General features: G+C 40.7%; 1 protein-coding gene across 1 annotated transcript; it reads right to left on the bottom strand.

Moving 5' to 3' along the window:
- Nucleotides 1-39,232: 39,232 nt before the first annotated feature.
- Nucleotides 39,233-64,341, bottom strand: lingo1a (leucine rich repeat and Ig domain containing 1a). The gene is made up of 2 exons (XM_080028230.1): nucleotides 63,871-64,341; nucleotides 39,233-43,185 (listed from the first exon to the last, which is right to left on the bottom strand). The coding sequence occupies exon 2, from the start codon at nucleotides 43,171-43,173 to the stop codon at nucleotides 41,326-41,328; it is 1,848 nt and encodes a 615-aa protein (XP_079884356.1). The 5' UTR covers nucleotides 43,174-43,185; nucleotides 63,871-64,341; the 3' UTR covers nucleotides 39,233-41,325.
- Between the last annotated feature and the right edge of the window lie 7,748 nt (nucleotides 64,342-72,089).

Below are 72,089 nucleotides of genomic sequence, written 5' to 3'. Positions count from 1 at the left end.
GAGATTCATATCTGTCCAGTGTAACACACAAACAGAATTGAATCACTTTGGGGTTTTGAATTAATGGGCTGGTTTAATTTGCTTTAGGCCTTGTTGACTGCCCTGTTGTGAGCTGTCCCAGGAGAGGGACTGCTTTGGTATATTACTTTGTGGAGGGCCAGGTACAAAAAAATAAGGTTGCTTCCTACAGCTGTGTGTATTACCACGCGGGTAAGAATGCAATATGCATGTTCATGCATGCATAGTATTGTAATAATAATAATAATAATAATAATACATTTTATTTATAATGCACTTTATATTCAAGAATCTCAAAGTGCTTAAAAAGGGGGGAACCTCAAAGAAAGTTTAGCCAAATGCTCTTTTAAAGAGATGAGTTTTGAGGTTCCGTTTAAAAAGAGCTGTAGTCTGTGGGGCCCTCAGTTGGTCAGGGAGAGCGTTCCATAGTCTAGGGGCTGCAGCAGAAAAGGCCCGATCACCCATGGTGCACAGCTTTGTATGTCGGGTTTGGAGGGTGTGAGTGGATCCTGAACGGAGTGTACGTGAGGTTGTCGGGGGGGTGAGGAGTTCCTGAAGGTAAAGGGGGGCATGTCCGTGAAGGCACTGGTGGGTGAGGAGGGAGACCTTGTACTCAATTCTGAGTGAGACAGGGAGCCAGTGCAGTGATTTCAGGATGGGGGTGATGTGGTCGTGCTTGCGCACCCTCATCAGGATCCTGGCAGCACTGTTCTGAATGTACTGGAGCCTCTGGATGCTCTTGCCAGGGATCCCGATGAGGAGTGCATTGCAGTAGTCCAACCTTGAGGAAACAAAGGCATGGACGAGCTTTTCTGCATCTGCCAGGGTGAGTGTTTGACGGAGTTTGGCGATGTTCTTGAGGTGGTAGAATGCTGTCTTACAGAGGTGTTTGATGTGGGTGTCAAAATTGAGTTGAGGGTCCATTTTAACACCAAGGTTGGTGACAGATGTGGAAAGGGGGATGTTTTGGCCAGAGAAGGTGATATTGGTGATGGTTGGGGAGCGGAGCTGATGTGGCGTGCCAACAAGGATGGCTTCTGTTTTGGAGCTGTTTAGTTGTAGGAAGTTGAGCTTCATCCACGCCTCTATCTCCTCCAGGCAGGTGGTCAGTGTGGATGTTGGCAGAGGGGCAGAAGAAGTGGGGGTTGTCCTGATGTAGAGCTGTGTGTCATCAGCATAGCAGTGGTATGATAACCCATGCCTGCTAATGACACTGCCCAGGGGGAGCATGTACAGTGAGAAAAGGGTGGGGCCCAACACCGAGCCCTGGGGGACACCGCAGGTGACGTTGTTGGTGTGAGATTTTGCTTTGCCCAGGGCGACGTGCTCAGTTCTGTCAGTGAGGTACGAGGTGAACCAGTTTTGTACGTTTCCTGATAGTCCAATGGTGTATTGCAAGCGGTGGAGGAGAATATTGTGGTCAACCGTATCAAAAGCAGCTGTTAAGTCCAGGAGGATGAGGAGAGATGGGGAGCCGGTGTCTGCTGCCATCAGGAGGTCATTTGTGACCCTTACCAAGGCTGTTTCTGTACTGTGGCCATGGCATTGTGCATTTGATCAATTGGAGAACACATGAAAATAAATTCAGGCCTTTGGTGGAATTCTTCAGTACACAGGAATGAGACAGAAAGAGAAAGGGCCTCTTACAGGATGTATGCTGATGACATCATCAGTAGTTCACATAACTGGACAACCTGAGGTGGTTCCTGGTGTCTCTGCTTCACTCTGGCCTGGGAATTCCAGCTGTTTTGTAACATTATTGTCTAATCCTCAGCTAGTTGTGCTGTGTTGCTCCCCAAATACCCCCATGAGGGTATTGACAAACTGAATTGATACTTGTTCAGAAATAACAGATAATAAAGAGAGAGAAAAAAACACAGTTCAATATCTTAACCATTTTGCTTGTGGAAATATGTTTTTTTTTCAGGGAAGAGTTGTCATGGCAAGAACAGCACAGGTGCAACTTATAACATTAACTATGGCTGATTTTTATATATTTAGGTTAGCCAATAGGCCATGCAGTGAGTCAGTATGCACAGAGCTCTGGCACTGAAATACCTCAATGGAGTGCAGCTATAGCTAATGTAATTATTCACACCTGCATTTGATAATTCGAACAATTGCCACTGGGAGATAGGTCACTGAACGTTCACTTAAAGCTCCCCTGTTCTCTTCTAAACCTGCAGTGAACTGTGGACAGCTGATGAGTGATTCATTGAGTGTGTTTTTCCCCCGGACTCTGGATTATTGTGTCGCTGTCCGTGGTGCTGAACAACCTCCAATTACATCACTTCAACAATGCACTCCTTTGTAGAAGGGCCTTATAGAGGAAATGCAACCTTCAGCTAGTCAAACATTGTATATAGACTGAGTGACAATTTATTTGAGAAATTTCAACAACAACAAATGCGTCCTACTCTGAAATCCATAGTGTCCACTGACCATTATGAACTGTGCTCACAGTATTTTTCAGTTTTTCTGGAACATGGCCGCTTCTGAGTGCGTTCAAATTATGCACATAATTCAGTGGGGTCCATAGATCCTTTAGTGCCCTGGGCAGAATCTCAATGAATTGAAGACTATGAACCAAGTTTTTCATACACCTTTAAGTGAATCATGTTGATGTATGTGGAATTGGGTTGGATTACCAATGCAATTTAGAAAAGAGCGCACACAGATTACATAAATGCATTACATTTGATGTTGGCCCCTTACAATATCAGTCTATTCAGAAAAAAAATTACTATGTGGTTGGCCTGTCCTGTGCTAGTCATATGTGCCCACTGTTTAGTAACAATACTGTATAATTACTATATTCAAGGCCTGGAACTACAACCTCACCCATGGTAGTAGGTTTGCCTGCAAGAGCCCTGTTGAGATGTATCCATTTGTATCTGCTGTATAAGAGGAGAGTGGTGAGTGTCACAATATGGTACCAAGGCATTGACTGAACATATGTTCCTTTAGACCCGCAGCCCCCATTGACGTGTTAAACATGTGTTACATAGGAGCGCTTCAAGCACATACAAAAGGGTATTAAATGGAAGAGCCTGCCATTCTGCAAAAGAAAGGGGTAGTGTGTGTGTGTGTGTGTGTGTGTGTGTGTGTGTGTGTGTGTGTGTGTGTGTGTGTGTGTGTGTGTGTGTGTGTGTGTGTGTGTGTGTGTGTGTGTGTGTGTGTGTGTGTGTGTGTGTGTGTGTGTGTGTGTGTGTGTGTGTGTGTGTGTGTGTGTATGGTGATGGTTATAGTAACTTGGACAGCAATTATGATTAATTCAACCCTCAACTTGTACTCTTTCCTCCTGTATGCATGTGCTGTTCAAATCTTTTTTTTTTTTTTTTTTCGCATTTTCACGAACAAAATAAGAGATAGAAATACAAATTGATGCAACAGTCTACCTGTGCTCTTGAATGAGGAGATATCAATAATCATTTATATGTCTCTGCTTTTAGCTGCTGGCAGTGCTTTGCTTAGAGCTCATTTGTGACTCTGAGGAGTATGACATAAGTCAATGTGATACTGAGCAAATGCCTGTTGGCCACAAACACAGAAGAGGGATACGGCTTCCACCTGAGAAGGCTTGTTTTGCCACATCTAGTTTGACAGTTTCCAACACTTTTGTTTACCTTCTTTGCTTGCGAATGTTTCTCACGCGTTCATTCATTTTCATCTGCCACGTTGACTGGCTAGCTAGCAATGCGTTTGCTCATGTGAAAAGTATTGGCTGGAGAAGGGGAACAAAGAGAAAATGCTTGACTGAGCACAAAGCACCTGCTCAGAATGAGACACTTCTCAGATTTTGATCCATTGCTTCAATTTAACATGAGATGGAATGGCTTTGATGATGATGCATCTGTGATAACTGCACTGTCATTAAATGCTGCAATAAGTGGGTTAAATAACTGCCTTTTTGAATGGGTTGATTTTGTTAAAGTCAAAAAATGAAGATATGTGAGTCCAGTATTATCAAAATGCAATAATGCCTTTGGCCAAACCAGACAGCACTCTACTTCCACTTGATTTAGTGTCTCTTCAGTGTCTGTTCATTGAAGAATGACATTTTCTGCTTATTCTGAAGGCCTTGCCCATATGCTCCTCTTTAGTTATGTTTCTGAACTTTGAATCCTTTTTAGCTCACAGTGAATATTCCCACTATCTAGACTCCTACCGTCTTTAGGTTAAAGACTATCTTTGATCAGACTTTCACTGTGAGGGAGATGTTGCTTTGAAAATACCCGCCTATTTTTTCATCCATGTAGTTTTGAAAAGTTTTGGACTAAATTATTCAGTTTGTTTTAAGAGTTTTGTCAAAGTACACACTTTATGAAACAATTTGATAACTAAAACCCTCTTACACAGTTTTCACACCCTTCAATATTTTCTAAAGGGGATTTTTTCTTAGGTAAGAACAGAATCTATGCAGGCTCAAGAGCACATAGAGTTAACATACTGTAGGCTTGATTACTGACACGTTTGGGCAAATATTTGGTTATTGTTTTTCGTAAGTGTTTTCATTATTTTACAAAGCATTTTGCTCTTTTTAAAGGAATCAGCACCTCATTACCACTTCAGTTTACATCAATTAAGTAATTGTCAATCATGCTATCCTATAATCAGTTATAGCAATGCTATTTATGCGCCTAAATATAGGCTTATATCTACTACTAATCCTGTAAGATGTTGCAGACCATGCTCTGTGGAACACATTTTTCAGGAGCATGTATATATATATTTGCATGGAGCCACAAATACCTCGTTAGAGGCTTTAGGCTACCAAGAGCTGTCCTCATGGAACTTTGCAATAGATTGGCACCAACACTGTTGAACCATACCAGATTGTCCAACCCTGTTCCACCCCACATTCAGGCTTTTTAACCACATATACATTTCACAGGGAGCTAGGAGACAGAGTGGTTCTATCACAGGCATCCATCAGCTGCACTCTCCCGAGAGTCACAGATAGAATAAATCAACCGGCCACACAATACATAAAATTACCCTTTACAGCAGGTCCCAGTCAAGAGAAAATTCCATTCTGTTGCTGGTCTACCCAACACCATCGCCCGCAGTAGACTGCATACACACTTTAGCACATTAAGGCACCCTCTGCAGATCCATTTATATACCTCACCTGAAAGCACAACCACTCCATAAATTGTACAACTCATCTGTGAATCCCAGAACCATCCTCTAAATGGGGTCTCCCAAAATAGGCACGTTTCTGCCCTCAAGGCCTACTCGCATAATGGCCTATTTACTTCTGCTTCAAGATGTTGCGGGTCATACCCTGAGAAGGGAACACATTTTCCAAGATACCAGTAATGTAGATCTAACTGCAGGGAGAGATAAGAACCTCTTTCTAGGCTGTAGGCTACCAAGAGCTGTCCTTATTGAACTTTGCAATAGCTTGGCACTAACACTATTGTGCCATACCAGATGGTATAACCCTGTTCCTCACCACATGTGCAAGTTTTACTGACTGGGCCATTTCACAGGGAGCCAGGAGATGGAGTGGTTATGTCACATGGCATCCCTCAGCTGCACTCTCCCGTGAGTCACAGATGAAATACATCAGCTGGCCACATAATATATAAAATTACCATACAGAGCAAGAATAGGTCCCAGAAAATATAGGATTCCATGCTACTGCCGGCCATAGCCAAAACTATCACCACAACAGACTGCATGAACACTTTTGCACATGAAGGCACCCTCTACATATACACTCATCAAAAATATAAACGCAACACTTTTGTTTTTGCTCCCATTTTTCATGAGATGGACTTAAAGATCTAAAATTCATTCCGGATACACAATATTACCATTTCTCTCAAACATTGTTCACAAATCTGTCTAAATGTGTGATAGTGAGCACTTCTGCTTTGCTGAGATAATCCATCCCACCTCACAGGTGTGCCACATCAAGATGCTGATCTGACATCATGATTAGTGCACAGGTGTGCCTTAGACTGTCCACAATAAAAGGCCACCCTGAAATGTGCAGTTTTGTCTCACAGCAAAATGCCACAGATGCCACAAGCATTGAGGGAGCGTGCAATTGGCATGCTGACAGCAGGAATGTCAACCAGATCTGTTGCTCGTGCATTGAATGTTCATTTCTCCACCATAAGCCGTCTCCAAAGGCGTTTCAGAGAATATGGCAGTACATCCAACCGGCCTCACAACCGCAGACCACGTGTAACCACACCAGCCCAGGACCTCCACATCCAGCAGGTTCACCTCCAAGATCGTCTGAGACCAGCCACTGAGACAGCTGCTGAAACAATTGGTTTGCATAACCAAACAATTTCTGCACAAACTGTCAGAAACCGTCTCAGGGAAGCTCAACTGCATGCTCGTCGTCCTCATCGGGGTCTTGACCTGACTCCAGCTCGTCGCCGTAACAGACTTGAGTGGGCAAATGCTCACATTCGATGGCGTCTGGCACGTTGGAGAGGTGTTCTCTTCACGGATGAATCTCGGTTTACATTGTTCAGGGCAGATGGCAGACAGCGTGTGTGACGTCGTGTGGGTGAGCGCTTTGCTGATGTCAATGTTGTGGATCGAGTGGCCCATGGTGGTGGTGGGGTTATGGTATGGGCAGGCATCTGTTATGGACGAAGAACACAGGTGCATTTTATTGATGGCATTTTGAATGCACAGAGATACCGTGATGAGATCCTGAGGCCCATTGTTGTGCCATACATCCATGAACTTCACCTCACGTTTCAGCAAGATAATGCACGGCCCCATGTTGCAAGGATCTGTACACAATTCTTGGAAGCTGAAAATGTCCCAGTTCTTGCATGGCCAGCATACTCACCGGACATGTCACCCATTGAGCATGTTTGGGATGTGCTTGACCGGCGTATACGACAGCGTGCACCACTTCCCACTAATATCCAGCAACTTCGCACAGCCATTGAAGAGGAGTGGACCAACATTCCACAGGCCACAATTGACAATCTGATAAACTCTATGCGAAGAAGATGTGTTGCACTGCATGAGGCAAATGGTGGTCACACCAGATACTGACTGGTTCTGAGTCCCCAGACCCCCAATAAAGCAAAAAAATGCACATTTCAGAGTGGCCTTTTATTGTGGACAGTCTAAGGCACACCTGTGCACTAATCATGATGTCAGATCAGCATCTTGATGTGGCACACCTGTGAGGTGGGATGGATTATCTCAGCAAAGCAGAAGTGCTCACTTTCACACATTTAGACAGATTTGTTAACAATGTTTGAGAGAAATGGTAATATTGTGTATCTGGAATGAATTTTAGATCTTTAAGTCCATCTCATGAAAAATGGGAGCAAAAACAAAAGTGTTGCGTTTATATTTTTGTTGAGTGTATGTACCTATATCTCCTCAGCAAGCATTACCACTCCATACAATATACAACTCATGTGTGAACTCCTGAACCATCTTCTGTAGCTATGTGGTTTCCAGCTTCCCAGGAGGTGCACAGAACTCTTAACATTTTCACACCTTGAGACAGGAGCTGCTGAGGCATGGCTAATTTGTACACATCATTGAGTAATTTTAAACCACAGCAACTGTATGCTTTTATTCCTAGGATGACTCAGACATCATGTATATGCCCAGCCCCCTCCCCCCCTGCTTAATGACACAAATGGCCAACACTCAAACGCACCAGGAGGTGTCCTTCAATCAGCTGCCCAATTGAAGGGACTGTTGGCAACATGAAAGGACCCTGATTGTGTTTGTACAGAGCACATGGCAAGCCACTTTACAAACCAGACAGTGGGGCGATTCTGAATCTTATGCTGACAAAACAGAAGCGACACATATGTTAGTCTACCTTCACTATGGCGTTTTTCTAACATTTGGAGTCTGGTGTTCCTCTATCTTTAGATTTTTGCGTATTTATGACTTCCTTATAAATTAGTTTGTGTTATTTCTGCCCTGCTTTTATAAAAGGATCAGTGGGGCTTTCGTCTGTTCTTATTAGAACAACTAGCAGGTGATGTTTCCATTAAAAAGGATAATGGAATTCATCATTTTAATAACACAAGTGTAAATTAAAAAAAAAAAAAATATATATATATATATATATATATATGAGACTGATGTGAAAAAATAAAAATGTCAAGAACATATTAGATTTAGGAAGATGTCGGTGAATGAGGCCCAATAATATTAGGTGACAAACTCTAAATCTTGATTAAGATTCCTTGGTAGCCAGGACCAGTTTATTTTGGACCAGTTAAGATACTGAAGAGAATGTTCTCGGTGGTGACATATTCAAAGATATCTAGATCATTTATGTAGAGTAACTTATGATTACTTTTCAGCTAACACACACACACACACACACACACACACACACACACCAATACTACTATGAAATTGTGTTTTACCAATGAATGATGAGCTAATACATAAGTTGTCCTTAACTGTACGGTAAGTTGCTCCAAAACAAAGTCAAGACAAATATGTTTTTGCTCTTCTTGACCAATGGGATGCAGCACTTTTTTCCCCCATAATGTTTTTCAGACAAATATTCATACGATTATCTGTAAGGGAAGAGCTCCTGATACAAGTTTAGTAATTGTTTTTTTTCTTCTAATACATACTTTTGTGACAATACAATCACGATTAACTAATATAATATATTTCCATTATATTTCTGAGGACTACAATAGCCAGGCCTGGAATTGAGAAGAGCAGGTGAACTTAGATAGGCCATTTTTAAATACATTTTCAGCACTATTCCATTATGCCCTGACTGAATTTTGAGGAAATTGGATTGGTGTTGGCAATCAGCCCATGATCACCTCCAAGTCAAAGCCTCTTGTCTCCCGACCTTGAGAAACAGGGACATGTTAGGTGAGCACTTGGAAATGGCTTTTGGAGAATGACATTAAAGTCACCTTGCTCACTCCGCGCCCTGGGTAAGGCGGTGGTCTGATCCCCCTCTTGTTATCCAGCGGAAGGCAGATAGTGACTCGCTCACAACATTGAGACTCAATTGCCTGTGCTTATTATCCTTTGGCATTGAAACATCTCACGTCTTGCTTGCCGCACACACGCTGACCTCTATTCCATCACTTAACCGCTGATGATAAGATGGGGGAGACTCCAGCTGACTTATTCATGTCCCAACCAATCGAAGGTGAAAACACAGCATGTCAGAGTCCCCGGGTCAATCATGTTGACACGTGTCAGTTTGTCCAATGAATCCAAACAATATCGGTGAACGTTACTCCTACATATTCAAGCGGCAACTTATTTTCTCCCTTGTGGTTTGATAGGAAATGTGCACCATGCATTGAGCAATGTGCAAAGAGCAATGCATTTTTCTATAATGAATACACAATACAATTTTAAGATACACTATCACTCTCTACTGCAGCTGTAGGGTTCATTCTGGAGTAAAGGTCATCAGTGTTGGGTTTAGTGAGGCTATTAGATATCTGCAAGCTAAACCAATCAATACCTCTTTATGAGAGAGGCTTCTAGCTAGGAGCTTGTTGGACATAAAAGGATGAGCGGCTAAAATAGATTCAAAGCATTCTTGGATCCTTGAGATAAAGTACTCCCAGTAGTTTTACGAAATATTAGATAATGTACCATACCTAATTTTTATAATCTGTATCTCAAACATTTATTTAGCCGGAATTGTGCATATATTCACCTTTTATAAGCCTATACATAAATGTAACGCCATGATTACCTTTTTTTTTTCTTGGTGTCCATTTCATGAGTTTTAAGACTTGGTATTGAGACTCTTTGGTTTACACAATTAGTTTTGTATTTAATATATTTTTTTCCAAGGATTCTGAAAAGAGCAGAACACTATCCTCTAAGGCTATTTTCCTCACTGTGTGTTCAGCTGTTAATTTATGTCGAGTTACAGTCACCTCCTCATCGATAATGTATTCCGCTATCTTTTTAATTTACCATTTGCGGCACGAGAAGCCAATTAAAATGTGTTTGAGTTTGCTCATTGTGCTGTCTGAAATAAATTGAAGAAAATGCTATCTTGATTTAATTGTTTTTTTTTAATTTGACATTTGAATTTGTTCAGTGTTCTCCAGACAAAATGACTTGATGTCATGATGGACATCTGCATGCGGACACTTTGAATCTGTGATTGGCTGTTAGTGAGTGTGTCAAAACATCTTCACACGCCATCTGTCCACGTTGAAAAGCCTGCAATGCAAGAGATGCTGCAAACCCTGTATCACACACACACTAGCAAAGATTAACAGAGGATTTTTCCAGAAGCCATGCACATGTATTTAATATTCACCAGAAAAAAGTGTGAACAAGAGATTGAAGCACATTTAAGTATATGTGTTGACCAGCGACTTTATGATGTATGGTTCCCAGGTAGCAGAGGTTCTCAAGGGTGAACTGTGTGATTTGATGAGACAGAGACAAATGGATGCTTGGTGCAAACAAAAGCGGTTGCCATGTAACAAAATATGACCAGTGATGTTGGAATACTGTAATACCAATTACACAAAACCATTAACTTAATGTCAGAATTGATACCTATGTGCACACAGTGGGCTTAATTAAAGATGGTTCCCTGAAGTAATATAGTAAGGTTTTTTTTAATACAATCAGGATGACAGATAATATTTAAAAAAAAAATAGCAACAATAAACATTTACACAGCATTCATTCAGACTTAGGTTAGACATTTTCCTTAATTAATTAAAAGTTGAAATACAAACAAGTCAATGTAATGCAGAGAATACAGCATACCAGACTATTTCAAGCAGCTACACCCGCTTATATTAATCTGAATTCAGATACTGATACAGATATTTTCTGGCAAACCCTTATTCACCCTTATTGTTCACTTGATCTAAGCGCTGTTATCATTGCTCCCAACTATCGGTATACAAATGAAAGGTTCAAGGTTTAAGAGAACTTTTAACTTGAAGGTACGTAGAACTCTGTGTTTACAAAGGAAGTGGAGTCATAACACTCTGGATAATGGAGACAGAGTGACACAGAGATAGCCTTCAGTGGAGGAAAATGACTGGAGTTTGAAATCTGTCTGTCTGAGTTGTCACTTGCACATGCACATGCACACACACACGCACACACACACACACACACACACACACACACACACACACACACACACACACACACACACACGTACAAGCACCACCAATACTTAAAGTGTGTTATTACATCAAACTGCAGTGCTGTCAAGGTACAAGGCCATTGGCTATTTGTGGCTAAAAGATAGATTGCGGAAACAGTCCTGCTGTCAAAATATTTCCAAATAAAACCAGAGAACTCCTGGTTCTTTTTCATTTGATCTAAAGATGCTGGGTTGAGCTTGGAGTGCTGTGCTCAGTTACAGGTGGAGACGGTGGAGGTTGACACCCTTTTCGGGCACACTCCAATCAATTTGGGTCGACCCTGGGATTGCAGTTGTGTTCACTGCCCAACAGAACTCAGAGTGGGCTTATGTGTAAGCTCCTATACAAATTATTATTATTTTATTAATGATATGACTGACATCTCCATTACACTTTAACGACACCACTGATGAGAGTTCAGATGGCCAGAGTGATGACGATGATGATGATGGTGATGATGGTGACTTTGTCATTGTGAGCTTTGCAGGTAAAACCACCTAGACCTGCTAGGCCTTGTTGAATAAAATTGACCTTCATTCTTGGTAACATATTCACTTTATTTACTTTAAATACACCTTGAATGAGTAATTTTCTAATAGATGTGTCTTGCTTTTATATAGCATTACAGTTTATGAGTGATATATAAATGGCACAATTTACCCCAACGTATTCTCTCCAAAGTTATTATTGCCAGGCAGGAACTACATCCTGAAATATACGCACATATTTTAGTTGGAGACATTACTGTCAAGGCCTCACTTTAAAGTCACTTTGAGTAAAAAGTGGCACAACTCACCCAACTATCCCATATGTTTAAAAAAAAAGTTTTGATAGTAAATGTATTTAATAATGAAGAAGAATTACAATATTTCATACCAAATGGCTGAAGATTATAGCCTCAAATGAGCGTGTGTGTGTGTGTGTGTGTGTGTGTGTGTGTGTGTGTGTGTGTGTGTGTGTGTGTGTGTGTGTTGTGACTGTGCGTGTGTGTGTTGTGACTGTGCGGGTATTGCGCGTGGATTATTTTCGCAAAATAATTCATTTCCCAGATGGGGAAATTTGTCACCCTCCATAATGTCACAGTCATGAAATATAATTAAACGCCATGATAGCAAAGCCTCTATAATTGTGTCGCTCTGCTGCAATAAAGTCGTAACCTGCCCCTGCCTATTGAGGACTAACTACCCTGCAAACAGAGAAACCCTTCAATGCATTATACTGCCAGTACTTTAGTATAACCAGACTCGCAAGGGCAGTTACCCAGGCTACAGAAAGTTCAACATTTGCACCATAAAGCCTAATTTGCACATTGAACCGGTGAAGATGTCAGTGCAGTCCAAATCCTAGAGGGAACTGCCGAGGACTGAGCTGAAAATCCAATCAGATGAGGAAAAGAACAAAGAGGATTGATCGTACTCTACCTGTTCATTCTAAGTGAAGTATTCACAGAAAAAGAAGGATAAACATACTTTTTGTCCGAGTCTTGTTTATCAGAAGCAGCAGTTCGAGGTAAATAATCAATTTTCCCAGATGGCGAAATTGAGGTGAGATCATCACTTATTTATTTATTTTTTTGATTTTGGACTTATTTTTTCAAGCTGTTGTTTGAGTTAGTTTTGTTAAGTTCACCTGCAGTTCTTGTTGTAGGACATAATGTCGGGCTAGTATGCATACTGTTTTCCTGCACAGAACATTCAGACATAATACTTAAAAGTTGGTGTTAAATAACAGAAAGGCATCGGCAAATGATAGATGCAGTACTTACACGAAATAGCACTTTTCTATGTCTTTGTAATACATTACAAACCTTTGTAATGCTATTATTCATATCTCTAATACTATTAATAGACATAGATGAGTGAATAATGCACCACAAAGGATTAAACTGAGAGATCATCTCATCTAAAAGCACAGATATCAGGGAAGCTTTATGCTAATAATCCTGGACTCCAAAGGCCTATCTAGCCCATTAACCTCACTTTGGCTGCACTGTTTTATGTAATCAAACAAAGGCTTAAATATATTTAAAATACAAGCGACAGAAATATGTGAGATTAATGTTGTCATCTCCGCATAAAGAGTTCCCTGTAAAATGGATGTCGGCTCGACTATCTGGTTTCACTTCACTTGAACCTAATGTTGACAAATGATACTGTCTTGTCAAGGTGCTTTATTTACGGGTTGCTGTACAATACCTATTGTGGGCCAGGCTCGCTGAATTGACGGTGCGACCCACCTCCACCATCTTGTTTCTCAGCTCCCCCTCTGAACAACACTCCGCCCGTGTTCAATAACCAATAACTTGTTTGGACATGTTGGTGAACATGGCTGTAGAAGAATAATGACCATTCAGCTCTGACCGAAAAAAGAAAAATGCTATTAAATTAAAATGAAGAGAAATGAGCAATAGAGGAAGATAAGTGGGTCTGCATGGTGTAGAAATAATACGTATTATTCAACTCACAAAGCAAAAGACGGTCCAGTTAATTCCCAACATTTCTATTTTTTCCTGCCCTACCATCAACCAAAGTGCCAGCGAGAACAATTCAACCCATTCCTCTACCTTGAACCCAGCCCAACCCCTCCGTGTGCACTGTTTATTAAATCACATAGCACATGAATTAAATGAGAAAATATTGAAATTCAGACATTCCTCTCCAGTTGAGTTTGTTCTCACACTCCCCTGCTCTTAAATTGATTTCACGCTCCGTGGCTATCTGCATGGGTAATAATGTGCGGCATTATTAACTGGGAGAAGGGGAGGAGAAAATCACAGGGGAGGACAGGAGGCTCTGACTAAGAATCTGGGCCGCAGATCAACGCCGCGCCAGACTGTCATGGAAAAGCGTCCACATCCACGTCTAAAGTGGCTATTCAGTCCACATTAGCATTTTTCTCTTGATGCCATACTTCTGCCAGGGACTGAGTCATGTGAGCTGTCATGTGTTTGTCAGTGAAAGCCAGTGTTGATGAGCGTCTCCACTTCTGCCTAGTTTGCTGTGACAACTTCCTAGGCCACCATCAGGAGTAAATTGATTCCAATTTTCCCTCCAAAGACCCAGTTTCTGGGGAAATTCACTACAATAATGGTAAATATACCATATAGTCTTAGAGTGACGTGTTGATGGCAATGTTTCAGGCACTCAAAAATATTTGTCTTGTAGTGCACTTCAACACTTGACAGAATAAACTGTATATGTTCCAGGTACCACTCATGTGCAGTTGTATTTAATTGTTCAGCTGTTTAGTGGTATCTCACAAATATATTCAAAGAATATGAATTTCTCTGATCCAACTCTCTAATATAAATACTGTATGTATGACATGGTTGTAGAGGCAAACTATCGTGGCTATTCCCCTATAAACCAACACCAATGTGGTTGACTGAATTCATTGATATTCATTTTAAATAAATTATAGAATAAAATATGAATAACAGAAAAATAGGAATAATCAAAAGCCAATTTCAACGCACACTAGACCCATTCGAAGAGGTATCGGAAAAAAAAAAACATTTGCTGGACAAGTCCTACCCCAATTATTCACCATGCAGATGTGCAAATTCCAATAACCATAAACTAAACAGTAAATGTTATATAATACAAAAAAAACATTGACATTAGTGAGATACTTTCTCCTTCTGAGGGGTGGACGTTAGTTGAACATTAGAAGGTGCTGTCATATCTAGCGGTTGACCCCCAGTGGGCAGATCAATTACACTGCCAATCCAGATCCATTTTACAGCTGCTTTTACTGTTTGCTGTCATCAGGTGCTCAAGTGAAGTGGATGCTGTGCACTGTGCTCGCTAAGCCACGCACATTTATAAGCCATCAAATCAAACCATCAATAGTCCTTTTAATTGCAGTCATAACCCTTACAACGTGTTCCATTTCACACTTGACAGTTGCCGTGAAATACATTTCTTGGACAAAATAGTGGCAAATAGCACCATTTACATGACTGTTCAGAAGTCAAGCAATAGAACGTACTGTAGCCAAGCCTCAAACTGGATGTATCCCAGCAGGGATTATGATTTAAAGGTGGGGTCAGTGATTTTGGAGAATGCTCACCATTGGAATCTTTGTATGATGGCAGAGAAGCAAAGTACAGTTCAAATCCCAGAGCTCAGATCATATCAGATGCATGCATCAACCAGATGCATTGTTTTAAGTGTATTAGCATAAATTATAGTTTTCAACACCTGTCCACAGAAGGCTTTTAAAAAACAGCTGCGGTGTTGTATGTCACAATAACAGATCTGCTCAGCAAACAAACGCCGACGTGCAAACCAACAACAAGGTGATAAAAGCTTTAAATTGCGTTGCGCTTCTCTAATAACTTGTTTACTACAGCACGTGTGTGTTGATCTTATTTGTTTTTTTATGTGATCCAAATGCAATAATGTTGTTTACAGATGTGATTGCAATCTAAAAGGCACGTTCTCTGTTTAATTTACTGCTAACTGGTTAAGAGATGGTACTTCATTTAAGGCAAGGCATTACTTGTATAGAAAGTGCTGTGTGGCTGCTCTAAAACAGAAATGAAACAAGTATGGTATCAAGTGCAAACTTTGAAAGTCTTAGTTTCTCACACCAGATAATAATAGAGTACAGATGTTATTCCCCACACGTCTTAACAGCCAACACTACACCACCACTGAATCTCTTGTGAAATGTCAGTATAATTTCATACTTGAGGCCATATGCTGAATATGTGCAAAGAACACATACTGAGTGTTGTAGAACTATTTTGGGAAATGGTTACAAGCAGACTATACATGTTTTCTATTTTCAATATGACAAACTGTATGTGATGAAGGAATAGTGTAACATTTTTGTGAAGAGGACTACTCTTATTTGCTTTTTCTAAGAGTTAGATGAAACTATTGATATCAGTCACATTTATTTGTAGCAGGTTCAGGGTGTGGTTAACCTAGAGTAATTGAAGCGACAGTACCTACTGCCCCCTATCCAGTTCAGCGTTTAGAAATATCTCTTCAGACCAATATGTTGATTTATTGACTCAATATATCTTGTTCTTTTAACCAATCCATAAGGTTAGGGCACTTTGGTCTCACTGTGCAGAGCTATTAAATAGTGCACAACTTCACGAAAAGTACATTTCTGTCACACAAGCAAGCGCATAACGCAAACTCCGATGTACAATATGCGATCCTGTATACATGCAGAGAGAATGCCGACTATGAACGAGTTATCTAGGTGTTCTTATCCGACTTCACTTGTCCGTTAATGTGCCGATCTGTGTGCGAAGTAGATCGGATAAAGGTGTGTACATGCATTTTACAAGTCCTGTTGAAGTCTTATCTGTTTATTTACCCGATTATGAGTCTGCATTTAAACGCACTGAGTGAGTAGTTGTTTCGATTCAGTTTGATTTTTCAACTGTATGGCCATAGCCAGACAAGCCTTTTCCCTCCACCGAACGCTTAACAAGGCTTAACATGTGACAACTCCAGCACCGTCTGTAATGCACGTACATGAGATTGATATCAATTGATCTCACTGCCGGAAATAAAATGAACAAGTGCTTTTTTCCCCAAATGTTAAAACAATTCCTTTAACACGCACAATTCAATCTGCATACTGTATGATCCACACATTCCCATCTCAGAAATCCAGGGATCAGGATCAGCCAGCATCCACTCTTGGGCTCAGAAAATAATCCATCTGTCTAGGCTTTACCTGCTTTTGATTCTGTTCACATACGTTTGTCTCCTCTGTTGATGCATTGTTGGCCTAAGAACATCACTTTTACAAACACTGAGCCGATCATGCAGCCAAACAGGGAAACTAACAACAGCCATACTACATTGGGATCTGCAGAGGATCTGGTGGGCAAACAAAATAGTTCCAAAAATAAGAACACAACAACCCTTTGCAATGTTGCTCACGATGGCACAGAAAGTGTTTTTTTTGTTATCTAAAAGAGAGATGTGAATGTATGTGTGCATGAAAGTGGAGGTAGTAATCCTCAGCCTGGCATGAGCTGGTGCTCTGAGTCTTCCTATGCTGCTAAAGGGCGACACACACACACACACACACACACACACACACACACACACACACACGTCTCCCGGTGACTTTCTTTCCCTGTGTTTGGCTTGTTAGCAATGTATGAGAATATTTGCAAACAGTGCTGAGGGGACCCCACTGTGCCTGGACACATACTGCATAATGTTTGCTGTACTACTTATTGGTCTCACCAGCTTTTTTTGGCCATGTGTCATCTTCAACTGGCATCTGACGCTAACATTGTGACCATTGTGCCTGGAATACACTCCGCTTAGTGCAGTGACCTTGAGGGGAAAAAAGCTTGACATCTGGTGCCTTGCTCCAAGTAGTTTTTTTTTTTTGACAGTGATGGAGAGTTTGTGTAACGCTATAGCTGCAGTCCTAAGACACTGGCTCTCATTTCGCTCGTGTCTCTTCCAACACAGACGAGCGTCATCATATTAATATTTCAGCCGGACGCGCTCTCGGTTGCACATTTTAGTTTACCTACTTCCCAAATTAAGGAAGTGGAATTCCATGTTTCCCTTTTTTATTTTTTTTTAAACAAGATAATTTTGGTCACTGGATGACTCATGGTGTATACTATATATATACTATCCAGGGACACAAAGGGGGGTTAGGAGAATTACACACAGTCTGGGGAATTGGAGCATTGCTTTGGAGGACATGTTAAATGAGCCTCCAGGGCAAGGCGACTGCTCTGTTATAACCGAGCAGACACTTTCTGCTGTTTCCACTCCTACCACTCCACATGTCCCAATGTCCTCTCACTTCCTGTCCTGTCCTGTCACACACACACACACACACACACACACAGCGTCGAAAGAGACAAAAGGTAAAATCAAAATAGACAGGCACACTATCTTTAGCGGCTCTGACTCACTGTCTAGATTAGAATGTATTTCCAGAAATGGCAAGATTGACAGTAAAACACAGGATTCACAGGAAATTGCTCTTCAAAGTTGTCTATTTCTTTTGCAACAGCTTTATCTGTGATGCGTGGTTCTATGTGTCATATTTCTGCTGAGATGGTGAAGAAATGGTTTTGTAGAAACGACTTTAAGATGAATTCTAAACACAGTGTTATGGACGAAACATAGAAAATGGTGATAGAAAAAAAAAAGTAATTAATGCCATTTAGTAGTTACATGTCAGTGAACAGCAAATCAATGACTTTTATTTGAACAGAAGTGGCCGGATCTTTCTTAGATGTCATGGCTCTCAGACCTTTACATCATCACCCACATCATATTTGCAATGCAATGTCATTTAGTGAGATATGCAAGCAGCCATTGCTTCTACCTACTTACCATTACCTTGAATGCTGTATTTATATACATACGTCCCATGTGATCAGTATGATGAAAAATTAGTGAAATCCTTCTAATGCGTTATAACCCAATGTGAAGTGTTTAGAATATGAACAGCTTTCCAATTCATTACATTTCTGGAGTATTGTCTCACTACCTGAATAATCACTCACCCATAAAAGCTTTTTTTACACACAAGTGTTTTCAGGCTGACTGCCCACAAAGGCTGTTTGTAAGCTTTTCTTAAAGTATCCACTGTGTGCAACTGCAGAGTACAGGACAAAGAGCTAGCGTGTTAGTAAGTGTTAGACTCATCATTATATCAGCAGGTGTTCTCCTGGATTCATCCCTCTGCGGCTCTCGCATAGTTTGATTCAAAGGCCTCGTGTAAAGAAGAGGCTGTTTTTTTTTATGAGACTGCTGATAACTGCAGACACATCCACGGACCCCACAGCATTCTGCGTCAGTGCTATTCACCAGGCATTATATATGTCTATGAAATGTAAGAGAACGGCTTATAAAACAGAATAAAGAACAGGTGGCCTTGGCAACTGTGTGTGTCTGCGCTTTAAGGGACTCTCTCTGCCGATAGCAAGACAGCCCACTCTACCATCCAGTCCTATAAAGGAAAGCATTAAGAAACAGAGCTTAGGGCCATAGGGTGCATCAGCAATAAAGAAACAGTCTGTGTGTATATGTGTGTGTGGGGGGGGGGGGTATGATTGTCAGATGTGTTTGCGAAATAGATCGTAAACACCTGTTTTCTTTGAGAAGGTTTTCTCGAACACTTATCTTCAGTACTGCCACTGAACACTGGCTAATATATTTGTTTTCGGGATCTACCTCTTGGTTGTGCACAATATACAGTAAATACACATCTACCTTTCTATGGACAACACAAACACTTTATCTCTGTGTCTACCAGCATATTCACATCACGGACCATGTTTTCAGTAGTTAACACTGTGGATTTCATACCAGCAGCCAACACTTCAAACCAGCGTTCTTCTTTTATATTATTGACTCGACGTCATTGAAAATGAGGGTCACCCCTCAATTGGTCTCTCGAGGATAAATAAAAGTTAAATGAAATATTATCATCTCCAGCCAGTGAATGGACACTTTCTTTTGAAGCAGCAGTAGTTTGCCCAACTACACACCTGAAACACACACCTCTACAGCCACATTTTTAAAGCAGTGCCTCAGGCAGGATCCTGAGAAAAGCTCAATGTTTTCTATTCCTTGGTGAGAAAAGAGTAACAGCTCATTAGTAGCTTGAAAACTATATGATATGTGTTGGGCACTTATTACAACAAAGGCCATGCACAGCTTGTCTTTTGACAAACGGCTTTGAACTAGTGTGCCAGGAACAGAACTTGAGAAGGCCAATGATTTAGTTAAATCTATAAAGCACAAAAACACATTTACCAGACGTATGGAAAGACAAGGTCAGAGCTAAGGTTTGCTGCATTGATTCAAAGAAAGAAAATGAACTAATTACATCATGTCAAATAAGCTAACCTCAAATGTTTGAGCATATAAGGTCAAACCTTATATGCTAGTGTTGTTAACCTCTCTAACACACTTGTTTAACACAGAAGCACACACTCTTTCACACTATGCTTTTGCACATATGGGAAGAGTGTCAAATCAAATTAACACGTTTGGGTATCTGTAATGGCAAGTGAAGTGAGAGGTCATGCTCATTATAATCCTTATTTTTATAGTTTTAATGAAAAGCACAAAGCACAACATCATACACTACCCAGCCTTTATGTGGAAAGAAATGCATGAGTTATCTGGCAATGGTTTTACAATGGATTACTGTGCTAACAATCTAGCGTATGAAGAATGTACTGACTACAATGTAGAGGAGACTAAGGCTCATTACTTGATTATTTCTTTGGATTATCAACTCATCAGTCAATTGTCTTTAGATTTTACTCTGTTACTGTTACGGTTAACTATTCGGAAACGTGTGCACTGCCAAACAGTTTACATATTCCAAGGTGACATCTGCAAATTTGTGTTTGTGAAGAATAGCAGAAAAACGTATCATACAAGCAGCTTAAACAATCAAGTGTTAGTTTGGCAATGGAGTTCTATGATTCGGGAAAAACGAGTATAAACGTACACATATCTTGGGAAATGTACAAACAATCCTGTACAATGTACCGTGTAATAAACAGAAAATGATATCAAGAAAACTCAATATGTGGACAAATGTAGAAGTGTGCACTCTACAATAACATGTCAGTTACCCCCCTATTTATGTATCGTGCATCCTGGTTGTTCACATTCTTCTATACGTGATTTATTGTTCGGATGGGGAAAGCCATATGCTCAGTTTTGAGGTGACATAATGTTGCATATTGTATTATAGTGTTGGAAATGTTCACTCATTGTCTTGTTCCTATGAAACGTTTTTTTTTTCTCTCGAATAGGGCTGAGACACCTGAGACGTGCTAATGGAAGCCTGTAGCTTCATTTAGCTTTTCTTCATGCTTTGTTTTGATTAACATGAACATTCTTCTCTGCACTCCAACGAGGGCGGTCGCATACTCTGTTCCCTGAATACAGATGGTCCAATCATTTGTGAGCTGATTGTTAGCAAGCCCTTAAACAAGCCGAGCAGAGGAATGCGCAATTCAAATCAGCGTTAGCGGAGGCCGCTGCAGAAGATCATGTTGTTCATGGACAGTATCACTTTCCTTCAAAACGCTTGGTGATGCTACATTGTTGTGATTGCAGCTACATTTACTTTGAGCAAAATACTCAAAGTGGAAATTTGCTACGGTCCTCCGACTTCCATTAGTGTAGATTATCTGGACAGTTCCTCACTATTGTACCAATATTGTGAATCATACTTGTCCCAATTTGGCTTTTTTGAGTTACAAATGTCTCTTATTGCTCAACAAATATGGTGTTCCATATTTTCTGTTCTGGATCAAACTTAACACTCTTTATCTTATTGTAACGTAATAAGCAATTACCACGTTATAATGTGATACCGATCTTTTAATTTCCTTTAGTGACATTAATACGCTGCCATACAAACCAATCTGTATTTGAAGCTCTAAACCTTGGCTTTTTTTAAATTTAATTGCATAACATTCAACCTAAGCAGTAAGTCATTATCAGACGAGCGCTGTATGAATCTTCATCTAAGCATGCTATGGACTGATAGAAAGCTTAATGTTTGCTGGCTGACACACCACTCATGCACAACATTTTCTATAATGAGTTATATTGTACTGTCTGAAAAGAATGAATTGCATGATGACTAATATTTTACTGTCTAAAAAATTTGATTTCATCAAGGGAAAAAAAGTACCAGATGTTGCAAATCGAATGAATCTTTTCACCAGAGGCTTTTGAACAGATGAATGCGTGTCAGCAGCTCTTAACAATGTTGTGGGGCAGCAACACTTGCAGTGACATTGGATGTAAATGCTGCTCCATATTGGAGCTGTTATACCAACCATTGGAGGGCCCTGAGCCATAGGCAGAAGATCCCAGCTCCCCCCAAGGCTCTTTCACGTTCCCTGTTAGGTGATGTTAAGGAGGAGAGCACAGCTGGCCGGGGATTGTTATTTCCACTCTATGGTTTCTAGACTTTACAATATAGCTATTGGCTGGAAACCGTGAAGTTGAAATGTAAATTGGAGGAGGGTCAGAGATGTGGTAGCTCCAAACTTTTTTGTCTCTATTTGTTCAGTGGTGTACTGCACAAAGGAGACAGACTTGAATAACTACCTTAAGAAAATGGCTGTTTGAATAAGTTAACTTCTTTGCAGGACTCAAAGTGAGCAGATGTACTGCAATTAAGAACAGAGTTAAGAATATGTGCCTACATGTTCAACTATATTCTAATAACTCATATGGAAAATTAATATATTTAAAAAAAAGGGGGGGCTAGATAAGAAGTTGATAATTGCACTTGTGAGCATGATGCTGTGAAGTTCACAGTTTGTCACTGGTTAGAGCCATAGGGGATTCATTAAACACAAGCAATAACTTGAGGTAAGCTAATATTAGAACATGTCTCCCATGTTGGGTGTCGGATCCAGTTAATGAAACTGGCTTGATGCTTTTTATTTTTATCTAATTGAACTATTATTATTTTTTAAAGAGAGTATATTACATTTATAAATGTTATGGAATAATGTTAGAGATCAGAAAATCACATCATCATTATGGTGAAATGGCAATCGTTCCTTTTAGTATATAAGGCTGAAACTGAGTTTTAGTATAGAAATATTTTTTTTTCATTTCATTGATATACAGTATGTATAATAACTCCAAATGCAACAATAACAATCATCCTACTCAACATCATCATTAACATAACAATGGTGATTTACAAGAGCAACCTTCTCAGTTCCTAATCCAATAAAGTTTTAAGATACAATTTGGAAAGCCGTCAAAAAAGCAGTCAAATAGAAATATGTAGCACTTGAGAACCAAAATACTGGCTTCTTGGTGTTCTCTCAATCTGGATCGATTCCAAGTCTGTTGTTTTATGACACCTTGCTCTGTTCTACATAAATGTATGGCTTCAATTTGGTCTGTCCGTAAACTGTGGTGGATTTCTACATTGGTAATTCCTCAAACCGAAATGTCTGAATGTGATGGAGAACTCTATAACCCGCTGAAAGAGTCAACACAATTCATCCTTTTGTCATTCATCCATTTCCTATTTCATTTACTAAAGCCCACCCATTCACTCCCCCAAGCCCACAGTACAAACAGTAAGGCTCATCCATCCTCACTGTACACATCTCGTATGTAAACTACCACCTACACATACTCCTGCCACTTCTGATAAACGACTCCTAACACGCAGTCCGTGGATTTTTTGATTTTATTTAAAACTCATATACGTATGAAATTTGACCCGAGATTACATTTATGATCGAACAGATGCTTTCTCAAGTTGCGTCAGCAATTTGTGCAATACAGAGATTCATTGTTCTAGGTCAGAACAAGGTAAATCTTGTGTGGTCTCGCTGTGTGATGTTTGTGTGAATACCCCCCACCACTACCCACACACACACACACACACACACACACACACACACACACACACACACACACACACACACACACACACACACACACACACACACACACACACACACACACACACACACACACACACACACACACACACACACACACACACACACACACACACTTTTTCACAAAAGTCTTAAGCAGCATACATAGTGTTTGATCATTTAATGGAAATTACAACGCATTGTGATTTGAACACAATTTCACTTGTGAGTTGAAGCGGAACTTGTCATGTGATATAAAGAGACAAACAAAACAGCTATTTTAACAACAGCTTGTGACAAAACCAATACAAGCAGAAAGTTAAATGAGAGCACTTGCTTGTCATTTATATTTATACAGCCCACCATCACAAAAAGCAATTTGCCTCAGGGGGCTTTACTTCCTGCACAACATACAACACCCTTTGTCCCTAAACCCTCAGATCAGATAAGGAAAATCTCCTCACAATAAAAACAGGAAAAAATGAAAGACATTTCAGAGAGACCAACATAGATGTACATAGTAATCCTTCGTATGTTTCCCAAGGACAGACACACATTTTATAATTTTTTTCAATTTGGAATGAGCCGACCTTGGCCGCGTTTCCCAGAATCGATCGTTCTTTGGGGCCAAAGAAGGGTCGAAAGAAGGGTTCGCCAAAGAACGAGCGTTAAGATACGGGTGTTTCCCAGATGCCATCTTAAGTGCCTTCTTTGGAGAACGCGTAAGTTGAAGCGAAAGAAGCTCTTTGGTGGGAGCTGTCCACCGCGGTCGTGCTGAAACTGAATAAATCGATGCCAGGCGAATCGATCACCCACCTCTTTATCAGCGCATAAGTCACACACAGCGCCCCATGGTCTCCCCCACACAGGTGGAATTAGGCTACGCATGTAGGCTAACGTGTGTGTGGGTGCGGGTGTGTGTGGCAACAAGTGTATCAAAGTAGTAATCAAGCCCATTAGCGCATATATACCCCGTGGATATAGGCACACACATGTGATGTGAGAATGGAAGAAAGCGGCAGCAAAATAAACAAGCGGGCACCGTCGTTTACCGCGGAGGAGTTGGGCGTCTTAGTGGACGAGGTCTGGCAGCACCGGGCAGTTTTATTCGGGGGAACAAGGGGCAAAAAGAACATCACGGTGAAGCACCGTGTTAGGCAGGCCATAGCCGAAAATATGTCCCCCTCCAGCCCATGTGGCCTGCGTGACAGGCGTGCTGTGAGGAAGAAGTGGCAGGAGTTCCAGAACCAAACAAAAAGGAAGAGTGAGAAGGTTTCACTAATCAATCTCCCTTCGTTGCAGGTGATGCAGACGCAGTAAAGACAGCGCGGAGTAACCCCTCCCCCATATGGTTTCAATAAACTATTTTGGTTTCTTTTCAACCATGTATTGTGTGGATCATTTTGCATTGAAATGAGGGTGTCAAACCTAGCAACAAAAAGTCCCAGGCAATTTGTAATGTATCTAAGCGTAGGTTAATGACGTGTGCGTATTGTGCAACAGCAACAGCATTCCAGTGCCAGACTTTCAGGTAAAGCACCGGACACTGCAGCAATAATCATAGTGTGCAGGACGTTACATGTAGCCTACATCTGCTGGTTCTGTTTATTTATTCCAGCCTTCAGGCCTGAGAGTTGATATGGGTGATGTGTGGTGGTTGTGGGTTTATGGTTTAGTGCTTGGTGACTGGTGGTGAAGAGGTAGGGGCTGCGGGTTGTTGGACCGGGCTGAAGGCAAAATTGCAGCGGGTTGCTCTGGATGTGTGGAGACACCAGAGAGATCAGCCGTTGGATCTCCGCACGGGGCAGCCGGTACTTTGCCTGGACGGCCCGGTCTGATAGCACGTCCAGTGGGAGAAGTGCCGACGCACGTATGCATTTATGTAAACCGTCTGGCTTCGCGCACGGCGAGGCTGTTGGTTCGCAGCGAGAAGGTGTTGTATTGCAGCCATGGTTTCTCACACGCGCGGACTTTGGCAACGCCTTAGGTGGAGCCGCTCTGAATGAGGTTCAGCTGAGTTCAATTAAATCTGTTTCTTTGATATCTGTGAAATGCTGTTGTTGAAGGGTTGTTGATGATTTTTTTGTATGTGTAGTAGTACTATAAACTCACATGTGTGTGGAAAACGTAAACGTCTGATTCATTAAAACATTTTTTTTCTCTACTATTAGTCTATGTTTCTTGCGCCAGTGGTCCGCATTGAGCATTGTTTTATTATTTTGAAAAGTGGAGGAAATAAATTTCCCTGACGCGGCATGATCACTGACGATTTGGTCGCTAAGAAAGGTTGAAAGAGTGGGTCAGCTCCGTCTTTCAGTTCCATCTTAGTGAAAGTACTACTTTCGCTAAGAACGAATCTGGGAAACGCATTCTTCTTTCACAGCGTTCTTAAGAGCGCTCCAAAGTAGTACTTTGCCCAAAGAGGCTCTTAACGATTCTGGGAAACGCGGCCCTTGCTGTTAAGACATTTCCAGTCTTTGTGGTATATGCTTACTTAACCGCTTTCAGTTTTACATGTAAAGCGCACATATGACAGTGGTATCTTCTGACCTTACCCTCAGTAAGAACCGTAAGAAAGCATGAGCATATTCCCTTAACAAATATTAAACTATTCATTTTATATTCATACAGTATATGGGAATACACTGTTATCACAATGCTACTGCTTTTCTGAATGTATGCCCCCAGCTGAAATAGCCCTATGATACAGGATTATGTTTAAGTGCCAAAGATACCAATTTGATCCCAGACCCCCCCCCCCCCAGTAGTAATTTAAAACACAATGCCCCCTTTTTTCGATTAATTTAAAAAATGTCCACAATCTTATTGTAGAGAGACCTTGTTGGTGGACAGGCATAATTGATGGTGGAATGCAAAACATTATATTTGGCCTCAAGTTCAGAGCAAACGCATTTACCTTGCACAGATTAGTTTCAAATTAAACTTATATAACACAGGGTCTAAGCAATCAGAGCTTTCCCGGTAGCTCTCCGAGACTCATTTCTTTGAGCGAGTTTAATTATCTTTAATGGCAAAGTCAGGCTGGGCATATCTGGTCGGAAAACAAAGTCCATTCCTCATAAATTCATTATAGTGTTGGGCCTGGGCAGGATGTGTTGCTCAAGGCGAGAATAATTTCTTATGTCATTTATTGGAACGAAGAGAATGAAGTTTGCTCCGGTGTTTGCTTTTGATTAGACGGCAAAGAAAATCATCCATTGAGACAGCTTGATTACAATTAATTATTTCTGTGTAACAACCACACACACACTCACACACACACACACACACACACACACACACACACACACACACACACACACACACACACACACACACACACACACACACACTGAAGAATGAACGCGTTGATACAAATGTTCAAATTAATCTGTATGAGATGTGCAGATATGTAGAGCACTGCTTAATGTGTGAATATATAACTCAATGAAAACAACAGAGACAAATCCATATGCTAATGTTTTTTTTCTATGAAAGCAATCAATTACTGTATATAATTGTAATATCTTCCATAACATTATTCTTTTAGATATAGGAGGTAATACTATTACACATTTTATCTAAATCATTAAAAGCATAACTAATTATAAAGTATTTTTCAGACGGACAAGTAATTGCAATTATATATTTGCTGTTTAAAAGAGTATCTTGAATACTGTCATTGGCCTGTGTCATGGTGGTATATGGTATACTATGTGTGCTGTCTGTTTGAGGTCGGATGGGAGAAAAGATGACAGCAGTAAGCTTAACTTATTAAATGTCATGCCGAAAAGGAGTTTTAAATAATGCACACATTTCTCAGAGTCGGAGCTGCTCTCCAGACAGACATTATGTCATTGGCTGAGTTTGACCTAAATAGGCGGAGTCAGAAATCCCTGGCCCACATGTTTTCTGGGTGAAATAACATTAAAACTGAAGCTCAGTGAAATGACAAGACGTCGCAGGCGAGGTTACTAATACTGCAGTGCTCACTCTAAGAATGTAATCTGAGTAAGGACAGCCAGGTTACCTTACTGGCCAAGTTTACTGTATCTGTAAGTTAATCGTGTTAGCCTGCTAACCTGCTAAGACTATCAGCAGGCTAATGAGTAGGTCTGGAAGAGAATAACCTTGTGTGTTGTAAGTGAGTGTGTGGTAAAGTGGAATCAATGCTGTTTATGTTGGTCCGAAGCACAGTTTACATCAACTTTTTTATTTCTGAACTTCACAATAAAATGCCCAATGTTTGACGGATTTAAGACCCAATCAAGTGTGTTGTCATAAAGGTTTTCAAATACTTGGTCTGGAGAACATGGAGAAGATGAAGTTAAAAAGTTAAAAAAATCAAGACCTGCAAAAGTCAAGAATATGAAAACAAAATGGAAACATTTAGAATTGAAATATTATTAACAATATCATTATTCTTAAATATATTTGCAAGTATCTGCTTTTAAGAGGAAGCAGCTGTATTGGAATGTACTGAAATAATTGGTCAAATAATATGTAATATTCCAGGTATGAATTATAAAGAACACATGCAAATGTGCAGGGATATTAATGAAAAATGTATTTGGTTACTCCCCAAAAATGACCACTATTGCTTTTGATCGCTCCCTGACATTCTGAAATGCAGCTTTCTAGGAAGGTCATGTTTCTTAAAAGGGAGGCAAGAAAACAGACCCCAGCGTGGTCAACAACATTGTAGCGTTCTCTCTTCTGATTGGATAAAACATGTGGGATACTCCAATACATTTATTTGCCGATTATTTTTATTTGGGGCGGCAGTGGCGAAGTGGGTAGGGAGTCTGCCTCTGGAGTGCAGGGTCGGAGGTTCGATTCCCCGCCTACCCACATGTCGAAGTGTCCCTGGGCAAGACACTGAACCCCAAATTGCTCCCGATGGTTCAGACAGCGCCTTGCTTGGCAGCTACTGCCATCGGTGTTCGAGTGTATGTATAAAATGTGTATTGTGAAGCGCCTTGTGACCCTGGTCTGTGAAGGGCGCTATATAAATAAAGCTTACTTACTTACTTACTTACTTACATATCAAGACTTTGGTTAGAGATGCATAGTTAAAGGTGCTGTAAGCGGAATGGTTCTTTTAGCTAACTTCCTGTCAGTTACTGCAGTTAGCAGTCCCCTCGCTCGTCCCTACGTCTCCACATTAATGCACTGCGGTCTTCAAGCAGAAAGTTATCTAGCATCATCTCAGATCCATAAGTGTGATAAAACATGATAAAAACCATCAAAACAGACATTGGGAAGGATTTTTACCTGCTCCGCCATTGTAGGCGCATACACATTCACCCATCTGTTGCTCTGGCGTGCACCGGCAGTGAGACCATGGAGTGTACGTATATGCTATATTAATATGAGTGAGACGAGTGTCGATTTGTAGCGTTCTCTCTTCTGATTGGATAAAACATGTGGGATACTCCAATACATTTATTTGCCGATTACATGCAAAGCAGCTGACTTAGAGATCGGCTTTATGAAACGTGCACATTATGTTAGTGATCACTGTATGAATAAAGAGCGATTTTACACTTATATTAACATAAATAAACCGCTTACTTCACCTTTAAGGGTGTATTCATACAGGGAAAGTCCGCTAGTTCACTTGCTTTGGTCCAGACCAAAGAGAGTTTAGATTTTTTTTGTTTGGTGTGGTCCACTTTCATATTGCCCCTTTTGTAAGTGAACCAGCATTACGAAGCAAAATCACACGTGATCTGAGGTCATTCATTCATTGGACAGACATTCTGGGGTGGAGAGAAGCAGGAAGATCGAAGTAAAAACTACGAAATATATAATTGATATAATATATGGTTAAAAATAATAAAAGGCCTACATCTAGCCTATAAATAAAGTAGAAAAAAATCAAATTATTGTTGTTTCATATGTTTATAATATGAAGCCCTGTGACAATGCCACGTTATGTGGCTTGTAGTCTACGATGTGAAACATAATTTTTACTGATTAATTGCTGTATTCACACCTGCCTGAAAGATGCGCACCGAAGGCGGAAGTGCACCTGAGTTCGTTTCAACCGCACTAAACACGGCATGTGTGAATACACCCTAAGTGAAAGGTATTTGGAGCTGTCAATCACCAGTGTAGCCTAACCATTTGTGACAATAATAATAATACATTTCATTTATATAGCGCTCTTCTCTCACTCAGAGCGCTTTACAAAAAACAAAACAATAAACAAACAAACATAACATGTAGAGTTGGGTTGGTGGGTGAACTAGGGGTAGGCAGAGGAGAAGAGATGGGTCTTGAGTTTGGACTGGAAGATGGTGAGGGACTCAGAGTCACGGATATGTTGGGGGAGGCTGTTCCAGAGCCTGGGAGCTGCCCTGGAGAAAGCTCTGTCACCAAAGCTGCAGAGTTTAGATGTGTGGGTGGAGAGGAGACTGGCTGAGGAGGATCTGAGGGCAATGGGTTATAGTGCCCATGGAAAAAATATAATATGACAAGTTGACATTGGCACAACAGAGGAGGTGTTGTGTTTATTGTGTATGCAACATAATAAAGCGAAGACAAAGGACACTTACTCCCAGAAACACTAGCATAGCATAATTCAAATTAATTAAGAAAAAGCCTTTCAACTCACTATATAGTGCCTTAAATGAATCAATCTCTTGTAGAGTAACATAACTGCTACTGGGTGAGTCAAATAGCACAGAGATGAATTGTTTTACCGTCTTAGAGCTGGGCTTTGGAAAACAAATGAAACAGCGCAATAACAAAACCTTTATTAGACACAGCTGTAAACCAATACACTGACATTCAAACTGTAAATCAAATCAAATCAACTAAAGTTTCTTTAAAAAAAAAAAGTTCAACTCTCTCGTCAATTCACACTGTCGGCGACATCAAGAAAAAAAAACTTTGTCAAACACAAGCTGTACTATTTAAAACGTGAGGATTTGTCGCAATAGTTAACATGTTTTGGACAACCTTGTTTCATCCCCCCTGTCAGCTTCATAGGATGCCTGCCCTGTCTGCTCTCATTTCTTTGAAACAGTGTGTGAGAACCGTAAGCGACCACCCAGTGATACAAAAGGAAATCGGTGAAAGTCTTTATTTGAAATGTGACAGAAGAATGGCAGAAGACTCAGCATATTGGAGGCACTGCTTTAACGCTGCCCACCTGCATGAAATATATCCTCTTTTATAGAGCACTTTGCTACATGCTGTTCCACTGTTTTGTTTTTTGTTGTTTCTTTTTTTAATGTGTATCCTCTCGTGACCTTGTATTTTGTTTATTTTCCTATGACAGGTGTGCAACTTTGCAACTATTTTGTTTTACTTGCCCATCTGCGCGTATGAACCTCTGCACCATTTACTCACAAATACAATAGTGACAATGCAGCCACATTTGTTAGATACCCCTTCTTCTATGTAAGAAATGGATTCTTGTATACACATATTTACAAACTTTACATGCTAGCAGTGTGGAAGTTAATTAACCTATGAGAAAAAAGATTTGAATGTCTTGATGCAAATATAGGCCTATAAACACAAACGTACCTACACATACCTGCACATATTTAACTAACAGCACCAGTGTTTTTTTGTTTTGTTAGTATATCTCAATCTGCTCAGTGATGAAAATGAATGGCCCTTTTGGGATTAATACAGTATTCTGACTCACTGAGCCCCAGTGTGACAACACACTTGTTTGTACTATACGTTCAAGAGTAGCAAGCTCTCTGCTTATACTGCTTTTGTTTTCAGAGATCATAGAGCCGTGAGTCTCCTGAGTCTCCCTTTAATGACTCAAGAACAACTATCTCAGGTAAATTCAACCCCCGGAGCGCTTGGTCTCTGCAGTCGGATGTGTCACAAATGTTGTCAGTTCTAAGAATATGGGAAATTAGTGAACATTAGTGAATCTTCCTCTATGGCTTGGGCATTTGTACCACATAGCTGAGTATTACATAACCATCCCGTGGGAATAAAATCATAGCTATTGTCTCCAGAGTACAGCTGTGCAGGCTCAGACCTTTTAAAGCTCAAACCATCCCTAATGGAGTCAGATGTTAACAAATCTGCTTTAGTGGTCATCATTACTTAGCAACAGTTTTTTCAAAATGTTCTCATGCAGTGTTTTGTGTAGTTTATATGCACTCATTCTTCACACTCTCTCACACACACACAGACACACCAACACACACTTACTCATTGGAAATTCACCGCTAACCAAATTCACTCACACAACAGAGCCTGGAGAAGGCCTAAAGGCTCCCCATCAGTAGTTTTGATGCCCTCGAGCAATGAGTTATAATTTATGATGGAAAAACACGATGAAATATATTGTGTTCCCTTTTATTTTCATAACTATAATCTAAGTTTTATTAGTCTGTAGTTTTAAAACATAAATTGCAAGAGCAGTTTTCTCTGGTAATTACCAGTCCACCCCTAAGTCCCAAGGGGAGAGCAGCTGTTACAATCAAATGATTTGGCTCTTTATTGCAAGCTATCTGTAATTTTAGGAGACAACAGCAGGTGGTTACTTCAACCTCACGTCGAATATGACCTTAACATTATAGAAAGGTAGGAGTCAACAGCGAAGGACTTGGTCTATTCACCTCATACATTAGAATGAACTCCAAACTCATTAAGTCAAGTGTAGAAAACTGTACATGTTTTCCACAATAACTTCCACACACACTGAATGAACATATACAAAAGCTATCTCGTTCAACACCTAGCTTTGCAAAAAAAATCAATTTGAAATAGGAAAAGGAGAAAATTGATTATTTGAACTGAGTCAAAGAGCAGAAGTAAACACACTGTGAGACTTTGTATTGTGTTTGTGCAGCATGCAGAACCAACCTGTCGAAGCCGCCTTTGTGTTTTTTTCTTAGAAACCTCAGCTCAGGTTGTACTGTCTGTTATGTAAATGTAGGTCTAGCTCTTGGTTAAAAAATGTGAGGCTATCGGTTGTCCCCCACTGAAAAGTGTAGATAAAATGCAATTTTTTGTTACTGACATTTAAAATGGGCCTGCCTTGGAATAGGCAATGCAGATACGATCGTTGTAGTCACTTTGTTTTTGCTGTCAGTTATATAATACACGTTTGCAAGAACACCATAAAATGGCATTTTTGTTGATTTGTTTGCCAATCTTAAGAATACTTGTTTACTAGATTTATGAAATTTGTAATGTTCCGCTTACTTCACTCTTCACTCTAAACAAAAGACATAAGTAATGTATGTTCTAATGCTATTTTAATACAAGTCCCTATAATACATTATTCATGTCAGCGCAATAGACATTTATCATTCTAAGCAGTGATACAAATATTCTAGATGTATTTTCTTTGTTTTCCATCCTGTTACTGCTCAAAATGACAAAGCACTCTAACCCATACAAACAAGTTATTCTTCTGTCGAAAGATTTTTAAGTTGACTTATTTTGACCTAGTTAGTTGAGCCAACTGCATTTATAATGAGATGGATTCCAGCAGTGATTTTATATCTGGGGAGTAAAATATGGGTATGTTGGCTGCATGTTGGATCTTAATTTCCCCTTTTTTAAAAACTTACTCTGAAATAATAACTGAACATAATCCGTCTTTTGCTTCTTTTGTAAAATACTAAAGCTCGGCAGACCATCTGGCTTTTAAAAATAATAAAAAAATACCTCAAGTGAGATACAAGAGCGTGTGGTTTTGATACATTAACAAAGTAATTCCACAGTCAAGCAACGATTCGTAGTCAGAGAAATGACAGTATTTTACAGCACTCTGTTTGATTGCGTAAGGCAATTGATGCATTTCAAGGGCTCTGGTTTAATGTATGTACCCTCATCTTTCTCCTTTGCGACTCCTTTTAAATAATTGAAAGCTGAGTAAAGCCGGCCGATTCCGTCCCACCACATGAAAGAAAACTCTTCCGCGGGTCCTGCAGTGAGACTTTTGGAAAAAGCTTAGTTTTGTAATATCTATACAGAAATGTGCTGTCTTGCCATTGTTGTATATTGCTTATCCCTGGGGCTTTGCAAAGAGAAATTCCTTGCTGAGACATTCAACTGGTTTTTAGACATCTACACTACATTACTGCAAGGGACATGGGCCTCAGTCAGTGCGTTTCCATGGCACAACTAGATTAGATTATCACATATATCGAACTAGACACTCGAACGGACCGTGTCACTTGTCTGAGTTTACATGGCCTTTCAGATATCGGATAAATGTCCAATGCATGGCTGTCTCCACTATGCTAGGTGGCGCTGTAGCCCTTTCAACCATGCTTTCAACAAGTGTTGAAAGAGCCACGTCCGGTTCTCTTCCGTCAATAACCCATGGTGTAGCCATGGGTGTAGCCTATCACGCGCAGGCACACAAGCACAGAACGAGAAGTCCGATAAGCGATGTCCGATCCCTGTATACATGCAGAGAGAATGCCGACAACGAACGACTTATCTAGGTGTTCTTATCCGACATCTCTTGTCCGTTATTGTGCCGATTTGTGTGCGAAGTAGATCGGATAAAGGTGTTTACATGCAGTTTAAAAGTCCTGTTGAAGTCTTATTCGTTTAGTTACCCGATTATGAGTCTGCATGTAAACGCACTGAGTGAGAATACTGGATTGATCACAGCCCCATGTTGTGTTGTTAACTCTGTTTCCATTGGACCTTTAGGATATCAATTGATCTGCTGATGTTACCCTCTCATACAGTCAGTAAATGAGTGACTGCCTCAGGAAAATGCTAAATGTAATAAAGCACATTAATTATGGTGTTGTCAAATATGAGTGATTTTAAAAAAAGGTCTGTACTTTATGAGTGCAGCCTGTAATTAACACCAGTCAATATGGAGTATTTTCACTTCTATGTGAGCAACAGTTATGTACACCTCTAATATGGGGAGCGCAGTTGATCATAATCATTGACAGATTTCTGGAATGCAACCTATCATTATGTTTATGAATGTCTGAATGCACTCAATTTAGAAAACTGTGCCTTTGATGAGGCACAGCTGTGTTTTGTGAATTATTTATTTCTGGAAAACAAGCCATCAGTGATTCAAGTGCGGCCATTTTTTTTTTTCAGGGGAAATACTGATTTATGTAATAATAAAAGTGCTCTTAGTCTATTAATTGATAGTGTTTTCCATACAATTTAAAATGTTAAATCTTCTCAAACAGTTGTAGGAGCTTTACTTTCTGGTTGACCATTACAGTAAAGTAGACCTTGAAATGTCATGTTCTCATATATGTCGTCTACCCTCAAATCCCCTCAATAGGATAATTCTTTTTCATATCATGAAAATAAATGTGAATAATTGATTGAAATTAAGAGGAAGACACTTGAGTGAGTGGCTCTGTGCCCCAGTTTTGAGCATCGAGCAAAGGTCAAGACATTGAAATATTACCTGATACAATAGCTTTCTGAGGTGAGATTGTGTGATTGTGATCTTGTACAAATGTCCATCATGACAAGTCAGTTGTATTTAAAAAGCCTGATATCACACATTTGCATCCAAGGGGTTTTACAATCTGGAGTGTATGGAAGTAATTTTTACATTCTCAAACTGGCATAAACAAACAACGCTACTTTGAGTAAAAGTACAACATATTTTTATCCAAAATCTAATCTCCTTTTCAGATTTTTCCTAAAACACACATTAAGACCTACATATCCAATCATATGATCATATTTGTCAGGATGGTATTTATGGGACAATTGAAAAGAAAAATACTAGATGTCTCAACATTTCTCATTTTTCTTCTCAAACTCTTATCTTCTTTTGTGCCTTTTCTTGAACAATATGATGAACCTTTAACATCACTGTGATAGCGTGATGAACAGGACCTTTGGAAAAGCCAGACAAACAAAAACACAATATTGTACGGTAGATGGAAAAAATAATGAAAAATGAAACCCGCACTCACCTGCAGATATCTTGGAACAATGCTGACAAATGGGAGCAGCAGCCGGGCCTGTGCTGATTTCATCAGAACACATCGTCTATCTCGCGATGGCACCTGCCTCGGCCGCCCAATCAAATTTCGGCAGCCCCGCTGTCCTTGAGGCAAGAAGGCAGAAGCCAAATTATTTGCAGACGGGTTTCGCCACTCCAAGGTGAAACAACAACGGAGCTCTCAATTATCTCACAGTGGCATATTCAGGGCTTGCGCCAGGGAATTGGAAATGGAGCAGAATTATTGGATGCATTGCCCCCTTACCTGCTCACCCATTTACCTTGATAATAATTGCCAGAACCACCTTGGTAATACAGCTGCAGCCTGCGAGCATTCTGCTGTCCCCCTGCAGTGAGCAGAAATTATTGGTTCCGTATAGGCATTTGCCAGCAGGGTGTCGGTTTTCGCAGGCTGCCAAAGAAGATGGTTTTTAATGGCAGACAGATGCAGTCTTTTGGCTGTCACATTTTACGAATGGGGAACTTGTAACTCTTGCACATGGGCTGTTAAATAAATAAGGAGGGTATATTGAGCTGCCTAGAGAGACATGGGCCGTGGCATATGGCCCAAACAAAAAAAAGGGCCTCGACAGATCGCCTTTTTTGGATGGCATCCTGGTGAATGTTTGATAGCCAAGAGCGGGCCAAGGCGGTAAAACAAAAGCAAGGCAGTAAAAAAAGGGAGTAACGGAGGGCAAGTCAGGTGGATTTTCTATAAATATATTGTTTTGTTTTTATGAGCGGGGCTTGGTGAAGTGTTTATTGACTATGCAGAACTGTCCGCTCAACATCAAAGGAACAGCTAAGACCCCTCATGGGAATCACACCAAAACATAAACCCTTGGACCCTGAGGGATTAAAGTCTCAACCACTATTCAACTTGAAGTATTTTAAGTACATATGAATATTCCTTATATTATGTCATACATATAAATAGACAACTCTCCATATTTTGCTCTATATGGTAATTACTGTGGATATGTATTGGGAGTTCAAAACCATTTTTGAAGTGGGAAGCAAACCTATATGTGATCCACTACGGTACTGTGCAATCGTCATATTCCTATTTTTGTATATGTATATAAAAAAATCTACAGAGACAATTTTTGTATTTTTGCCCTTCATTGAGTTCATGTTTACATCTATTTTTGTTGACCGTAGTATCCCAGTATCTGCAGTGCGGTTGAGGGTCCTAATAGTATAGGTCATTTCCTCCTGGGAATCATACAATAAATCAACTTCAGTTTGTGCGGGTCAAGCTAATATGGGATTTAGCTCTTTTATCGGTCAAGCTGTGTCCCAGCTTACAATGATAAAGGCAGACTTGCCACTAGTCTGGCTTGTATGGTATAGCCTCTTAACTGTATCATCCAGTCAGTGGAAGTCGATAACATAGTAAACTGTCATGTCCTGTTCCCCAACAATCCCGAGGAGAGAGATTCAGTCAACATCCTCCAGACACCGACATGTTGCTACTCACCACTGAACAGAGGATGATGCTGCTTCCATTTTGACTTTCACCGAAACAAGACAAGAGCCCTGCTTTGTTTTGTTTGTCCAGTTCTCCTTGCAAGGGCTGCAAACTGTTCAGCTGTGGGGTTTTGACAAACGTTGGAAGACCTAATTGTCTGTTATGCTCATTTTAAGGCTGAGATATGTTGTACTTAGCTGTAGATGACTGAAAAAAACAAAACAATAATGTAATCAGTTTAGTGACAGCCCTTTAAGTGTATTGCACCTTGCGAAATAATAGCCAAAATAAATATTAATGCAAAGCGTTTTTTTTTTAATATACTTCAGTCCCATGATACGTATTTTCCCATTCAGGAAATAAGGATATAGGCCATAAACAAAGAAAACAAATATAGGAAATTTAAAAGAATGAAGCTGAAAAGCTTTCAGGGGATATCAGAACTTAGTTTTTGAAAATTGTTTTCTGCTGCCGTATTCCATTTTGCCCTAATGATGCGTGAAAATGACTATTTGCAGCGGGTGGAATTTTACAAAGGAGCGATAAACTCTAAACAACCACACTACTTTGTGTTGAGAATAATAAGTTCTACAGTATGTATCTAAGTTGAATTCGCACACGCACACACACACACACACACACATATATTCTATTATGCCAGTCTATTTTTAAGAAATAAGATCAATTGGGATTCTCTGGCACAGCTTGAGAAAAAAAATAGATTGGATGATTATTCCAGCCTACAACACAGCTTCAATGCATCTTGCCACAGACATAGAATTATAGTGACAGTTTGATGCTGTCGCCTTTATCAACATGATTAACACGTTAGATCTTTTGAATAGAAGCATGGCATTCAAAGTGACAAGTGCTCTTGATTGTCAGTCCATTTTTCACCTTTTTCCATTACGTAGTTAACTATTGGGATTAGCGTTTGATTTAACACATGCATGGGAAAAGCTGAATGTCTTGCACGGTTTGACTGACAGCGACTAAAATAGATGAATTAACATACAGTAGGCATACTATGGAAACATAGACCTACATAAGAGCTTAAATTAGAACCCTTTGATATGGATATAATATGGATATGAGAAACAGCCTCCAGGCCACGAGTTAAGGCTTCACATCTTAAGTCAAATCTCAAATGACTTCCTTTTTTATTTCAGGAACGTGAAGCTGCTATGGTGTGACAGGGAGGGCACAGGCAGCACATTCACACTCTTGTTTGCTAATGTGCATTGTTTCCCAGATGTCATTAGGCGCATGGATTTGGATGAGTGCAAGGAACACCCAAGAGGTGTGTCTGTATTTCCGTGCTCAGTCGAAGGAGAGGAGGTGACTAGTCGTCGCGCGGCGTCTGAATCCGTCAGCCTGTTTCCTGACCTAGAATTTAAAGCAAAGATCTAATATCTCGCGGAAGGAAAACCATGGATGTATATCCATCGCTCCCCGGGGCTCTGAGGCCTCAGGAATAGCTTACCTCCTTCTTCTATTCTGCCTGTCTGTTTCTCCAGTCAGAAGATAAATGAGCATGCTTTTATACAGCTTGAGGAAGAAAAAAAAAAACAACGTCAAAAGTCCCCACGGGGTCCTAACCCAGGAAGCAAGAATGTGTTATACAAAGAATGGGACAGAGATCCAAACTAAATGCAAAGCAGCAACATGTTTAATAAAACTAGGCTACAGTCGTATCCCTGGTTGTTTCCCATAACCCCTTCAAAGGGTAACCTCAAACTGTTATTCATTGTTTAATAGCTGCTATTTTTTGCTGTAATTTTGAAGTCCACTTATTATATTACCACTCTAGTCTCTAGTTTCATTTATTACAAGTGTACATTACATTTTTACAGATCACAATGATTTGACATCCTTTAATAAAAGTGGTTATAAATGATGGTTAGTTGATGTTAAGATGTGATGTAAGTGAACAGATGAACTACCAACGGCCCTGTAATGTTAAATTACCTTGAAGTCTGCATTGTCATTTATCAAGGCTCAGCCCAGCTTGTGCTTGGTTAGCTAAACATGATTTATTTCAATGTAATGAAGAAGCAATTGTAACAAGAAAAACATGACTAAAACTTAGAGGCCTGTACCTGAGTGATGAGTAAACCCACAGATACCCAGCAGTCATTTTGGCTGTTAGGCAGTCATACAAACTGTACAAACATACCGCAACTTTTGGAAATGAACACAGTACCATCATGTCTTTAAAAAAATCCATAGATTGTTTAATACAACATACCATATTCTCAACAATTCAACATCAATAAAATTGTTAATTAAAAAAAAAAATCTGCATATTACCGTTATTGCACAGAACAATTTGAATGTACTTTCCATCGATTTATTTTTTAGTCCCTTTATTTTTTGTAAAAAGTTAGTTTGGACTACATGGTCATTATAGTCCAGGGGTCGAAATAATAATAAAAAAAAGGGAATAACAAAAACAAAAAACAAAGTCCCGGAATCACTCGAGACCAAAAAAAGGCTAGGTACAGTAGCCACACGAAGAGAGCATTCATAATCAGCAAGAGGGAGAACCATGAGCCATATCCAGTGTTTTTTTTTTCCTATATGCAAAACGGATTACACCAAAGCTGCTTCAGATTGTTCCATGGGTGAAACCATCTGTGTCACTCCAACCATCTGCATATTCTGTCCATACTTCCAGCCCATTACTGTGTCGTTGTCTGTAATGTCATCCATCATAAATAACTTAGCCTTTATCCGCACACACGTTTGCAAAGCCCAGCTGTCCACAGTGTGCGCTTGAAAGGTAAGGCTGTAACCGTAGACTTTTATATGCACGATCCACTGGGAGCATACTATGCACAATTCCTTTTTTTCCTTCCACAAACATTGCACAATTCTGGGGAATAGCAAACATGTTATTGATCCTGGAAGGTAATATTTCCAATGGCTTTAATGTGGGGAGCATCGCCATAAATAAATCATTGGTTTCATAAAATAATGAACAATGAAATAAATCATCTACAGCTTGAGGAGCACATTGTGTCCAAAACATGAGCACCACAACTTTTATTTACCACAATCATGTTAAGCACAAAATAATACTATTACATAATCATTTTTGAAATGGGATTTAGAAAGGTCAGGGATTAGCAGTTACTGTGTGAAGGTGCCAACCATTCTGTCTGGTGGCAAACCCATAGGAGATACTGCTTCTATTGTTGGTAGAGAGCATATCATATCAATAACTTCTCACATTCCCTTCTGTATCATGCCTGTATTTCATATGTGTGTACCGCCTAGGTTACATCTGAAAATATGGGATGAGTGACACTGATACTGTCACCAGACACTGGGATCAAAAGGCTCAATCAAATAATTTATCCAATGCTGAAATCCTATAGTATAAGCCACATTTGACCACAGGATTCTCTGCTACTTTTCAACTCTAAAATGTATGATATTTCTCATTGTTAAAATGCAATTTATTTTTAAATACCATTTCACTGATTTGTACAGTGCATACAATATGCATCCCCATAATAGTGACTTTTTTTTCTCGTTATGTCATTTTCATTGTGACCAATGTAAACTGTTTTGAAGTACTATTAATAAAAATTGGTTGTTTGTTGTATTAGCTGATATGACAATAACAAAAAAAATTGTTTTATGAAGTACATCTCTAACAGTTTTGTATTTCCCATGATATGGTTGTGCCATACAATGTTATGTAAGTTTTCTTCTAATTCTTGGTGCATCTTCGTTCATATTTTTATCGGATAGTGTGACACAGATATACATTTGATGAATCACAGAACAATCATCACTGTTGGAAAGGAAAAAGACCATATGTAGCACATAGCATTCACATTTTAACACCGATGTATTGTAATGTTGATGTACTTGAAAATGCATCAATGTTGTATAAATGTGCTCTTCAACCCATACGAATTCCGTTCATAAGTTGACATCTAACCTTGGAAACAAAAAACAAACACTAAATAAAAAAATACAGACAAAAAAAACAGCAATGGCCAAAATATGATCTGCCCGTCGCATTCTGGCTGCTTGAAGTGTTTTGTTTTTCTTCTTTTCTGATATATTTTCCCAGTATAAATCCACAGGAATATGAACTGCTTATGACAAATGTGACTTTCAATTAATGCCCCCACGGGCCATGGCAAAATTGGCTATGTCCGGTGTTTTTCCTCTCACTTGTGAAAGTCAGGAACTGCCCTACTCTTTGGGGCTTCAGTCAGAAAAAAACAAACATATTACTCTATGTTAACAGACCAGGATCCACACGTTTGTAGGAGAGGAAAGAAAATGTCTTCTTTTCCATTTGTCTTTATTTTTTAGCACAAAATGAATGAATCGTGCCGCTTCGTTAAATCATTTTCATGTTAAACTTGCGAGGAGCATCCACTGTGTTGCTGCTCATGCCAGCGTCCGATTTCCGTGGCACGTACTCAATCTCAATGTTGTGCTTAGTGTTGCCTTTACCTCTGCTCCATAGGAAGAGCAGTACCAAGCAAAACAAGACGACACCGAGAAATGATATGAAGCCCATTGTGGTCGCTATGATCAACGTCTTTATATCAAAGGGGAAAGGAACATTGGCCCTTGTGCTGTTAGCCCCATTTTCTGCTGGCTGGTTGGAGATGAAAGCAAAGGTTTTGTTGGGTTGGTGTGGCCAGTCAGGGGAGTAGCTATGAATGTGCAGATGAGCAAGAGAGGTGTCATTTCCGCCTGCGTTGCTAGCTATACACACATATGTACCATTATCTTGAATCTGGGCATAGCGCACCTCAAGGGTACCGTCTGGCAACACAGAAAGCCTTCCAATTGTCTTGCTGGTGATAAACTTTTTCTGTGGGGATAGCCACATTATCACTGGAGCAGGATCTCCATCTGCTTGGCAGGCAAAATGAACAATGGCTCCCTCGTCAACAAATTTCTGCTGGGGTTTGCGATCCCTTATCCTAGACTTGCGACACGTGAAGTAGTTAGGCTGCAGAACATCTGGGAAGTCTTTGAATTCCTTGCCTTGGACAAACTCAGGGGAGGCACAGGTAGGCTGCTGCCTGTTAAAGTTCAGTCTCCAGCGTCGGCGGAAAACCCATAACAGTCGGCAATCACAGGCCAAGGGATTATCATACAAGGCAAGGGTTTCCAGGTTCCCAACTGAATGGAATGCAGACTCCTCTAAAGTGTTCAGAGAGTTCCCAGACACATTTAGAATCTTCAGGTAGTTCAGACCACGGAATGAGTAGGGCTCTATCATTGCCAGTCTGCCTCCTACCAGGTGAAATTCCTGCAGACGCAGAAGATCATGGAGTTTATTCCCCTCAATGGTATGGATAGGGTTGTATGAAAGATTAAGAAAGCGCAAATAGACCAAGTGGCGCAGCGCTACATACGGAATTGTGGTCAGGTTGGCGTTTGCAATGGTCAGGGAGGTAAGATTTAATCCATACAAGCAATTTGGGGTCATCGTGTCCAAATATGGCCAATTGGCTATTTCCAAGACTTTCAGCCGATAGAGTCTTTTAAAGGAGTAATCCCGTATGACATTGATATTGAGGTGACGCAGCCTGAGTGTGACCAAACTGTGAAGGTGGGTAAAAGCCTCTGTTGGCACAGAAGACAAGTTGCACTTCTCCAGACTCAGGTGCTCCAGGCTGCTCAGACCATGAAAGGCTCGGTGGGAGATGAAAACCAGGTCGTTATCACCCACCTCTAAAGACCGGAGGTTGTACAAATCCTGGAACATGTAGTCCAACAGGATGACGATCTTGTTCTCACTTATGTCCAGCTGCGTGAGATTGCTTAGGCCTGTGAAGACTCCGAGCTGGATCAGTTTGAGCTTGTTGCTGCGCAGCCCCAATGTCCGCAAGCTGTAGAGGTTGTTGAAAGCTCCGGGTTCGATAGTGGAGATGGTGTTCTCACTGAGTTCCAGGTTCTCGAGGTTGGGGAAGAAGGTAAACTCGTCTGGGTTGATGGTTCTGATGCGGTTTTTGCTGAGGTCCAGCAGTTTTGTTTCTGCAGGAATTCCCTCAGGAACTGTCATGAGCTTCTTGCGGTGGCACATCACGGAGCGCTCTTGAACATTGCACTCACAGCGGGATGGACAGCCTGTGGTGGATCCAGACAGTACAGTGCCCAGCATCAGGATCAGAATGGGCTGCCAGAAAGCCACCAGGTAGCTGTGCCCAGTCGCTTCCCCGGCCGCCATCTTATCGGTTACCTGGGGAGACACAGAGACAAGGGAAACAGTTAGAACAGCTAAAAAAACAAGACTATCGCACTTATTATTCCTACCACAAACATTTTAAGAAATCCGTTTTTTTTTGGGACATTAATGCTATACGTAAGCTCAAACACAGACACTACTATTAAAATCCATTGTTATGGCATGTTTTGATATCCCTGAGCTATAGGCTGATATTCAAATGTGTTTTCACTGCTAAATAAAGCAGTTTCACATACTGTATCTGTTGCAGGTAGAGGACAGCAGAAATAACTGAGAGTAGCATAAAGCTTTATTAAAACACTTTCATTTGGCCACTGTCTATTCCCTGCAAGATGGTTAGTTAAGAAATCATACGTACTAAAATGATGCACATACAGAACAGAGGGTATGCATGCTGCTGCAATATTCATAACAAATGAATAGATGTGGGTGTTTATGAGGGAATAAGGTTCTGTATGTGGTTTCATAATTGAGAGTTTGGAAGGTTTTGAATTCTGCATCATACAGACACATCACACATAACTTTACAGGTATTCTAAATAAAAGTAGTTGCTGTGAACAGCATTGTACCAGACCCATTTGTGATATAGGAGACAAAGTACTGATCCAAGGCCAAATATAATTATAGTAATCCATATAGTGAACTGTCTTGCATTGCAACCTCATTGAGCCTGCTGTGGAATGCACCACACCATTTCCAATGCACACCTTGCAGAAAATCAATCACTCAATGCTATCACTCTGATATATAGTGAAGGGAGTGCAGCTTGCAGAGAAATGAACAGCATTTTTCAGATAATAATCCAAATCATGCTGTGTCACAGACCAATACAGTTTAATGAGCACATGTGCTTTGTTCTGGTCTCTTTTCTTAGTCCCAGCGTGAATTTGCTGTATGAGTTAAAAATAAATGTTGAGGGGATGGAGCAGCGGTATCAGGTGGATTCAATCAAAGACGGATGGTGGCGAGTGTGATATATGTGCTGTGGCTGACACGCGACTCAAGCAATCTGTTAGGATAAAATATAGACCATACACCACCAGGTAATTGGATATAGAGAGATAAATCCAGCCCTTAGGAGCAAAAACTAACCATTTTAATTGTAATTACATCTTTTAGCATTCTATGCAAAGAGATGGTCGCACCATTTATGTACATTATAATGGGAATTGAACCAGGAGCAACATTTGCATAATGATTTGTAGTTAGTGATTCTGAAATGAGTTTCAGAAGTGGTCCGGCAGTACAGGGCAGATACATTTAAAAGATTGATATTTAGGTTTTAATGGATTATTTCATCATCACTTTAAGGACGTCATTTCCAACATTAAAGCGCATGGAATTGCACTGAGATGATGTAAGGAAAGGAAAAAACACACATCTTTCACATGTAGACTCATGAAAACGTGTCTATGGGGAATTCTGGTCTATGTGTTATGCTTTGATGAATTCTGCCAGTGGTCTGCAGTTTTTATCTCTTGCTCTAAATGTTGTCCTTCAAGTTGATTGCCAAATGGTCGTTTTTTCTCCTGATTCAAGCAGGATTCGTGAAGAATAATGTACACTTTTGTCCTTCAGCAGATTTCATGGACCATATGACCGTCGATAGACAGAGATTGTAGAGGAAAGTGGAAGAAATCGGTGATATTATGGTTGACGGTCCATTGTGGGTTGACATGTTACTACCATTATTCCCACTGAAGCAAGGAAGGGGCAACTGGACATCAGGCTCATCAAAATCAGGGGGGTTTAATGGGTTAGGTTGACTTTACTCCATTTCACTTTATTACCTCTGATGTCATAGTTCAGACTGGGGATTTGATGATACCATCTGTAATCAAGTGAAACCAATCAATTTCAAACAAGCAGAGATGAAGGCATGTTCGAGATCAAAGACCCATATGAGAACCTGCTGTGCTCCTCGCTCCGTCCCAGCCATTCTTCATTCATCATTCTTATTCCTTAACCCACATTGATCAAGTCATTGCTAAGCGCAGTGAGAGAGTGGCGAGGGGCAGAGACACCTAAGGAGAAGGAGTGGTTTTTATCACAAGCTCAATTCCATCTGTCACCCTCTATCATGTGGCTATCGCATATTGGATATCAGTCAATGAGATGCTATTACGTCCAACTCTATTACCGTCTGACACTGACACCCAATCAGGGAAATTATCAAATGATAATCCTTTGTTAAAGCCCCCTTACTGCTACTATAGCAGGTTATGGACCGCAGTCAGTGGTTTAACAGTCACTGTTTTAAAATGTGCCCATTACTTTATTTTTATAATTTTTTTCATGACAGCAGGTCTGACATTTATTACATATGGCTACAGCAGCAAATGTGCACGTACGGACTGGGACACATTAAGATAAAGCATGCCATTGCCAATGAAACATTTCCAGTACTGTTTTGTTAATGATTTAGCGTTATCGTTCCCCTCGCAGGCATGAAGACTACAGTTCTTCATTCCAATCAGCATTCCAGTAAGCTGCCAGAGAATTACATTAATGAGGTGAAGTGAGAGAGAGGGTGCTTCTCCAAGGAGCGGATGTGGTCGAGGAGAAGTAAGACAACGTTGCTCGATAAATGAGGACCCACTGGTCCGAGAACAGTAATAACTAGATCGATTAATGGTGAGATTAATGCCGTTATGACAGAGTCCACTCAGACCTGAAGATGTTGCCTCATCAGGAAGTGAATGGTGCCCTACGCTCCTGTCCTAGTTAAACAGTAAATATCTCATCAGTGTGTACAACCGTGACTAAAAGGACAATACGTATGGTTTTTACTGTCCCTTTGAACAAAATTGCTATATGTCTGTCGGAGGGGGGTCAATTGGTCACACAGTTTTAATCAGCTCTGAGTTATGTCTCAAATGAAGAAATGTTGCTACTTTTCAATCACCCTTCTTTAAATTGCAGTATTCTACACAATTGAAACTAAATTAAAATCCTATCTTATAATTGAATCATTCATTATCAGATAAAAAAAAATTCTGCAGTTTATCTCTACAGGCCTGAACATATATATTTTGTAATTTTACTTTTTGAAAGATGAAGACATTTTGTACTTATTTAATTTGAACACTGTTGCTCCAAGTTCAACAGGTTTCAATCACCCACTTGTGGTTATTTATTTTTAATTGCTTTCTGTCCAAACATGGCTTTCACATACACTAATGCTATCACTCCACACAATGTTGTTCCATGGGTCCGAACGAGGCTGTCTGTTTTCATTAAGTTCTCCACAATAAGCCCAATCAAACATATTGTTGGGGCTTAACAGTCGCCCAAAGCCTTTAGTTTAGTTTACCTGACACAATAAATCACTCACTCCTGTTAAATACCTGTAAGCATCTAGGAAATCCCCAAGGTGATGTTGACGTTATCTACGGCGCAAAGTGTTACCAATCCTTGAAAGCCCATTTGGGAATAAACTGCTTAGTCAGCTGCCAGACACATTCTGAATGGACAGACCCAGCTGCAGACTTTTATTTACTGTTGTATTTTCCTGACTTTAATAAACTATAACAATTTGCAGTGAACAGATGCCCCTATCTCCAATCTGCTCCTGAAGTTTAGAACACTCATTTTTCACAAGAAAAAGCTATCTATTACTTTGTGTGTGTGTGAAATTATAAATTTAACTCAGCAGCTTCAAAGAACATGTATGTATAATGGCAGCCACTCTAAATCCATCTTAACCAGAAGTGTCTGACCTATTGCTCCCCAGGCAAGATCACTTTCACACTGCTTTTATGTCGCCCAGCTGAAATTTTCGAGCGAGAGGTTACCCTTGTGTCATTGAGAAGCTAAACTCCCGGGGTGGGATTGCTGGCTGCAGCTAGGCCTGTGAAATGGCAGGGCTTAAATGTAAGCCAACGCCCGACAGATGGACAGCAAAGCCCTAATCCAGGCGAAGAAGCTGGTTAGTGCAGCAAGGTGAAGAGCTCCAACAGTGACCAGCTGTTGGACTGACCATACTCTGCCACCAAACCTGTTGACATGTTCCTCTTAAACTTCACCCCCCCCCCCCCCCCCCTGCCACCCCCCCAAAGGGCGTCATTAGCTGTTTCTGCACAGGTGATTACTGATACAAGTAGAAATTCACATTTAAATATAACAAAAGGTGTTTGGTATATGTATTCTACCCTCATTGATTTAATCGAGTGGACATAATATTGATTAAAAAAGGTTCCTGCATACAGAAAATCCATTAAATAATGTACACTATAATAGTTACAGGGTATGAGAACTACAAACTGTGGCATCCAAAATTACTTAAGTTGGTCGAATACATTTTCTTTCCTGTCCATTGTTCATGCGTCCCTATAGAGCTGATACATATTGGATCCCTAAAGCGATATATATCGGTTGTTGTCCCCATTGCTCTGACCTTATTGAGTTGTGTGGGTGGGGTATTACAGTAATCAATGAATGTGTTGTTTTTGTTGCTGTTGTTGTTACTGTGGTCATAAGTTAAATGGTGCTGCCGTATTTATTGTATTTCTTTCTAAAGAGTTCCATGCTTGTATGTATTGAACAAATTCGACAGAAATCTTTATTAAGAGTTATTTTCCTCAAAGGCAAAATGTTTACATTAAAACGGCATCATTTCCAAATGGGTGATCAGTCGTCTACTGATGTTGGTTGTTAAAACTCTAAAAGTCACGTTTCGGTGCACCCAAGTTCACCCAGGCGCCTAATTTGGGCTAGTAGTGTGTCTGTGTGTGTGTGTGTGTGTGTGTGTGTGTGTGTGTGTGTGTGTGTGTTAAAGAGAGTGTGTTTGTCCATATGTGATGTTCCATCATTATCAAGCTCATTAGCCTCATCTCTCTTTTCAGAGAATCACCATTCATCTCAGGCTCTTAGGAGATGTGTTTTCAAAGAGAGACGGCCTCCTGAATGTCAGACTTTTCTAAAGACGATCCAGCATTTTGGTAAGAGTCCGATCAGTACTCACTAATGAGGACCCACACTCATTTCACAAAATCAAAAAAACATAATACAAAGGAAGCCTGCCAGTACTTGAGCTAGAGAAATGACAGAAAAATCTGATATGGTTTCCTAATCAAAGCCACATTGACTCTTCCAATGTTAATGCTTTGTGTGATTTGACAACATACTCAGTTATACATTAATATCACCATCTGACTACACATAGCCTTGTAATGATTCTAAATTAAATGTAAGCATTTTACCTCATTTCAATTTCTTTTCAATTCTAAAGTCACAACTTTACTGTTTACTTTCGTAGTTTAATTTATCAAAGACCCATATCGCTTGCTGTGCATTGTGTCTGCAGCGCATAGATGAACCTAATCAAATTATACTTGGCACATTGCAATGGAAGCAGTAAACTAAGCTCATAATCACTTCATTCTAACCTTGTCTAACTGTAATGCAGCCTGCACGCATTGAGAAAGACAACACACTGTACCAAACTAATATTAACCAATATCACTATGTTTCCTATATATAATCATCTCCTACCTTCACAAAGCGACCACTTCAATCTCTGTTCATAAAACCTTGATCAAATATCTGCAAAGTGCCTCTAAAGTGCAACAATATTGTTCTGACAGTGCCAATGAATCATGTTAAGCTGTTTTGTATTGCATCTTTATGTTTTAGTGAAGTTCGGAAGGCATATTAGTATCAAAAGTGAAGCTCTAGTAGCTTACAATCAAGTAAGCTGTTAGTTTATTGATCCAATGCCAATACTTTATCTAATGAATAGGACTGGGGTATGTTTAACTAGATGCTGATTCTTAAACTGTACCATGTTCACGTCATTTTGTGTGTGTGGCTGACAGTTTAGTTATTGCACAGCTAAAAAGGCGAGGGAATCCAGCAGCTTGCAGCTCTCTGAGACTCTGCACTGCAGTGCTTTGAGCTAAATGCTAACCTGCTCAAAACAGCCAACATTTACTGTGTTCCATGTTCACCATAGCCTACTATTAGTTTAATGTGTGAGCTCACAGTTTGTAATTTGCGCTACAGGTCGGTAGAAATAGGAAGTATTTCTTACAGCAGCTGCACTACATTTAAGTATGTTGGAGCAGAAAGTACCTTAGCAGAGCGGATAGATTGTGAAAGATTGAGCTACCCTGGAGAGAGCTGCCAGAATGGCTACTCCCTTTTTCTCCCTAAGGCTGAGAAAAAATGCTACATATGCAGGAGGGCTGCTTCTTGCACACACACACAGACGCAATTCCGTCTGACTGTGAATTGCTATGTCCTATTCTCGCTCTGAGGGGCCTGATCTTTTTGGTTGGGGACATCTTGCTGACAGAGCTTTTAAGACATGAGGTGATTCTGTCACAAGGGCACATGGTTACACACGGACTCTTCCCCAAACACCGCAGGAGATGCCGACCTTCGGCGCTCCGCAGAACCCCTTGCTGATATGCTGGCAAAAACTGACAATACTGCAGCTATGGCGATAAACGTAAGAGATAGAAGCAATGAAGGTCACAACAAGGCTTGTACTGTTATACTGGAACGTGATCTTGGTTTTAGTGTGTGGGCTGGACCTAGCTTGTTCTAGTTTTAGTTTACCATAAAGGCCAGCACTAACAAGGCCCCATAAAGTACTCAAAGAAAGGCTGTTTCAAGGAACGGGACAAGACAATATGTTTATTTTTATTTTTTAATTCAGCAGTTTGTAGTCCTGAGGCCGGAGAAGCATATAGACTTGTATGTGAACATGTGACATACAGTATATGAGTCCCCAGAACAAAGACAAGTTTGATTAATGATTATTAATTTAAGTTATTTATTGATCAAACATGTCAAATATATCTGTTTGTAAAGACGTGCTAATGCTTTCTGTTTTCAAGGAAATACCGAACACATTAATGGAAACACACTGAGTTGTGCCTAAACAATTGGTTTAGAGTAGATTCCCATTATTAACATTATTACCAACACTCAGTTACTTATACCGACTCTGTAGCAGACATGAACCTGCGTCGCTTTAGATGTTAAGTACACAAACTAATGCCTGAGTGAGGCAGTTTTAAAAACTTCAAATAAAAATAGCCAACGTAGAATTCTTTAAAGTTGCTTTTCTCGCGCTAAAATTAAAATGTGATAATTTGTACTGGGCCTGTATAGTATAAAGGGCCCACACGTGAAGATACCATAGTTAAGATACACATTTTTTCTTTTGTGAAGTAAAGTTGTTTTATTCAATTCCTTTACATACAAAAGTATTAAGCCTTCTCCTTCTCTAGCATAATTTACTAAATGTATTTAAATAATCTCTTTTTTCCTTCCTTTTTTGCTCAGAATGAATTATTAACAAGTGATAAGTAAATTATTCAGCTTAATCACGCCCTTACCACTTCCATAGCACATGCGTTTGCCAAGACTGAATTATTCAATTAATTTATTGAGTGGTTAAATGGCTAAGGTTAATGGTTAAATTGTTATATGGTCTCATTCTATATTAAAACTATACAGAATGTATCCAGATAAATGAGGGGGGAGACTGGACATATAACTCTCCTAACTCAATTTGTGAGCGAATACATTTTCCCCTTAGATGAAGTGAGTGGATTTGGCAGTTGCCCTGAGACAATGTGTGTGTGTGTGTGTGTGTGTGTGTGTGTGTGTGTGTGTGTGTGTGTGTGTGGGGCGGGGAGGGTGTTTACATTTGGGCAAACTCTAATGCTGGTTTATGGCGCAACCGCTACATCAACTTGCCCATATATGTATGTAGGACTCAGCTTTAATAGCTGCAACTATATACCGTGGGCTATGCTGGTCCCTCAATTAAGGGAGTCAACATGGAAACATGCCTCTGTTTCATAATGAATAATAGGCTATATCTTATTTGCTGCTAGGGAACTGTGATGGGCACACAGTGTGAAGCAGCTCGGGGCCATATTGACTTTAATTGTGACTGGCATCTGCAGCCTTTTCTCCCAGTGTGGTGTAGAAAACGTCCCCTTTGCTTATGTGGCCCCGCAGCTCACAGTGAGGCCCCTTAATGGGAAATGAGCTGTAATTACTTGATGGAGAGGTGACCTCGATGCAGAGAATGCCACTCTAATGCACTAGGATGAGACACTGGAGGATACTGCGGCGGTTGCCTTCTCCAACAGATTACAGACGCAACTCTGACAAAAAGGGAGCTCTGACAATGTGGGAACTGTATTCATCATTCACTCTTGTTTGTCAGTGTGTAATTTGAAGAAATTATCACAAAATGACTTTCAGTCTGACAAGGACTTTGCTTTGTTAGAGAAAATGAAAACAAAGCTGGATAGAAAACATGGTAAACAAGGTTGAGAATGCCACTTTGAGAACCAACACCATGCATTAGAACCCTACTGATGACTGTGCCGGGCCATTATGGCTTCTTGCAGTATGTGGTGTCAGTGTAAATGTTGGCTGATGCCCAGCTTTTAAAATCCGGTATCGGTTTGGCTTTAGTATGTAATTTAACTGTTCATTGGTCTATTTTATTACTTTGAGGTGAACTCTGGTGCATAATGAGTAGCTTATTGCCATGTACTTCCTTCATTTACTGCAAATTGCTTCAAACATATCTGAATGCACAGGCCCCAAAGGTCTGGGTAAAAATTAATATTGAATGAAAGAACTTGCATTATACTCTAAGCTATCACCATTGTTATCGGCCAAAACAATCCAATACCGTTCTTGCTAGAAGCGTGTGCATCTATATAATTGTATTTGTTTAGAATTCAATTATGTTTTAATTGAGCTAGTAATCTTTTCTAATGATAAGCAAAATGAGAGCTGCGACTCCTAAACTGGCAATTCAAGATTTTCTTTTAATCCTATTTTCTTTCATGATTAAAAGAGTAAACGTTCAATTTAACTCACAAGGATGCCTCATAATGAGGTCCTGAGTAGAAAAAAAAACATTCCTATTCAAGAAAGAACTCGGTGGCATTGAATGTAATAAGGCAACATGTGTATCTCAAGGCCTTCCTCCCACATCTACCCCTTCACAGTTTGCTACAATCACGTTTGAACCATGAGTCGAAGAAGAATAGGAATAGAACAACATCCTACTCTCAACTTTGATTTGATCATTTTTCATATAGCATGTGGCAAGTACTTGTTTTTCTATAGGACATCCATGAAGGTGACTCTCATTCCGAGACAGACATGACAATATTTCATTGATTTTGAAAAATGGGTGCCAGTGTAACCACACATTTCAGCGAGGTGACAAGATTCAAGACACACTTTCTTCATGGAAAAACAATACATTCAGGTAAAAAACTATAGTGCTTGATTCATGGCTCCCCGAAATGTACAGACCCTTGTATAAAAACTGCCCAAGCAAAGTCACCGCAGTTTACCCATTTAGGATTTATCACCTTCAACGACATGGGCTCAGACAAAAACACTATCTCATAAGTGCTTTATCAAAAAAAAAAAAAACAGAGGTGCTTCATAGGAACTGCACACAAGCCAGCCAAAGCTCTGAGGCAGATTGTGTTCCTAAACTATAAAAAAAAGTGTTTTATTTTTATACTCTCCACTGCAATCCAACAACAAGTCAAAAGGTAGATACAGTATAACCCTCCAAAAAATAAGCGACATGTCTGCAGTGCATGACAGAGAGGTATTCCTGTTCACCCTCTATTTATATGTCGGGGGGGGAATCGCCTTTTGCTTTAATGAGTTTTGACCCAGACTGTTTATCCATTGACTTTTATCACAAAAAAATATAATGAGAGCGGACCCCAGAACGACACGGCATTTGATATGCATACAGTGCAGCTCCTCTGCACTGGCAATGGTGCATCAGGATACCTACTCCAACTACAATGAATCACCTGATTTTATATGCAAACGAAAATGGCGCCTGTTTAAGCATGCAAACTGAGTGTAAATGAATTGTCCAAAGGCCACGACGGTCGGCTAGGTTATCGATTCAAACACCTCTCCGCTGATTAAACAGGCTGAACAATTGACACATACCGACAGTTCACAAAAAAATGCACAGTATAAGGTTGCAGTGGGATTTGTCGCACATACATAAATAGCTGATATATACGCTTTTGCAAGGCTTGCACAGTAGGCATTAATCCATCATCATAAACAAAATGTAATCGGCACTTTAAGGGTGCAGAGGTGACACAGTTCATCAACTAATCCTCTTCCCTTTTACAGCCTAAATTTACCTAATTTATAAAAAAATAAAAATAAAAAAAGCATAAATTAAACAACCGTATGCTAACACTTTTTATTCCTGTCCACAATCTACAGAGAGTGGAGCAGGCAAGGCCGACCCCGACGTGAATCCAGTGCAGAGATAGGGAAGCTTAATCCAGGTCCTCTGAGAGATCGCCCAGAAAGATGAAGTCTTAATTAGCCTGATAAAACCCCCACATAACGACGCCATTGATATAGGCTGAGAAACGAGGACTAGGCAGAACAAAAAATAACAAAAGGCTACTGTATATAAGATGTCCGAGATGGTCTTTGGAGACATTTAGAATATAGGAACTGCAGTGGACGGTAAAAAGGGGCAGTTCACTCTTCTCAACTCTCTCCACTCCAGCAGGGGAGTGTCGTAGTCTCATCTCTTTGAGCAATCCACCTGCTCCAAAAATACCCTCATAAAGAGGCTTAGAGGAAAAATGCTGACCTTCGTATGATTAAAGATTATGTGAAGCAAAACAACAACAGTTTTCGGAGTGCTTAAGCAATATCACTCATGGGAGGTTTGCGCAATTAGAAGCAAAATAACTCGTCTAAGCTGTCCTTGTATTCTCCCGTTCCCTATCTGCGGCTCCCTGTAGTACGAGAGGGAGGTCGGTCATAAAGATAGCGAACATGAAAAGAATTGCATCTTTGCTAGCTCTGCTAATCCTAAGGGTTCTGGAGGGAGCAAAATATCTATTTTTAGAAAGACAATTTAGGTATTTTATAGGCTGCACATGAATCAATGAATATGTATAGTAATACCAGATGGCAAAAAAAACAAATCCCTTGTCAACACTTGTGTACTGCTTAAGAGAAGTTCTGGAAAAAGGCATGTCAACAACTTTATTCTTTAACGTAATTCTGCGTTTATGTGTGGATGTATGTCTCTTAGAAATACATAATTGGATTCTGAACTCACATCAAAGCCCACAAAACCAGTCAGTCTATAGAGCCTGGAAGTGGGATCTCACTTTGCATGCCTTAATTAATGAGTGACTGACTGTTTCCTTTGTTTCACCGTAAAGTAGTGCCTCTGTTGACGCATTCTGACGGACAAAGACACATTTAAGAACATTCATCTTTGTGGCTACGAAATATTGGCCTTGTTGGAATGTAGCTTGCATGACATTCACAGTAGAACAGTAAGCCATCAGTGCTGACACACTGCTGACTGTTCTGAGAAATACAGGTCCTTCTCATATAATTAGCATATTGTGAGCATTTTGGAGCATGAAGTGCTCCAAAATCTCCTGATAGCTAGCTGCATTGACCCTGCCTTTGATAAAACACAGTGGACCAACACCAGCAGCTGACATGGCACCCCAGACCATCACTGACTGTGGGTACTTGACACTGGACTTCAGGCATTATGGCATTTCCTTCTCCCCAGTCTTCCTCCAGACTCTGGCACCTTGATTTCCGAATGACATGCAACATTTGCTTTCATCCGAAAAAAGTACTTTGGACCACTGAGCAACAGTCCAGTGCTGCTTCTCTGTAGCCCAGGTCAGGCGCTTCTGCCGCTGTTTCTGGTTCAAAAGTGGCTTGACCTGGGGAATGCGGCACCTGTAGCCCATTTCCTGCACACGCCTGTGCACGGTGGCTCTGGATGTTTCTACTCCAGACTCAGTCCACTGATTCCGCAGGTCCCCCAAGTTCTGGAATCGGCCCTTCTCCACAATCCTCCTCAGGGTCCGGTCACCTCTTCTGGTTGTGCAGGGTTTTCTGCCACACTTTTTCCTTCCCACAGACTTCCCACTGAGGTGCCTTGATACAGCACTCTGGGAACAGCCGATTCGCTCAGAAATTTCTTTCTGTGTCTTACCCTCTTGCTTGAGGGTGTCAATGATGGCCTTCTGGACAGCAGTCAGGTCGGCAGTCTTACCCATGATTGCGGTTTTGAGTAATGAACCAGGCTGGGAGTTTTTAAAAGCCTCAGGAATCTTTTGCAGGTGTTTAGAGTTAATTAGTTGATTCAGATGATTAGGTTAAGAGCTCGTTTAGAGTACCTTTTCATGATATGCTAATTTTTTGAGATAGGAATTTGGGGTTTTCATGAGCTGTATGCCAAAATCATCAGTATTAAAACAACAAAAGACCTGAAATATTTCAGTTGGTGTGCAATGAATCTAAAATATATGAAAGTTCAATTATTATCATTACATTATGGAAAATAATCAACTTTATCACAATATGCTAATTATATGAGAAGGACCTGTATTTCAAGTTTTTTCTTTAAAAAGAACTATCTATGACATTCAACACTGACGGCATAATGTACATGATTAAAATGATCCTGCTATAATCTGTCCTACAGTCTGGCAGCTGGCTGATGGACCAGCCATGGCAAGGTGAAGAGACACTACATATTTTTCCTTATCGCAGTTTCACTCATAACCGCCAACATGGAAAGGAGCAAGTACACGGAAATGCAAAAGAGCTGAATTATTTATTTGACATTTCCATATCTGCCACAGGTTCAGGGCTAGGGTGAGTCTGCCTTACGTCATATCATTAGCACACTTTGAATGCATAGCGAGACTTACACTTCAGTTCACAACATGGCACACAGGAAGCAGAATTTTCCCACCTGAAATTGGCTCATTTTGTCGTTGTAATAACTTTTTTTTACCCCACCTTGTGCAACCTTTCAACAGAATCCCCTTGCTAAATCAGTTATGAGAGATAGAAGGGTTACATTGCCTGGGCCATCAGCACTCACTCTGCAGGCCTGATCTCTCTACCCTCAGCGATTCCCACAGGTTCCCAAACTACTTTGCACTTCTGTGGCGTCCCGTCCACTTGGCAGTGTCCGGCAAGGTCAAATGCCATTTCATTTTCTCGCCTTTGATCGCCGCCTGGGCTCTTTCATCAGCCTCACCCCCCCCCCCCCTCCCCCCCCGCCCCCCCTCATCCACCCGCGGGCCATCACCATCACCATCACCGGCAACCATTTCAACCTGCCCTCAGTCATTCCCCTCAGCTCAGGAGGATATGACTGGCAGTGCACCAACTTTTAAAATATGTCCGTCCAGAGGTAATACATATAAGCAATCGATCAACTTCAACTTGTCAAACCATACTCGCAAAGTCAGAGCATACTCTCTGCTAAAAAATGACGGAAAACTAATCCATGTAGACCACGGAATGCCTGTACATGTGGCATACATACAACAAAAAGGCCTCCTGCCAGTAATTCTGTATTCTGTGTTCCCTGAATGAGAGCTGAAATGCATTTACTAAATGGGATTCTCCATTTTGCCCCCCCCCCCCCCCCCCCCCCACACCTATGCTTAATCTACCCCTACCATACTGTGAAGCTCAGTTTAGAGAGGACGCTAGGCTTTATTCCAAATCAAATCTGCACAGCCACAACCACATCAGTTATGGACGTGCTAAATATTTCAACATGTCAAATGATAATGCCTGCAAAGTGGCATATTCTTTTGCATGATTACCATATTATTAAAAAATAAAACAAAAATTAAATTATAAATAGAGCAGTTTGATTTTTTTCGGCAGTTCCGATTCAAAGAGCAATCTTGACAGACCTCTTTGGCAGTGAAAACTTGTTTGAGATTTGTCATTATTTAAAAAAAAGTTGCATACTGTATGAGCTATGATGAGAAAGTGGAATTCAAATAATTATGTGCATCCCTGTTTCAATCTGGGTTTCTTAATGTCTGCAGTGTTTCCACCGTTTGAACAGGAATGCAAGTGACTGAATGGCAAGAACTCCTACTTTATTTGTCTCGTTCAAAAGTTGACAGGACCTATTCATGTGCCAGATACTGTATACATTTAACCGACTAATGGCCTGGAGTTAAGATATGGACCAACCTCAGCAAATACAGAGTGTGGGCACTGGGAGATCACCCTGATAGTAATAGAATTCCTTGTGTGGATCCCAACACACATTTAGTGAGACAGCAAAGTATTCATATAAGCACATTGCTTGTTTTTGTCACGTCCTAGTAGGGCTGCACAATTACTCGTAACAAAATTGTGATCTCATTTCTACATGATGACGATTCTCTGGCTCACATTCCCCTATTAAAGTCATGATCAATGTTCACCTCTTTGCTTGGGAAAAATTCCAGCTGCTATACATAAATGACAATACGCTACACAATGTTAAACAAAACAAGCCAATAATGCATATTTTAGGAAACAACTCAATAGATGTTGTAACTTTTATTCATCCTTGACGCCACAACATGGTGATACTGTAGACTTACGTTTTGTAACTGGGTTGTCCAGTTTTATTTATGTATTGTATGTACAGTATATTCTTAAGCTGCTACTTCACAGTGTACGTGTTCAGGGTGTCTAAGTGTCAGTAAATGTTTTTGTTGAAAACACTATGAGAAAATATTGATATGAATTCTTGAAATGATTGACATGATTAATCATGCAGCCCTATGTGTTAGTGTAGGTCGGTTGGGTTTGTGTCTAGAAAAACTCACATCTGCTCATCATGCCACCCAGTCTGGTCGATAACCTGAAATCTGACCTCTTGTTTCCTCCCTGCACTTTCACTTTCCTCCATCGACAGTATTAGCAGTGCTTTGTTACAGTGTTCCGTCACTGCTTTCTCTCTCTCTCTCACTCTATCTCTCTCTCTTTCTCTCTCTCTCTCTCTCTCTCAGCATTGACGGAAATAGTGGGTGAAAAGGAAGCCAGAGTGAAGGAGGGAGAATGGTAGGCATACAAACAGAGGGAGCTTTTAGAGGAAGTTAAACAGGGGAGAGTTAAATCCAGGGGAGAGATGGAAAAAGAGGAGCTTTCAGCAAACTAAAAGCCTCAGCCCCTTTATACCTCAAAGCAAGGCCCGCGTTGTCTCGATTCAAACGACCAATGCGAACAGACTTTCAATGGATAGAAAAGCAACTTAACTCGTCTGACGAAAGGAGGGAATAATGGACCTGACGCACATTGAAATATTTGAATCATCAGAGTAGGCTTCAATCCAAGGTTCGCAGAGGGGGAGAGTTTGTATACTGTGGCAGCATTTGGGATTCTCCATGATCTTAATGAATTCTAATTCATCTAAAAAAAAATACTGCCCAAAATCATTTTTGAAAACAAATAGTTTATCAGTTTATAGTTTCTTTCACTTGTGGTATCTGGTACTTTTCTGGGGGTCTTTTTCCATTACTAGATAGTTCGTACTGCCTCTGTGTGGCTGTCAATCATAGCTATTTTAGTGGCTAACATTTAGCACCGATGCTCTTCTACTCAGTCTTCATCAGGGCGATTATTTTCAAGTATGGAAGACCAATTATGAAAGAAGTATAACAAAAACTAGATAGACAGCAAACTTGAACACTGCGACTGTGCAGTAGCTTGGAAGTGTGTTGTGCAGGATAGGGTGACGCTCATTAATGACTGTTTAATACCTGTCACCTACTTTTTTGGAACCTCAACGACGAAGTAGGTACCAAAACAAGTAGGTGCCAGGTACTTTAACATTTAGTGAACAACTAACAGGCGAGTAGAGTACAGTAAAGTAGAGCCAGTTCCATGTGATGGAATAGCGCCCAAAAAAAGACAATGTAGCAGATCCAGTGTAAATGACAACTTCACCTCTGAGTATCTACTCTCCCGGCCTACTAGACCGAGGAGAGGGAGTTGAGAGTGCTCGTCCTGTACCTAAACAGTGAACCCTTTGAACTCTGGATCTCAACAGGGTGTTTTAAAAGCTATTCCATCAGTGTGCAGGGACACAAACACACTATCTTGTTCCCACTCGTGGAAAATATCATATGCTCCATTCGAGTGCGTCTGCATGAGTGGCGCTGCTATTGTTTCGCTAACGGGTTTCCAGTCGCTACAGAATAGCACTGTTTGAATAGACGCTTTCAGCAGAACAGATGCAGTTCATTGTCATTTTTTGCTTCACACTGCTTATCGTCACCACTGCAAAATAATTTATTCAAATTCTAGTCACAAATCATGCACGTGCCAAAATCAAATAGGGTAATAATATCCATTGTCTACACATGGAACGGAAGGGAAGGCATTGAGAGCAACAATGGACATCAAAATCACAACCGAAAAACATGACATTTGGTTTTTCAGTTTTCATGCAGTTTCTTCTCCAGCATACTGTAACTAACAGCTAACAGTATAACCATCATTACTGCATACCCCCTATATCGCATAGCATATGGCTACCAGAGGAAAGTTTGTATCTGCCTGGCAACAGGAATGCCAGCATAAGCACTGCTCATCTCCTGTGCAGTGAATACAAATGTGCTTCTCTGGAGTGGTGATGAGGAGCCTTGGTAGTCACAATAACTCCTCCATAACCTTTGACCCGAAAAACCTCTCCCAGCATCATTGCCTTTTTAATGATGCATGCTGTCAGGGAGGTTTCAGCAGGATGTTATTTCAACCCTGGCAACGGTTAGGAGTTTGCAGCTATCTCATTTAAATGTTTTTTGAATATAATTGTCTTGAAGTTGAATTCAAGGGGTCATTAAAATGCTGCTGGCAATGGTCAATTGCTATTAGAATGAAATCTTGCTATATTTACGTGTAGACTCAGAATCAGGTCAAGGCCCATGAAATTGCAGTGCTCTAAGCATACTCTATACAGCCAAGAATACATTTCTGCTGACTGTTGAAAGCATGTGGTAATCCACCATTTCTTTGTGGGAACTTGATTATTCACACAAGCATAAAAGGTGAAATCTCTCTCAAGGCAACTTTGGAAACATTGTATGTGAAGCAGATCGGCATTAGTTGCACTGTATAAGCTCCTCTGACATCAGTCCTTTAAAGTTGGATGGACCCTACAGGCTGATGTGAAAGAGTGGCATTTAAACGTGCCTCTGACTTTTCTCTAACACGGCTCTGCTGTGCAGTGACATTTTAGAATGTTAATTGAAATACTAGTACAGTTACATCATAATCGGTTTCAGATTATCTTGCTTTTGTATCTTTTTTTTCCCCAGGTCTTTCTTCTAAAGACTTAAAGTACAATTCAAGTAACACTAGAATGTGATTTTGTTCTGTAGCAATACAGTACATCACATGGCTTTGATAGTGAACCATCTTCCATTAGCGTTGATGTAATAAATACAAGGCTACCATTTTGTGTAAATGGTGGACTATCTATCCATCCATCCATCCATATTTGTTTCAAGAGATCACAGTGAAGCCAACTATGACTCTAATGAAGTCCAAGTGGAGAGATCATTGCATGAAAAAATATGTGTATAGATAATGCAGCATTTACTGTCTGAATCTACAAGAAATGAATATATATTCAACAAAGCATTGTTAAAACAGCATGATTTGTTTGGAGCTGAGAGCACAGGCTTTTTTTTTTATCTTTGGTCCCCCACAGGCCTTGGAACCATTAAGCCTGAGAACCGTGAAAGAATAACACATCTACCACCGACACTCTTGCAAAGTACAAAACCAAATAGTTTCGGACATGGTTCAGAACAACAATGACACAACATGACACACAGCTGCTCCACTAAAAGAAACAACCAATTGTTCAAAGGAGAGATACATCTGAAGCATCTATCGAGGCTGTTAAGGAGCTATCTGCTTGTGCCTCGAAATTTCTAAATATTCTGATAAAAAAAAATGTAAGTTCAAAGGAATCGCACATATAAACCTTTTTAAGAAAGACCAAGAGTAAGTGCTGTGCTGCTGCTCTTCCTGCTTACATAGTTCAAAAGACATCCACCAAGGACAACAGACACTGGTGAAATAGAACCCCCACCCACCATAACCCCCACACCTCTCAAACAGCTATGATCCCAATGTAGGCCTTTCATGCAAACATGCCATCTAGCCTTGGGACATCAGTGTATCAAGGTGTTGGCATCATGTGAAATGGCAGCCACAAGTCGTATAAAAACAACCCTAATTGCCATCCCGCGTGGAAATTCTCACCGCACTGTGTCATCATGGCGTTACGTAATATAGGCATGGTAGGCCTCACAACTGGGAGCTAATAAACACCTTGTCGAAGCCGTGGGTGTCAGGTTTACACCAAGGACCGATGTCTCCAAGAAAAACATGCTAACACTGTCACCAGCCACATTAGCCCGCTAACTAACACCACATTGGTTGCTTAGTGTGTTGTGAGAAAGGCAGGTCTGGGGGTCAGTCATAACGCACTAACATCACGGTCCCCCACCCTCACCACCACCCACTCTGTCTCGACCGCTCCCTCTCATCTGTCTGCAGACAAATCTCTTGTGAAGCAGATTTCTTTCACAAATGATTAAAACACACATTCCTATTCTGGTCTGCAATTGCATTCCTTCCACATGTGAGTCAATTACAAACACGCAAAACACAAGACATAACCATACTTCACTGAAACATAATGCCGTTATGAGAAGCATCATTTTCCCCGAGACATCTGATATTCTGTATCATATCGGCCACTGTGCAGAGGTCTGGCTTATTGCAAACATTGATCAACGTGTTGTAATTCAATATAGCATGTCAACGGCAGGCAGGCATAAAGCTGGAGGATATGAGGAGGGAGGGGGAGTACTTTACATGTGTCCTCTCCTGTATTGTAGTCTGTCGCAGGGCCAGAGAGGGGAATCCTATTGACAGCTTCGTGGATAGCCAAGGTCAGTGGCCGCACATTTGTTTAATGAAGGCCGGGCGTTTGGCTAAAGCGGATCACACACTCCAGCAGCCTTTTCAGCTGTTGCAAAGCTGCCGCGATCAAGGCGGCGGCAGCAGCAGCAGCAGCAGCAGCAGCAGCACCCCCAATCATCAAAGAGATCAACAGAAAAAAAATCCTGTCAGAAATATAACAGGATTTGCAGCCTGCAAATGACATTACACAAACCAGAAGGAGTGTATAGCCACAGTTAAAGGGATAACACAACATTCAGTGCAATAAGGTCAAACTAAAGTCAATAATAGTGAGTGCCAGAAGCATACTAGAAACCAGGCAGAGGGGAACTACTGGAGGTAGGTTTTTTTCTTTTTGAATAAGGAGATAATCAAACACACAACAAAGAACTCAGGATGGGGTGTACAATGCACATAAGGTGTACAATGCACATAAGCCCCCGCTGCCACACCCTTGCCCTGATGTGTGTCTGTGTGATAGCTCAGAGTGTATCAGTCATCTATCATCTTGGATTGTGTGCCCAGATAGAGGCAGAGAGGCTGCTGCTGCTCCTGTTTCTATCTGGCAGTCCGCTCCCTCTGGCTATTTATAACCAATAGAGCTACAGCACTTTATGAATGTCCGCAGGCACAGCAGCAGCACCACACAGCATCTTCTCATACTCTGCTGCAAGTGTTTTTGGTGGTGTCATTATAAGAAGCTGTGCTGGGCAATAAGGTTGGATGGGTGTGTGTGTGTGTGTGTGGGGGGGGGGGGGGGGGGGGGGTTGAAGAAGGGGGCCACTGCCATAGCCTATATTTCCTGTAAACACTGCCTTGAATAACAAACAATAGACGGCGTGTGGCACCTTACACACACACACACACACACACACACACACACACACACACACACACACACACACACACACACACACACACAAGTTTAATCTGTAGTCGCAGTGGAAAGCTATATATAGATCCTAGTGACTCTGTGTGTGTCCCTGTCCTGCTGAAAATCCCCCAAATCCCAAAGTCGTCTCTGGTGATCGATAGAAATGTTGCACCTCGTTGCAGCAGGAGCACTCTGCTTTGCCCATTTAACAGATAGCCATCTTTGCAGATGAATAAAATGGCATATGGGCAGGATCACGACTATGCCTCACACTTCCACACAATGAGAAATCTTATCACGGCAGAGCCTGTACATGGCCAAATGAGGAATGGATTAAGATAACATTTTGCAATATAACACACTCACACAAACAATAATACACATCGTGCGCGCACGCACGCAGACACGGACACGCACACACACACACACACACACACACACACACACACACACACACACACACACACACACACATCCGCGGGACAATTACATTTGATTAATGGTTAAGCCTTGGTCCTCCCAGACAAGCACTCACGCACGCGAAATGGCCAGAAATGAAGATACACTGTCAAAATTGTGCAACGATAACAGGTCCATAAATTGATTTCGAATCAGAGTGAATTAGATGCATTTTTTACCTGCAGAGGACGCGCCTAACCACACTCAAGTCCCGGTTTGCGTTTCTGCCCTGTCGACCGATTGTGCCCCAATCATCACGGACTTGGAGGAAGATTTTAGCCTAGAGGAAAAGCCTCCGGTATGAACGAATGTCGCCACTAGTTCAAACTATAATTCACATATTGTAGGGATGTTTTCATTCAAAGTAGCTCAGCTATACTAGGGAATTGCTGCATTCTGCATTTCACATCTCTAAAACCGTGGCCTCAGCCTACAGTAAACTGCATTGGCATAACAATGAACACGAAACAGTTCGAAAAACATATCTGCTTTAAAAAGAACACCCGGTTTTGGTTTTGAACGGGACACTCACCTGCTGTAGCCTTCACTGCTCCCAAGCATCCTTTCGCATTTCTCCCGAACGGCAACTCCCAGCCACTATAAGACTCAAATTGAGACGCACTATCTCAAGTCCACCGCCTTGAAAGACAGCTTTGGAAGAAAAAATGACTGGGGGAAAAGGGGGAGCGAAGACAAGAGCCAGCCGTTTCTCGCAGATTCCCAAAGACTTTCTCCGCAAAGGCAGTGCCGCGGTTCGATCCGAGATGACAGCTGTAGTTAAAAACAGGAAAACCCACACACAAACCCACACTAACGTAGCAAGCGTACACAAGCGCAGTACACACGGTGCTATCCGATCCTCCCTTTTAGTAATGGGACTCCTTGTGCCCCGAACTCGTCCGAGGATGAATAGTGTATAGAGAATAAAGAAGGAATGCAAATGTCAGGTATAGCGAGAGAACAACTCCCACGCACCGTTCCCAAAGCAAGCGCGCAGTTCTCTCTCCTTGATGCAGTCTCTCCAGACACACATACGCAGCGCTCACGCTCACACCACTGAGTGGCTGCAGTCAGTGGCACAGACAATCCGCTTGCTTTAGGGGAGGGACGGAGATGATCGTCGGTACGCACTCTGCCCGGTGTCCTACTCAAAGTGTGAGTGTGTGGTAAAACTACGCGCGCCTGCGTGTGTTTGTGTGTGCCCCTGTGGGTGGGTGTGTGTGTGAGTGGGCATGCGTTCTACCACCGTACGTATGCAGTCTGCTCATTTGCCGCTTTAATTATTTAGAGTCTACGCGTTTTGGTTAAAGACCCTTATCTTTCCAGATTTCAGCCTCCCTTCTTGGCGCGCACACGGACGTTTTACGCACACGCAGGCGCACGCGGACACACGCATAGGACACATAACAATAAAGCGAATAATGTTTTTTTTTTCTGAGGGTAAATTGAAACAAAATAGCTCACATTACCCTTAGAACATCCACATGATTCACCTGCAAACTGCTTGGATGATAAAGAAATACAATGAAGATTTAAGTCTCGGAGACTCGAGTGGAGACATAGGGATGGAGATCTGTGGAAGAAGTAGTAGTTCCTCTTTTGAGAGCCTGATGGCACTGTGGGCTTCAGATACTACTGCCGGCAAACACACACACACACACAACCCGTTCGCAGGAGGCAGGCCCCTGAAGTATGTTGTCTAATACAAGTCTGGTCCTTGGTCTATATCCCTTGTTATTTGAAAGGACAATCAGTCCGAGATTGCAGAGGGGTTTTAAAAGCAGAAGGAGTAAATATTTCATTGGAGGGGACTCTTATCTTGTCTCATCTACCGTTCTCACTTTGCAGTCTGTAATGTGATGCCATAGCTAAGAAGATCAGCTTGTTGTTCTTAAGGGAACAGGAGATTCTTGGATATTCTGGGATGAAGTCATGACTCATTAAGTCAGTTTGGTTTGCACTTTAAGTCAAATGTATTAGCTGAGGTATTGGACTCATTTGATATCACTGTCAATGGTGTATTTTGATTAAATAGCTACACTCTGATGGGGGACAGCAAATTGGGAAGATTCCTTAATACTTCCCTCTAGTTATGGGTTAAGGGTTCATTTGATTAGGTATTTGAATAACGCTGATACAAGTGTGCAGTACATGGTGTGCTATGCCTAGCGACATAACTAAAAGCTGCCACTATATCAACAGGTGCCTTTGGCTGGCTGAAGCCTAGTTCCCTAGTTCACCCATTAACTGTTGCCAATATATTAAATAGATACTTTTTACGTGTATAGGGAGCTGTAAATGGAGATGTCTGACACGTATCAATTATCATTATCATATTCCTTCATTGGTGTTATGTAGCATGTAAGTACAACTTTTACTATGCACTGCTGTCATTATGCGAGCAATCAATTATCGCTATGCGTTTATCATAGCTGACACCTGAGAGAAACTTAAGTGCTAAAGTGCTACCGCTAATTTCTGTATTTGATGCAATGTATTGGTAACTGAAATATAGTATACATTAGAGATTACATTGGAAATGTGTTTTGACTTTTTTTTTAAGTTTTCAGAAAGGTCTCCAGCCCCATTTAAGCAGTAGTGTTAAGTGGTTGGAAGAGTGAACATAACTCAGGTATAGAACCCCAATCACATTCCATGTTCTCACATTATTTAACACACATGTATATTTCAGTCAAATCTTCGCTCATAGTTCACAACAGAGAAAAATACCACTAAAGTCTATCTGATGGCAGTGTTCAAATGTGTCTCTTTCCTTCTTGCATACTCAAGTTTCTCAGCACAGACCCCTCAGAGCAACTTAAGGCATCACAGCTACATGTGAATGTCATCAGCATCAGTTCACGCTTGGCCAAGGCACCCTTGCAATGAGTCCTGGGTATTTTTCGCTGCATTTTCTCCTCCCCGGTGCCTGGCTGTGAAACCATTCCTTAAGGGGGCTTCTTTCCACATCAGTACACTAAAACCTGAGCAGATATAAAGTCAGCTGCAGAGGTAACTTAGCAGCTACTTTAGTTTAAAAGTCAGCTGAAATGATATAGCCCTTTGGATATAACATTCAAGAATAAACCATTTTTATTACGTTTTGAATGACGATGCTTGGAAACACATTTTTCACACGTGAAATATCCATTCGCCGGTCCGTTTAGCTATAGTGCGTAACTTCTCTTGCCCCCACGAGGAATTCTGAGGAATTACAACAACACTGTCTGCAGGAGGTAAACGTTTCCGTGATCGGTCATGCATTTTATACATTCTGCTGTACATCCAAGTTGTTTCTTTGCAGTAGAAAAAACAGCTGAACAATGTCTTGACCGTTTCTTGGGATTTTTCTGTCAGAGGGTGACACCATTTTGTAAACTCTGTCATACTGAGAAATACAGTACAGAGAAGGTTTTGTGGAATTCAAAGGCTTAATCCACTCCGTCAACTCGTTTGGCGATGGCTTGAATGTGACCGACATTCATTTCATAGGGAAAAGTTACGCAGTCTAGCTTTAATGCTTTATGTGTAAACCAAATAAACCAGCCATTATCTGCATATTAGCAGAACTCTACATATGTATAGTCTTAATAGATGAATAAAACCCATAAAGAATGAAAAAAAAGGAATAGCCTTGACTTGAAAAGAGAAGCTTTGTTTGTGGTCTCCATCTTTACCAGCTTGGTCTCAGCCCTCTTAGCAAACAACAGCAGAGGTAACAATGGATACCTAGTGACGCCATGGGGCTTCGAAAGCATCCCATCCATAATTAATTTGCTCTGCTGTGTTTCTCAACACTGGCACGCATGCTTGTCCTTAATCTTTGGTTGTTCTAAGAAGGAGTGGAGTCTGTCACATGGACACACTCGACTCTGGAAGATAAATCATTCTGTGATGAGATGATAACATATCCATTTGCCTCTTGTGAAAGCATTATTTCCCATGTTACTCAGCAGGACAGTGGTTTGCATACTAACGTCCAATACTGCAGTTTAACAATATTGATAAGCTCCATCTTTTAATGAGCATCTATCCTATTTTGACATTAATACACCCCACATCCTTATTGTTATCGTCTTGTATAGTAATACACTATATATTTTTTCTCTTAAATGAAATAGTTTTGTTCGGAATGAATGTGTTTTGCCCACAGTGGATGTCAAATGGAAACCTACAAGTAAATAGTCTCCACTTATATAGCGCTTTTCCCTGTTTTTCACAGACTCAAAGCGCTTTACATTGTTTTGTACACATTCACACACACATTCATACACCGATAGCAGCAGCTACCACGCAATCCGGGGTTCAATGTCTTGCCCAAGGACACTTCGGCATGTGGCGGGGAGGCGGGGGACCGAACCACCGACCCTGCACTCCAGTGGCCGGCCGCCCTACCCGCTTCGCCACAGCCGCCCCCAAGTGAAACAAAATTTATTATTTACATGACTTTAAAAACAACAACATGACATACATACTAGCCCAACATGATTTGCAGCTGACACAAATTATATCTGTCTCTATTTCCATCACCTTTGTAAACTGACAAAAATGAGGGAGAAAAAAAAAGGAATTAAGTTCAAGCAATATTAAAAATACAGCAGGCTTAATACGACTGCAGAGGATCACTTTATAGCACAAGAGTTGAGGATGTATCCATATCATAAAGGGCTGAGACAATACTCTGAGCTGACATAGTTAAGCTGCAGAGATATGTGTATAAGTGTCCATGAGGGAGTTTTTGAGTCAAGCAAATTCTTTCCATTTTTTATTGGTGGAGCTGCACAAGGTCTCTTCTCACGAAAAGTTGTTCACTTTTATGTTGAGGGTCCACAAAAGACCATCACTTTTCAGTATAATATTTGAGTTAGCTGTTGATAAGAGAGGAAGTTAGCCACACACCCAGGGATACAGATAAACACAAGATATTATTTAGTGGAAATCCTTACCCCAAAAAATGGAGAACGGTAAAAATGTATAGCCCTTTACGGCAGCATTTAAAAATAAGTCAGTCTTTTGCCTCTCTCTCTCTCTCTCTCTCTCTCTCTCTCTCTCTCTCTCTCTCTCTCTCTCTCTATCTCTCTCTGCTCTTAATTGAGCCAAATATCACATCCAAAAGCATCAACACTGACTGTTATAGTCAAATAAAGTTAATGTATTCAGGATGCCTCATATCACAAATTTGCCTTGAGGGGCTCTGGAATAAGATCATACTATACTTAGCTGTGTCACAGGCTGCTTATGTGTCCAGTGGGATTCCAGGACCCTAGACAGCACCAGTCTCAACTCTCTCATTGGGAGCTGAGAGGAGCAGTATTAGTAGACCAGCTTTCTGCTCTGTTCAGTCCCATTGACAGAGCCAGACTTAGACAGATGGGTCCACAGCCACAGGACTGTCATGTTCTCTGTTTATAGCAGCACAGGCAGAGCCCCTCAGATACAGTAGAGCTGACTTATTTGCCATTCTCGTCTTTATTTATTCCAGTCGACAGCAAGCGACAGCCCTGTTTTCCTGCAGCAGCGACTCAGACAGGGAGGCAAAGCCATACTCTGTAATTCTAGGTGTGAGGGGGTTATGCTAATCTTGGCCCGCTAGGTCGCGTCAATATTTTGATGGTTTTTCCATGGTCTGCGAGGTTAAAAAATATTCATGCCTGGGCGGATGGATGTCAAAGTCGCTGGCTGAGGCAAAAAGATTAAATCCAGGGTTCATATTGAAAAGATGCGACGTCCAAACATTCAGATAATTTTTTTTTGGCAGGCATTCAATAAACAAACTATACTCTTCTGCTGATACAAGTTATAATCACGCTGGAGGTTTCCTGAAATCCAACAGTGTAAAAAATTGCAAGTATAGCTCTTATCTGTTTTGCATCTGTTTGAGGGTTAGATTAAAGCCCTAAATCCAAAATGTTCACCAGCAGTTTGCACAAGCATTCCAAGCACTGGCACAGCAAGACCAATCAATCTTTTCGTGCTCTAGCCCTCATGGCCATTTTAGCAGGGAGCCCGGAAAAGCCTCTACTTTAACCACCACTTTACAATGTGCCTATCCTTCTGACCTTTTAAATTGAATATACTTTAGTGGCACAGGCTGCTTATTACATTCCTGGACCACTCTCTACTTCCTCAGGAATGACCACACATACTCTCTCTGCTATTCTCTACAACAAGGACACACACTTACAACAATTGCATGACACATTCTTCAACACTGTTGTATGTCAAACCCACTTCACTTTTACATACAGTACATGCATACAGACAGACAGGCGAAGCAATGCTAATTAATTGGAACATGGTCTGCAAGAGTAGCACTTGTTCGGAGAGAATACCATCAATGTTAGCTCGATGAGAACACTATTCACAGTTTAGAGTAGCTAAATGATGTTGGTATACAAACGGGCAAACGGGACCTATTCAGCTCTCATTGCCTCAGCAGAGTAGACAGCGTCCTGGAAGAGGCAGCCATACCCTGGACATCATCTGTTTGACTTGCTGCCCTCTGGTAGACATTTCAAGTCCATCACATCACGGACAAACAGACCTAAGAACAGTTTCAACCCCCACAGCCATATACGAGAGAACTGAACACTGCTAGACACTGACACAAACTGTTTGTACCTGTGTCAGTAGGTCTGTACTGGGACTTACAGTTATAGAACACGGCACTTTATTTTTTGCATTGCAGCTTAATTATGTATATATTCCAACTGCACTTCTTAAACCTAGGGCCGCCACCATTTAACTATGCACAATATCTAATATGCTAAGGTTATTGTATTATTTAGTTGTTCTATGTTATTGCTTTACAGATTGCAGTCAAATTCACATTTTCACTCTGCTTTCCACTTGATGTATATGTTGAAGATTTTAATTAGTCTCTTTCTATCTTCTGTCTTTGTTGCTGTTTGGTATGCACAGTCAGGATTGCTACTTATCTATCTATCTATCTATCTATCTATCTATCTATCTATCTATCTATCTATCTATCTATCTATCTATCTATCTATCTATCTATCTATCTATCTATCTATCTATCTATCTATCTATCTATCTGTCTGTCTGTCTGTCTGTCTGTCTGTCTGTCTGTCTGTCTGTCTGTCTGTCTGTCTGTCTGTCATTAGGTAGATAGATAGATTATCATTGTACACTAGGGTAACATGTATACACGTATTGAAGTCTTATAGCAGCAGGTCCAATAACTGAAGTCACGAGAATTTGAATAATTACTTACGAATAGCCCCACACTCTCTCGCTCACTCTCATCCTCACAGTCACTCGTCTGCCCTGACTTGCATTGCTGTGCTGCTATATGAGCATCGTAATATGGGTTTATTGCATGCGGAAACCAAATGTTCAAGGAATTGGATTTGGCATCACGGACATCATGATTTCATCCTTACGAAAGCACAACACAAGTGCAGTTTAAAAACTCCAGCATTCATTCACACTAACATCTTCTCATTATATTAAGAATACTGTTGAAGGACTGCATAGGGTTTGGAGCGGGTCATTTTGGTTCAGCAGTCGGACATGACTGGATGAAAGCTATTTCCATGGCAATCATTTCAAAGTCATAATGTTGCAAAGCTGCCATACTGATATGATGATGCCTAATGGAGATATGTTTGAGACAGTGGCAGCACACCACAGGACAGTCTTTGTTTGTTGTGGTTATAATAATGAAGACATACACACAATTGGCAGCTAACTACACAACATAGGTCCACACTCATTGATAACAAAATATCCAAGGTTATTATACAGCAGTTTTTTTGCACAATGGTTCCAATAGATGATAGGAAAATCGTAAGAAAAAATAAGTTTGACAAGCTCCTTTCTGTAACTCCTAGAATTGTGCATACATATCATATTGTGTGTTGCACATGAATCAAGAAAAATAAGTACTTCATATTGCATTGATATTTACAAAGATCTAACACTAATTTCAAAGGGATAAGGAGGGGCTTATTAACACCAATTGCAGTTAATTGGCCAGTGGTCATATGAGCAATGCTTTTGTCTTCAGTGGTTTAGAAGAAGGACTACAAAGAAGAAATGATACTCCCAAGCCACTTGCACACAGTGCTTTGGGGCGAACTATCATTCCCATTAAACTAATAACAGTTTGCTTCTTATCTCACTCTCGGCAAAGTCACTTCTACTCTTGAACAAAACACAATGTCTTTGAAAGCTGGGGCATAATCTATCACTCAGGCCCAAATGAGACTGCATAATCCTCTGCAATTTGCCTTCTTGTATGCTGCGTTATCACTGATTTCTACAGATTTTTTTTTTTAGCATACACATTTCTCTTTTTGGGGACAATCATGCTGTCCTTCAACTTCATGAGCTGGCTGAATGTAATTATTTTGTATCATCTTTCTCCTCAAACAAAAACTTCATTGCATTTCAGAACCTAATGCAGGATGATCCTGTGTACACCACACAACATATGTGCATTTGTTCTTCTGTTAGACTAAAGATATTAAAATCCTAAAGTAAATCTAATAGTAAGATATAGTAGAACAAATACAAATGTCCCTACATGATTATGAGCCATCACTATTAGTCCGATGCCCTGTGGTTATGAAGACATGTAAAAATGTATTCTGAGAAAGACATGACATCATATTTATAGATTTAATTTGGCAATGTTTTAATCTGATATGTAGAGACACATGTCATCTGCATATGAGGATGTGGTGTTTTGTTCTTTTGATAAACTTTTGAGACATTGACATGGGTTCT

Source organism: Ammodytes marinus (assembly GCF_949987685.1).
Source record: "Ammodytes marinus genome assembly, chromosome: 5".
In the NCBI taxonomy this organism is placed as follows: Eukaryota; Metazoa; Chordata; class Actinopteri; order Uranoscopiformes; family Ammodytidae; genus Ammodytes; species Ammodytes marinus.
The sequence above is the reverse complement of the archived record's forward strand: the minus strand, read 5'-3'. Positions and strand labels throughout refer to the sequence as shown.

Bases quoted from the DNA above. Each gene is read 5' to 3' on its own strand.
- lingo1a (XM_080028230.1), bottom strand. From the start codon at position 43,173: ATGGCGGCCGGGGAAGCGACTGGGCACAGCTACCTGGTGGCTTTCTGG.